Below are 72,089 nucleotides of genomic sequence, written 5' to 3' on the forward strand. Positions count from 1 at the left end.
CCGAACTCCGATTATCCCCAGCTCCGACTATCCCCAGCTCCGACTATCCCCAGCTTCGACTACCTCCAGCTCCGACTACCTCCAGCTGTGCCTATCCCCAGCTCCGACTATCCCCAGCTGCGACTATCCCCAGCTCCGACTATCCCCAGCTCCGACTACCTCCAGCTGTGCCTATCCCCTGCTCCGACTATCCCCAGCTCCGACTACCTCCAGCTGTGCCTATCCCCCGCTCCGACTATCCCCAGCTCCGACTTTCCCCAGCTCCGACTATCCCCAGCTCCGACTATCACCAGCTCCGACTATCTCCAGCTGCGACTATCCCCAGCTCCGATTATATCCAGCTGTGCCTATCCCCAGCTCCGACTTTCCCCAGCTCCGACTAACCCCAGCTCCGACTACCCCCAGCTGCGACTACCCCAGCTCCGGCTATCTCCCGCTCAGCCTATCCCCAGCTCCGACTATACCCAGCTCCGACTATTCCCAGCTCCGACTAACCCCAGCTGCGACTATCCCCAGCTCCGACTAACCACAGCTGCAACTATCCCCAGCTCCGACTCACCCCAGCTCCGACTATTCCCAGCTCAGGCTATCCACAGCTCCGACTGTCCCGAACTGCGATTATCCCAAGCTCCGACTATCCCCAGCTCCGACTATCCCCAGCTCCGACTATCCCAAGCTCCGACTATCCCCAACTCCGACTATCCCCAGCTCCGAATATCCCCGGCTCCGACTATCCCCAGCTCCGACTATCCCCAGCTCCGACTGTCCCGAACTCCGATTATCCCCAGCTCCGACTATCCCCAGCTCCGACTATCCCCAGTTCCGACTACCTCCAGCTGTGCCTATCCCCAGCTCCGACTATCTCCAGCTGCGACTATCGCCAGCTCCGACTACCGCCAGCTGTGCCTATCCCCCGCTCCGACTATCCCCAGCTCCGACTTTCCCCAGCTCCGACTATCCCCAGCTCCGACTATCACCAGCTGCGACTATCTCCAGCTGCGACTATCCCCAGCTCCGATTATCTCCAGCTTTGCCTATCCCCAGCTCCGACTTTCCCCAGCTCCGACTAACCCCAGCTCCGACTACCCCCAGCTGCGACTACCCCAGCTCCGACTGTCTCCAGCTCATCCTATCCCCAGCTCCGACTATACCCAGCTCCGACTATTCCCAGCTCCGACTAACCCCAGCTGCGACTATCCCCAGCTCCGACTAACCACAGCTGCAACTATCCCCAGCTCCGACTCACCCCAGCTCCGACTATTCCCAGCTCAGGCTATCCACAGCTCCGACTGTCCCGAACTGCGATTATCCCAAGCTCCGACTATCCCCAGCTCCGACTATCCCCAGCTCCGACTATCCCAAGCTCCGACTATCCCCAACACCGACTATCCCCAGCTCCGACTGTCCCGAACTCCGATTATCCTTAGCTCCGATTATCCCCAGCTCTGACTATCTCCAGCTCCGACTATCCCCAGCTCCGACTATCTCCAGCTGCGCCTATCCCCAGGTCCGACTATCTCCAACTCCGACTATCTACAGCTCCGACTATCCCCAGCTCCGACTATCCCCAGCTCCGACTATCCCCAGCTCCAACTATCCCCAGCTCCGACTATCTCCAGCTCCGACTATCCCCAGCTCCGACTACCTCCAGCTGTGTCTATTCCCAGCTCCGACTATCCCCAATTCCGACCATCCCCAGCTCCGACCATCCCCACTTCCGACCATCCCCAACTCCGACTATCTCCAGCTCCGACTATCTCCAGCTCTGACTATCGCCAACTGCGACTATCCCCAGCTCAGACTATCCCCAGCTCGGACTATCCCCCGCTCCGACTATCCCCAGCACCGACTATCCCCAGCTCCGCCTATCCCCAGCTCCGACTATCCCCAGATCCGACTGTTCCCAGCTCCGACTATCTCCAGCTGTGTCTATTCCCAGCTCCGACTACCGCAGTTCCGACCATCCCCGACTCCGACTACCTCCAGCTGCAACTATCGCCAACTGCGACTATCTCCAGCTCCGACTATCCCCAGCTCCGACAATCTCCGGCTCCGACGGTCCCGAACTTCGACTATCCCCAGCTCCGACTGCCCGAACTCAGACTACCTCCAGCTCCGACTGTCCCCAGTTCCGACTACCTCCAGCTGCAACTATCGCCAACTGCGACTATCTCCTGCAGCGACTATCTCCAGCTCCGACTATCCGCAGCTTCGACTGTCCCGAACTCCGATTATCCCCAGCTCCGATTAACCCCAGCTCTGACTATCTCCAGCTGCGCCTATCCCCACCTCCGACTATCTCCAGCTCCGACAATCTCCAGCTCCGACTATCCCCAGCTCCAACTATCTCCAGCTCCGACTATCCCCAGCTCCGACTATCTCCAGCTCCGACTATCCCCAGCTCCGACCATCTCCAGCTCCGACTATCCCCAGCTCCGACTACCTCCAGCTGTGCCTATCCCCAGCTCCGACTATCCCCAGCTGCGACTATCCCCAGCTCCGACCATCTCCAGCTCCGACTATCCCCAGCTCCGACTATCTCCAGCTGTGTCTATTCCCAGCTCTGACTATCCCCAGTTCCGACCATCCCCAGCTCCGACTATCCCCAGTTCTGACGATCCCCAACTCCGACTATCTCCAGTTCCGACCATCCCCAGCTCCGCCTATCATCACCTCCGACTATCCCCAACTCGGACTATCCCCAGCTCGGACTATCCCCAGCTCCGACTATCCCAGCTCCGCCTACCCCAGCTCCGACTATCCCCAGATCCGACTATTCCCAGCTCCGACTATCCCCAGCTCCGACTAGCTCCAGCTCCGACTATCCCCAGCTCCGACTACCCCAGCTCCGACTATCTCCAGCTCAGCCTATCCCCAGCTCCGACTATACCCAGCTCCGACTATTCCCAGCTCCGACTAACCCCAGCTGCGACTATCCCCAGCTCCGACTAACCACAGCTGCAACTATCCCCAGCTCTGACTCACCCCAGCTCCGACTATTCCCAGCTCAGGCTATCCACAGCTCCGACTGTCCCGAACTGCGATTATCCCAAGCTCCGACTATCCCCAGCTCCGACTGTCCCGAACTGCGATTATCCCAAGCTCCGACTATCCCCAGCTCCGACTATCCCCAGCTCCGACTATCCCAAGCTCCGACTATCTCCAGCTCCGACTATCCCCAGCTCCGACTATCTCCAGCTCCGACTATCCCCAGCTCCGACTATCTCCAGCTGTGTCTATTCCCAGCTCCAACTATCCCCAGTTCCGACCATCCCCAGCTCCGACTATCCCCAGCTCCGACGAGCTCCAGCTCCGACTATCCCCAGCTCCGACTATCCCCAGCTCCGACTATCTCCAGCTCCGTCTATCCCCAGCTCCGACTATCCCCAGCTCCGACTATCCCCGGCTCCGACTATCCCCAGCTCCGACTATCCCCAGCTCCGACTGTCCCGAACTCCGATTATCCCCAGCTCCGACTATCCCCAGCTCCGACTATCCCCAGCTCCGACTACCTCCAGCTGTGCCTATCCCCAGCTCCGACTATCCCCAGCTGCGACTATCCCCAGCTCCGACTATCCCCAGCTCCGACTACCTCCAGCTGTGCCTATCCCCGGCTCCGACTAACCCCAGCTCCGACTACCTCCAGCTGTGCCTATCCCCCGCTCCGACTATCCCCAGCTCCGACTTTCCCCAGCTCCGACTATCCCCAGCTCCGACTATCACCAGCTCCGACTATCTCCAGCTGCGACTATCCCCAGCTCCGATTATATCCAGCTGTGCCTATCCCCAGCTCCGACTTTCCCCAGCTCCGACTAACCCCAGCTCCGACTACCCCCAGCTGCGACTACCCCAGCTCCGACTATCTCCCGCTCAGCCTATCCCCAGCTCCGACTATACCCAGCTCTGACTATTCCCAGCTCCGACTAACCCCAGCTGCGACTATCCCCAGCTCCGACTACCTCCAGCTGTGTCTATTCCCAGCTCCGACTATCCCCAATTCCGACCATCCCCAGCTCCGACCATCCCCAGTTCCGACCATCCCCAACTCCGACTATCTCCAGCTCCGACTATCTCCAGCTCTGACTATCGCCAACTGCGACTATCCCCAGCTCAGACTATCCCCAGCTCGGACTATCCCCCGCTCCGACTATCCCCAGCTCCGACTATCCCCAGCTCCGCCTATCCCCAGCTCCGACTATCCCCAGATCCGACTATTCCCAGCTCCGACTATCTCCAGCTCCGACTATCTCCAGCTCTGACTATCTCCAGCTCTGACTATCTCCAGCTGTGTCTATCCCCAGCTCCGACTATCCCCAGCTCCGACTATCCCCAGCTCCGACTATCTCCAGCTGTGTCTATTCCCAGCTCCGACTACCGCAGTTCCGACCATCCCCGACTCCGACTACCTCCAGCTGCAACTATCGCCAACTGCGACTATCTCCAGCTCCGACTTTCCCCAGCTCCGACAATCTCCGGCTCCGACTGTCCCGAACTTCGACTATCCCCAGCTCCGACTGCCCGAAACTCAGACTACCTCCAGCTCCGACTGTCCCCAGTTCCGACTACCTCCAGCTGCAACTATCGCCAACTGCGACTATCTCCTGCAGCGACTATCTCCAGCTCCGACTATCCGCAGCTTCGACTGTCCCGAACTCCGATTATCCCCAGCTCCGATTAACCCCAGCTCTGACTATCTCCAGCTGCGCCTATCCCCACCTCAGACTATCTCCAGCTCCAACTATCCCCAGCTCCGACTGTCCCGAACTCAGACTACCTCCAGCTCCGACTGTCCCCAGTTCCGACTACCTCCAGCTGCAACTATCGCCAACTGCGACTATCTCCTGCAGCGACTATCTCCAGCTCCGACTATCCGCAGCTTCGACTGTCCCGAACTCCGATTATCCCCAGCTCCGATTAACCCCACCTCCGACTATCTCCAGCTCCGACAATCTCCAGCTCCGACTATCCCCAGCTCCAACTATCTCCAGCTCCGACTATCCCCAGCTCCGACTATCTCCAGCTCCGACTATCCCCAGCTCCGACTCTCTCCAGCTCCGACTATCCCCAGCTCCGACTATCTCCAGCTGTGTCTATTCCCAGCTCCGACTATCCCCAGCTCCGACTATCCCCAGCTCCGACCATCTCCAGCTCTGACTATCTCCAGCCCCGACTATCCCCAGCTCCGACTATCGCCAGCTCCGACTATCCCCAGCTCCGACTATCTCCAGGTGTGTCTATCCCCAGCTCCGACTATCCCCAGCTCCGACTATCTCTAGCTCCGTCTATCCCCAGCTCCGACTATCCCCAGCTCCGACTGTCCCCAGCTGCGACTATCCCCAGCTCCGACAACCTCCAGCTGTGCCTATCCCCAGCTCCGACTATCTCCAACTCCGACTATCTCCAGCTCCGACTATCCCTAGCTCCGATTATCCCCAGCTCCGATTAACCCCACCTCCGACTATCTCCAGCTCCGACAATCTCCAGCTCCGACTATCCCCAGCTCCAACTATCTCCAGCTCCGACTATCCCCAGCTCCGACTATCTCCAGCTCCGACTATCCCCAGCTCCGACTATCTCCAGCTCCGACTATCCCCAGCTCCGACTATCTCCAGCTGTGTCTATTCCCAGCTCCGACTATCCCCAGTTCCGACCATCCCCAGCTCCGACTATCCCCAGTTCCGACGATCCCCAACTCCGACTATCTCCAGTTCCGACCGTCCCCAGCTCCGCCTATTATCACCTCCGACTATCCCCAACTCGGACTATCCCCAGCTCGGACTATCCCCAGCTCCGACTATCCCAGCTCCGCCTACCCCAGCTCCGACTATCCCCAGATCCGACTATTCCCAGCTCCGACTATCCCCAGCTCCGACTAGCTGCAGCTCCGACTATCCCCAGCTCCGACTATCCCCAGCTCCGACTATCCCCAGCTCCGACTATCCCCAGCTCCGACTATCTCCAGCTGCGCCTATCCCCAGCTCCGACTATCCCCAGCTCCGACTATCTCCAGCTCCGACTATCCCCAGCTCCGACTATCCCCAGCTCCGACCATCTCCAGCTCTGACTATCTCCAGCCCCGACTATCCCCAGCACCGACTATCGCCAGCTCCGACTATCCCCAGCTCCGACTATCTCCAGGTGTGTCTAGCCCCAGCTCCGACTATCCCCAGCTCCGACTATCTCCAGCTCCGTCTATCCCCAGCTCCGACTATCCCCAGCTCCGACTGTCCCCAGCTGCGACTATCCCCAGCTCCGACAACCTCCAGCTGTGCCTATCCCCAGCTCCGACATTCCCCAGCTCCGACTATTCCCATCTCCGACTATCCCCAGCTCCGACTATCTCCAGCTGCGACTACCCCCAGCTCCGACTATCTCCAGCTCTGACTATCTCCAGCTGCGCCTATACCCAGCTCCGACTATCCCCAGCTCCGACTATCTCCAGCTCCGACTATCCCCAGCTCCGACTATCCCCAGCTCCGACTATCTCCAGCTCCGACTATTCCCAGCTCCGACTATCTCCAGCTCTGACTATCTCCAGCTCCGACTACTTTCAGCTGCGACTACCCCAGCTCCGACTATCACCAGCTCCGACTATCCCCAGCTGCGACTATCCCAAGCTCCGACTATCCCCAGCTCCGACTATCCCCAGTTCCGACGATCTCCACCTTCGACCAACCCCAGCTCCGACTATCCCCAGCTCCGACTATCTCCAGCTCCGACTATCCCCAGCTCCGACTATCTCCAGCTCCGTCTATCCCCAGCTCCGACTATATCCAGCTCCGACTATCCCCAGCTCCGACTATCTCCAGCTGTGTCTATTCGCAGCTCCGACTATCCCCAGTTCTGACCATCCCCAGCTCCGACTATCCCCAGTTCCGACCACCCCCAACTCCGACTATCTCCAGTTCCGACCATCCCCAGCTCCGCCTATCCCCAGCTCCGACTATCCCCATCTCGGCCTATCCCCTGCTCGGACGATCCCGAGCACCGACTGTCCCCAGCTCCGCCTATCCCCAGCTCCGAATATACCCAGCTCCGACTATCTCCAGCTCTGACTATTCCCAGCTCCGACTATCCCCAGCTCCGACTATCCCCAGCTACGACTATCTCCAGCTCTGACTATCTCCAGCTCCGACTATCCCCAGCTCCGACTATCCCCAGCTCCGACTATCTCCAGCTGCGCCTATCCCCAGCTCCGACTATCTCAAGCTCCGACTATCCCCAGCTCCGACTATCTCCAGCTGCGCCTATCCCCAGCTCCGACTATCCCCAGCTCCGACTATCTCCAGCTCTGAGTATCTCCAGCTCCGACTATCCCCAGCTCCGACTATCTCCAGCTCCGACTATCCCCAGCTCCGAATGTCTCCAGCTGTGTCTATTCCCAGCTCCGACCATCCCCAATTCCGACCATCCCCAGCTCCGACCATCCCCAGTTCCGACCATCCCCAACTCCGACTATCTCCTGCTCCGACTATCGCCAACTGCGACAATCCCCAGCTCCGACTATCCCCAGCTCAGACAATCTCCGGCTCCGACTGTCCCGAACTTCGACTATCCCCAGCTCCGACTGTCCCGAACTTAGACTACCTCCAGCTCCGACTGTCCCCAGTTCCGACTACCTCCAGCTGCAACTATCGCCAACTGCGACTATCTCCAGCTGCGACTATCTCCAGCTCCGACTATCCCCAGCTTCGACTGTCCCGAACTCAGATTATCCCCAGCTCTGATTAACCCCAGCTCTGACTATCTCCAGCTGCACCTATCCCCACCTCAGACTATCTCCAGCTCCGACTATCTACAGCTCCGACTTTCCCCAACTCCGACTATCTCCAGCTCCGACTATCACCAGCTCCGACTATCTCCAGCTCCGACTATCCCCAGCTCCGACTATCTCCAGCTGTGTCTATTCCCAGCTCCGACTATCCCCAGTTCCGACCATCCCCAGCTCCGACTATCCCCAGTTCCGACCATCCCCAACTCCGACTATCTCCAGTTTCGACCATCCCCAGTCCCGCCTATCATCACCTCCGACTATCCCCAACTCGGACTATCCCCAGCTCGGACTATCCCCAGCTCCGACTATCTCCAGCTCCGACTATCCCCAGCTCCGCCTACCCCAGCTCGGACTATCCCCTGCTCCGACTATCCCCAGATCGGATTATCCCCAGCTCCGACTATCCCCAGCTCCGACTAGCTACAGCTCCGACTATCCCCAGCTCCGACTATCCCCAGCTCCGACTATCTCCAGCTCCGTCTATCCCCAGCTCCGGCTATCTCCAGCTGCGCCTATCCCCAGCTCCGACTATCTCCAGCTCTGACTATCCCCAGCTCCGACTATCTCCAGCTCCGACTATCTCCAGCTCCGACTATCCCCAGCTCCGACTATCTCCAGCTCCGACTATGCCCAGCTCCGACTATCCCCAGCTCCGACTATCCCCAGCTCCGACCATCTCCAAGTGTGTCTATCCCCATCTCCGACTATCCCCAGCTCCGACTATCCCCAGCTCCGACTGTCCCGAACTCCGACTATCCCCAGGTCCGACTATCCCCAGCTCCGACCATCCCCAGCTGCGACTATCCCCAGCTCTGACAACCTCCAGCAGTGCCTATCCCCAGCTACGACATTCCCCAGCTCCGACTGTTCTCAGCTCCGACTATCCCCAGCTCCGACTATCTCCAGCTGCGACTACCCCCAGCTCCGACTATCTCCAGCTCTGACTATCCCCAGCTCCGACTAACCCCAGCTTCGACTACTTTCAGCTGCGACTACCCCAGCTCCGACTATCTCCAGCTCAGTCTATCCCCAGCTCCGACTATTCCCAGCTCCGACTATCTCCAGCTCCGACTATCTCCAGCTGTGACTATCTCCAGCTCAGACTATCTCCAGCTCCGACTATCCCCAGCTCCGACCTTCTCCAGCTGTGTCTATTCCCAGCTCCGACTATCCGCAGTTCCGACCATCCCCGACTCAGACTACCTCCAGCTGCAACTATCGCCAACTGCGACTATCCCCAGCTCCGACTATCCCCAGCTCCGACAATCTCCGGCTCCGACTGTCCCGAACTTCGACTATCCCCAGCTCCGACTGTCCCGAACTCAGACTACCTCCAGCTCCGACTGTCCCCAGTTCCGACTACCTCCAGCTGCAACTATCGCCAACTGCGACTATCTCCAGCTGCGACTATCTCCAGCTCCGACTATCCCCAGCTTCGACTGTCCCGAACTCCGATTATCCCCAGCTCCGATTAACCCCAGCTCTGACTATCTCCAGCTGCGCCTGTCCCCACCTCCGACTATCCCCAGCTCCAACTATCTCCAGCTCCGTCTATCCCCAGCTCCGACTATCTCCAGCTCCGACTATCTCCAGCTCCGACTATCCCCAGCTCCGACTATCTCCAGCTGTGTCTATTCCCAGCTCCGACTATCCCCAGTTCCGACCATCCCCAGCTCCGACTATCCCCAGTTCCGACCATCCCCAACTCCGACTATCTCCAGTTCCGACCATCCCCAGCTCCGCCTATCATCACCTCCGACTATCCCCAACTCGGACTATCCCCAGCTCGGTCTATCCCCAGCTCCGACTATCCCCAGCTCCGCCTGCCCCAGCTCCGACTATCCCCAGATCCGACTATCCCGAACTTCGACTATCCCCAGCTCCGACTGTCCCGAACTCAGACAATCTCCGGCTCCGACTGTCCCGAACTTCGACTATCCCCAGCTCCGACTGTCCCGAACTTAGACTACCTCCAGCTCCGACTGTCCCCAGTTCCGACTACCTCCAGCTGCAACTATCGCCAACTGCGACTATCTCCAGCTGCGACTATCGCCAACTGCGACAATCCCCAGCTCCGACTATCCCCAGCTCAGACAATCTCCGGCTCCGACTGTCCCGAACTTCGACTATCCCCAGCTCCGACTGTCCCGAACTTAGACTACCTCCAGCTCCGACTGTCCCCAGTTCCGACTACCTCCAGCTGCAACTATCGCCAACTGCGACTATCTCCAGCTGCGACTATCTCCAGCTCCGACTATCCCCAGCTTCGACTGTCCCGAACTCAGATTATCCCCAGCTCTGATTAACCCCAGCTCTGACTATCTCCAGCTGCACCTATCCCCACCTCAGACTATCTCCAGCTCCGACTATCTACAGCTCCGACTTTCCCCAACTCCGACTATCTCCAGCTCCGACTATCACCAGCTCCGACTATCTCCAGCTCCGACTATCCCCAGCTCCGACTATCTCCAGCTGTGTCTATTCCCAGCTCCGACTATCCCCAGTTCCGACCATCCCCAGCTCCGACTATCCCCAGTTCCGACCATCCCCAACTCCGACTATCTCCAGTTCCGACCATCCCCAGCTCCGCCTATCATCACCTCCGACTATCCCCAACTCGGACTATCCCCAGCTCGGACTAATCCCAGCTCCGACTATCTCCAGCTCCGACTATCCCCAGCTCCGCCTACCCCAGCTCGGACTATCCCCTGCTCCGACTATCCCCAGATCGGATTATCCCCAGCTCCGACTATCCCCAGCTCCGACTAGCTACAGCTCCGACTATCCCCAGCTCCGACTATCCCCAGCTCCGACTATCTCCAGCTCCGTCTATCCCCAGCTCCGGCTATCTCCAGCTGCGCCTATCCCCAGCTCCGACTATCTCCAGCTCTGACTATCCCCAGCTCCGACTATCTCCAGCTCCGACTATCTCCAGCTCCGACTATCCCCAGCTCCGACTATCTCCAGCTCCGACTATGCCCAGCTCCGACTATCCCCAGCTCCGACTATCCCGAGCTCCGACCATCTCCAAGTGTGTCTATCCCCATCTCCGACTATCCCCAGCTCCGACTATCCCCAGCTCCGACTGTCCCGAACTCCGACTATCCCCAGGTCCGACTATCCCCAGCTCCGACCATCCCCAGCTGCGACTATCCCCAGCTCTGACAACCTCCAGCAGTGCCTATCCCCAGCTACGACATTCCCCAGCTCCGACTGTTCCCAGCTCCGACTATCCCCAGCTCCGACTATCTCCAGCTGCGACTACCCCCAGCTCCGACTATCTCCAGCTCTGACTATCCCCAGCTCCGACTAACCCCAGCTTCGACTACTTTCAGCTGCGACTACCCCAGCTCCGACTATCTCCAGCTCAGTCTATCCCCAGCTCCGACTATTCCCAGCTCCGACTATCTCCAGCTCCGACTATCTCCAGCTGTGACTATCTCCAGCTCAGACTATCTCCAGCTCCGACTATCCCCAGCTCCGACCTTCTCCAGCTGTGTCTATTCCCAGCTCCGACTATCCGCAGTTCCGACCATCCCCGACTCCGACTACCTCCAGCTGCAACTATCGCCAACTGCGACTATCCCCAGCTCCGACTATCCCCAGCTCCGACAATCTCCGGCTCCGACTGTCCCGAACTTCGACTATCCCCAGCTCCGACTGTCCCGAACTCAGACTACCTCCAGCTCCGACTGTCCCCAGTTCCGACTACCTCCAGCTGCAACTATCGCCAACTGCGACTATCTCCAGCTGCGACTATCTCCAGCTCCGACTATCCCCAGCTTCGACTGTCCCGAACTCCGATTATCCCCAGCTCCGATTAACCCCAGCTCTGACTATCTCCAGCTGCGCCTGTCCCCACCTCCGACTATCCCCAGCTCCAACTATCTCCAGCTCCGTCTATCCCCAGCTCCGACTATCTCCAGCTCCGACTATCTCCAGCTCCGACTATCCCCAGCTCCGACTATCTCCAGCTGTGTCTATTCCCAGCTCCGACTATCCCCAGTTCCGACCATCCCCAGCTCCGACTATCCCCAGTTCCGACCATTCCCAACTCCGACTATCTCCAGTTCCGACCAACCCCAGCTCCGCCTATCATCACCTCCGACTATCCCCAACTCGGACTATCCCCAGCTCGGTCTATCCCCAGCTCCGACTATCCCCAGCTCCGCCTGCCCCAGCTCCGACTATCCCCAGATCCGACTATCCCCAGCTCCGACTATCCCCAGCTCCGACTAGCTCCAGCTCCGACTATCCCCAGCTCCGACTATCCCCAGCTCCGACTATCTCCAGCTCCGTCTATCCCCAGCTCCCACTATCCCCAGCTCCGACTATCCCCAGCTCCGACTATCCCCAGCTCCGACTATCTCCAGCTGCGCCTATCCCCAGCTCCGACTATCTCCAGCTCCGACTATCCCCAGCTCCGACTATGCCCAGCTCCGACCATCTCCAGCTCTGACTATCTCCAGCTCCGACTATCCCCAGCTCCGACTCTCTCCAGGTGTTTCTATCCCCAACTCCGACTATCCCCAGCTCCGACTATCTCCAGCTCCGTCTATCCCCAGCTCCGACTATCCCCAGCTCCGACTGTCCCCAGCTGCGACTATCCCCAGCTCCGACAACCTCCAGCTGTGCCTATCCCCAGCTCCGACATTCCCCAGCTCCGACTATTCCCATCTCCGACTATCCCCAGCTCCGACTATCTCCAGCTGCGACTACCCCCAGCTCCGACAATCTCCAGCTCTGACTATCCCCAGCTCCGACTAACCCCAGCTCCGACTACTTTCAGCTGCGACTACCCCAGCTCCGACTATCTCCAGCTCAGTCTATCCCCAACTCCGACTATCCCCAGCTCCGACTATCCCCAGCTCCGACTGTCCCGAACTCTGATAATCCGCAGCTCCGATTATCCCCAGCTCCGACTATCCCCAACTCCGACTATCCCAAGCTCCGTCTATCTCCAGCTGCGCCAAACACCAGCTCCCACTATCCCCAGCTCCGACTATCCCCTGCTCCGACTATCTCCAGCTCCGACTATACCCAGCTCCGACTATCCCCTGCTCCGACTATCTCCAGCTCCGACTATCCCAACCTCCGACTATCTCCAGCTCCGACTATCCCCAGCTCCGACTATCTCCAGCTCCGTCTATCCCCAGCTCCGACTATATCCAGCTCCGACTATCCCCAGCTCCGACTATCTCCAGCTGTGTCTATTCCCAGCTCCGACTATCCCCAGTTCTGACGATCCCCAGCTCCGACTATCCCCAGTTCCGACCATCCCCAACTCCGACTATCTCCAGTTCCGACCATCCCCCGCTCCGCCTATCCCCAGCTCCGACTATCCCCATCTCGGCCTATCCCCTGCTCGGACTATCCCGAGCTCCGACTGTCCCCAGCTCCGCCAATCCCCAGCTCAGCCTATCCCCAGTTCCGACTGTCCCCAGCTTCGCCAATCCCCAGCTCAGCCTATCCCCAGCTCCGACTATCCCCAGCTTCGACTATCTCCAGCTCCGACTATCCCCAGCTCCGACTATTCCCAGCTCCGACTATCCCCAGCTCCGACTATCCCCAGCTCCGACTATCTCCAGCTCTGATTATCTCCAGCTCCGACTATCCCCAGCTCCGACTATCCCCAGCTCCGACTATCTCCAGCTGCGCCTATCCCCAGCTCCGACTATCCCCAGCTCCGACTATCTCCAGCTGTGCCTATCCCCAGCTCCGACTATCTCCAGCTCCGACTATCTCCAGCTCCGACTATCTCCAGCTACGACTATCCCCAGCTCCGACTATCCCCAGCTCCGACTATCTCCAGCTCTGAGTATCTCCAGCTCCGACTATCCCCAGCTCCGACTATCCCCAGCTCCGAATATCTCCAGCTGTGTCTATTCCCAGCTCCGACCATCCCCATTTCCGACCATCCCCAGCTCCGACCATCCCCAGTTCCGACCATCCCCAACTCCGACTATCTCCAGCTCCGACTATCGCCAACTGCGACTATCCCCAGCTCCGACTATCTCCAGCTCTGAGTATCTCCAGCTCCGACTATCCCCAGCTCCGACTATCCCCAGCTCCGAATATCTCCAGCTGTGTCTATTCCCAGCTCCGACCATCCCCAATTCCGACCATCCCCAGCTCCGACCATCCCCAGTTCCGACCATCCCCAACTCCGACTATCTCCAGCTCCGACTATCGCCAACTGCGACTATCCCCATCTCCGACTATCCCCAGCTCAGACTATCTCCAGCTGTGTCTATTCCCAGCTCCGACTATCCCCAGTTCCGACCATCCCCGACTCCGACTACCTCCAGCTGCAACTATCGCCAACTGCGACTATCTCCAGCTGTGTCTATTCCCAGCTCCGACTATCCCCAGTTCCGACCATCCCCGACTCCGACTACCTCCAGCTGCAACTATCGCCAACTGCGACTATCCCCAGCTCCGACTATCCCCAGCTCCGACAATCTCCGGCTCCGACTGTCCCGTACTTCGTCTATCCCCAGCTCCGACTGTCCCGAACTCAGACTACCTCCAGCTCCGACTGTCCCCATTTCCGACTACCTCCAGCTGCAACTATCGCCAACTGCGACTATCTCCAGCTGTGCCTATCCCCAGCTCCGACTATCTCCAGCTCCGACTATCTCCAGCTCCGACTATCTCCAGCTACGACTATCCCCAGCTCCGACTATCCCCAGCTCCGACTATCTCCAGCTCTGAGTATCTCCAGCTCCGACTATCCCCAGCTCCGACTATCTCCAGCTCCGACTATCCCCAGCTCCGAATATCTCCAGCTGTGTCTATTCCCAGCTCCGACCATCCCCAATTCCGACCATCCCCAGCTCCGACCATCCCCAGTTCCGACCATCCCCAACTCCGACTATCTCCAGCTCCGACTATCGCCAACTGCGACTATCCCCATCTCCGACTATCCCCAGCTCCGACTATCTCCAGCTGTGTCTATTCCCAGCTCCGACTATCCCCAGTTCCGACCATCCCCGTCTCCGACTACCTCCAGCTGCAACTATCGCCAACTGCGACTATCCCCAGCTCCGACTATCCCCAGCTCCGACAATCTCCGGCTCCAACTGTCCCGTACTTCGACTATCCCCAGCTCCGACTGTCCCGAACTCAGACTACCTCCAGCTCCGACTGTCCCCAGTTCCGACTACCTCCTGCTGCAACTATCGCCAACTGCGACTATCTCCAGCTGCGACTATCTCCAGCTCCGACTATCCCCAGCTTCGACTGTCCCGAACTCCGATTATCCCCAGCTCCGATTAACCCCTCCTCTGACTATCTCCAGCTGCGCCTATCACCACCTCAGACTATCTCCAGCTCCGACTATCTCCAGCTCCGACTATCCCCAGCTCCGACTATCTCCAGCTCCGACTATCTCCAGCTCCGACTATCCCCAGCTCCGACTATCTCCAGCTGCGCCTATCCCCACCTCAGACTATCTCCAGCTCCGACTATCCCCAGCTCCGACTATCCCCAGCTCCGACTATCTCCAGCTCCGACTATCCCCACCTCAGACTATCGCCAGCTCCGACTATCTCCAGCTCCGACTATCCCCAGCTCCGACTATCTCCAGCTCCGACTATCCCCAGCTCCGATATCTCCAGCTGTGTCTATTCCCAGCTCCGACTATCCCAAGTTCCGACCATCCCCTGCTCCGACTATCCCCAGTTCCGACCATCCCCAACTCCGACTATCTCCAGTTCCGACCATCCCCAGCTCCGCCTATCATCACCTCCGACTATCCCCAACTCGGACTATCCCCAGCTCGGACTATCCCCAGCTCCGACTATCCCCAGCTCCGCCTACCCCAGCTCCGACTATCCCCAGATCCGACTATCCCCAGCTCCGACTATCCCCAGCTCCGACTAGCTACAGCTCCGACTATCCCCAGCTCCGACTATCTCCAGCTCCGTCTATCCCCAGCTCCGACTATCCCCAGCTCCGACTATCCCCAGCTCCGACTATCTCCAGCTCCGTCTATCCCCAGCTCCGACTATCCCCAGCTCCGCCTATCCCCAGCTCCGACTATCCCGAGCTCCGACTATCTCCAGCTCCGACTATCTCCAGCTCCGACCATCTCCAGCTCTGACTATCTCCAGCTCCGACTATCCCCAGCTCCGACTATCTCCAGCTCTGTCTATCCCCAGCTCCGACTATCCCCAGCTCCGACTATCCCCAGCTCCGACTATCTCCAGCTCCGTCTATCCCCAGCTCCGACTATCCCCAGCTCCGACTATCCCCAGCTCCGACTATCTCCAGCTCCGACTATCCCCAGTTCCGACCATCCCCAACTCCGACTATCTCAGGTTCTGACCATCCCCAGCTCCGCCTATCTCCAGCTCCGACTATCCCCATCTCGGCCTATCCCCTGCTCGGACTATCCCGAGCTCCGACTGTCCCCAGCTCCGCCAATCCCCAGCTCAGCCTATCCCCAGTTCCGACTGTCCCCAGCTCCGCCAATCCCCAGCTCAGCCTATCCCCAGCTCCGACTATCCCCAGCTTCGACTATCTCCAGCTCCGACTATCCCCAGCTCCGACTATTCCCAGCTCCGACTATCCCCAGCTCCGACTATCCCCAGCTCCGACTATCTCCAGCTCTGACTATCTCCAGCTCCGACTATCCCCAGCTCCGACTATCCCCAGCTCCGACTATCTCCAGCTGCGCCTATCCCCAGCTCCGACTATCCCCTGCTCCGACTATCTCCAGCTGTGCCTATCCCCAGCTCCGACTATCTCCAGCTCCGACTATCTCCAGCTCCGACTATCTCCAGCTACGACTATCCCCAGCTCCGACTATCCCCAGCTCTGACTATCTCCAGCTCTGAGTATCTCCAGCTCCGACTATCCCCAGCTCCGACTATCTCCAGCTCCGACTATCCCCAGCTCCGAATATCTCCAGCTGTGTCTATTCCCAGCTCCGACCATCCCCAATTCCGACCATCCCCAGCTCCGACCATCCCCAGTTCCGACCATCCCCAACTCCGACTATCTCCAGCCCCGACTATCGCCAACTGCGACTATCCCCATCTCCGACTGTCCCGAACTCAGACTACCTCCAGCTCCGACTATCCCCAGCTCCGACTATCTCCAGCTGTGTCTATTCCCAGCTCCGACTATCCCCAGTTCCGACCATCCCCGACTCCGACTACCTCCAGCTGCAACTATCGCCAACTGCGACTATCCCCAGCTCCGACTATCCCCAGCTCCGACAATCTCCGGCTCCGACTGTCCCGTACTTCGACTAACCCCAGCTCCGACTGTCCCGACCTCAGACTACCTCCAGCTCCGACTGTCCCCAGTTCCGACTACTTCCAGCTGCAACTATCGCCAACTGCGACTATCTCCAGCTGCGACTATCTCCAGCTCCGACTATCCCCAGCTTCGACTGTCCCGAACTCCGATTATCCCCAGCTCCGATTAACCCCAGCTCCGACTATCTCCAGCTCCGACTTTCCCCAGCTCCGACTATCTCCAGCTCCGACTATCCCCAGCTCCGACTATCTCCAGCTCCGACTATCCCCAGCTCCGACTATCTCCAGCTGTGTCTATTCCCAGCTCCGACTATCCCCAGTTCCGACCATCCCCAGCTCCGACTATCCCCAGTTCCGACCATCCCCAACTCCGACTATCTCCAGTTCCGACCATCCCCAGCTCCGCCTATCATCACCTCCGACTATCCCCAACTCGGACTATCCCCAGCTCGGACTATCCCCAGCTCCGACTATCCCCAGCTCCGCCTACCCCAGCTCCGACTATCCCCAGATCCGACTATCCCCAGCTCCGACTATCCCCAGCTCCGACTAGCTACAGCTCCGACTATCCCCAGCTCCGACTATCTCCAGCTCCGTCTATCCCCAGCTCCGACTATCCCCAGCTCCGACTATCCCCAGCTCCGACTATCCCCAGCTCCGACTATCTCCAGCTCCGACTATCCCCAGCTCCGACTATCTCCAGCTCCGACTATCCCCAGCTCCGACTATCTCCAGCTCCGACTATCTCCAGCTCCGACCATCTCCAGCTCTGACTATCTCCAGCTCCGACTATCCCCAGCTCCGGCTATCTCCAGCTCCGACTATCCCCAGCTCCGACTATCTCCAGGTGTGTCTATCCCCATCTCCGACTATCCCCAGCTCCGACCATCTCCAGCTCCGTCTATCCCCAGCTCCGACTATCCCCAGCTCCGACTGTCCCGAACTCCGACTATCCCCAGCTCCGACCATCCCCAGCTGCGACTATCCCCAGCTCCGACTATTCCCAGCTCCGACTATCCCCAGCTCCGACTATCCCCAGCTCCGACTATCTCCAGCTCTGATTATCTCCAGCTCCGACTATCCCCAGCTCCGACTATCCCCAGCTCCGACTATCTCCAGCTGCGCCTATCCCCAGCTCCGACTATCCCCAGCTCCGACTATCTCCAGCTGTGCCTATCCCCAGCTCCGACTATCTCCAGCTCCGACTATCTCCAGCTCCGACTATCTCCAGCTACGACTATCCCCAGCTCCGACTATCCCCAGCTCCGACTATCTCCAGCTCTGAGTATCTCCAGCTCCGACTATCCCCAGCTCCGACTATCCCCAGCTCCGAATATCTCCAGCTGTGTCTATTCCCAGCTCCGACCATCCCCATTTCCGACCATCCCCAGCTCCGACCATCCCCAGTTCCGACCATCCCCAACTCCGACTATCTCCAGCTCCGACTATCGCCAACTGCGACTATCCCCAGCTCCGACTATCTCCAGCTCTGAGTATCTCCAGCTCCGACTATCCCCAGCTCCGACTATCCCCAGCTCCGAATATCTCCAGCTGTGTCTATTCCCAGCTCCGACCATCCCCAATTCCGACCATCCCCAGCTCCGACCATCCCCAGTTCCGACCATCCCCAACTCCGACTATCTCCAGCTCCGACTATCGCCAACTGCGACTATCCCCATCTCCGACTATCCCCAGCTCAGACTATCTCCAGCTGTGTCTATTCCCAGCTCCGACTATCCCCAGTTCCGACCATCCCCGACTCCGACTACCTCCAGCTGCAACTATCGCCAACTGCGACTATCTCCAGCTGTGTCTATTCCCAGCTCCGACTATCCCCAGTTCCGACCATCCCCGACTCCGACTACCTCCAGCTGCAACTATCGCCAACTGCGACTATCCCCAGCTCCGACTATCCCCAGCTCCGACAATCTCCGGCTCCGACTGTCCCGTACTTCGTCTATCCCCAGCTCCGACTGTCCCGAACTCAGACTACCTCCAGCTCCGACTGTCCCCATTTCCGACTACCTCCAGCTGCAACTATCGCCAACTGCGACTATCTCCAGCTGTGCCTATCCCCAGCTCCGACTATCTCCAGCTCCGACTATCTCCAGCTCCGACTATCTCCAGCTACGACTATCCCCAGCTCCGACTATCCCCAGCTCCGACTATCTCCAGCTCTGAGTATCTCCAGCTCCGACTATCCCCAGCTCCGACTATCTCCAGCTCCGACTATCCCCAGCTCCGAATATCTCCAGCTGTGTCTATTCCCAGCTCCGACCATCCCCAATTCCGACCATCCCCAGCTCCGACCATCCCCAGTTCCGACCATCCCCAACTCCGACTATCTCCAGCTCCGACTATCGCCAACTGCGACTATCCCCATCTCCGACTATCCCCAGCTCCGACTATCTCCAGCTGTGTCTATTCCCAGCTCCGACTATCCCCAGTTCCGACCATCCCCGTCTCCGACTACCTCCAGCTGCAACTATCGCCAACTGCGACTATCCCCAGCTCCGACTATCCCCAGCTCCGACAATCTCCGGCTCCAACTGTCCCGTACTTCGACTATCCCCAGCTCCGACTGTCCCGAACTCAGACTACCTCCAGCTCCGACTGTCCCCAGTTCCGACTACCTCCTGCTGCAACTATCGCCAACTGCGACTATCTCCAGCTGCGACTATCTCCAGCTCCGACTATCCCCAGCTTCGACTGTCCCGAACTCCGATTATCCCCAGCTCCGATTAACCCCTCCTCTGACTATCTCCAGCTGCGCCTATCACCACCTCAGACTATCTCCAGCTCCGACTATCTCCAGCTCCGACTATCCCCAGCTCCGACTATCTCCAGCTCCGACTATCTCCAGCTCCGACTATCCCCAGCTCCGACTATCTCCAGCTGCGCCTATCCCCACCTCAGACTATCTCCAGCTCCGACTATCCCCAGCTCCGACTATCCCCAGCTCCGACTATCTCCAGCTCCGACTATCCCCACCTCAGACTATCGCCAGCTCCGACTATCTCCAGCTCCGACTATCCCCAGCTCCGACTATCTCCAGCTCCGACTATCCCCAGCTCCGATATCTCCAGCTGTGTCTATTCCCAGCTCCGACTATCCCAAGTTCCGACCATCCCCTGCTCCGACTATCCCCAGTTCCGACCATCCCCAACTCCGACTATCTCCAGTTCCGACCATCCCCAGCTCCGCCTATCATCACCTCCGACTATCCCCAACTCGGACTATCCCCAGCTCGGACTATCCCCAGCTCCGACTATCCCCAGCTCCGCCTACCCCAGCTCCGACTATCCCCAGATCCGACTATCCCCAGCTCCGACTATCCCCAGCTCCGACTAGCTACAGCTCCGACTATCCCCAGCTCCGACTATCTCCAGCTCCGTCTATCCCCAGCTCCGACTATCCCCAGCTCCGACTATCCCCAGCTCCGACTATCTCCAGCTCCGTCTATCCCCAGCTCCGACTATCCCCAGCTCCGCCGATCCCCAGCTCCGACTATCCCGAGCTCCGACGATCTCCAGCTCCGACTATCTCCAGCTCCGACCATCTCCAGCTCTGACTATCTCCAGCTCCGACTATCCCCAGCTCCGACTATCTCCAGCTCTGTCTATCCCCAGCTCCGACTATCCCCAGCTCCGACTATCCCCAGCTCCGACTATCTCCAGCTCCGTCTATCCCCAGCTCCGACTATCCCCAGCTCCGACTATCCCCAGCTCCGACTATCTCCAGCTCCGACTATCCCCAGTTCCGACCATCCCCAACTCCGACTATCTCAGGTTCTGACCATCCCCAGCTCCGCCTATCTCCAGCTCCGACTATCCCCATCTCGGCCTATCCCCTGCTCGGACTATCCCGAGCTCCGACTGTCCCCAGCTCCGCCAATCCCCAGCTCAGCCTATCCCCAGTTCCGACTGTCCCCAGCTCCGCCAATCCCCAGCTCAGCCTATCCCCAGCTCCGACTATCCCCAGCTTCGACTATCTCCAGCTCCGACTATCCCCAGCTCCGACTATTCCCAGCTCCGACTATCCCCAGCTCCGACTATCCCCAGCTCCGACTATCTCCAGCTCTGACTATCTCCAGCTCCGACTATCCCCAGCTCCGACTATCCCCAGCTCCGACTATCTCCAGCTGCGCCTATCCCCAGCTCCGACTATCCCCTGCTCCGACTATCTCCAGCTGTGCCTATCCCCAGCTCCGACTATCTCCAGCTCCGACTATCTCCAGCTCCGACTATCTCCAGCTACGACTATCCCCAGCTCCGACTATCCCCAGCTCTGACTATCTCCAGCTCTGAGTATCTCCAGCTCCGACTATCCCCAGCTCCGACTATCTCCAGCTCCGACTATCCCCAGCTCCGAATATCTCCAGCTGTGTCTATTCCCAGCTCCGACCATCCCCAATTCCGACCATCCCCAGCTCCGACCATCCCCAGTTCCGACCATCCCCAACTCCGACTATCTCCAGCCCCGACTATCGCCAACTGCGACTATCCCCATCTCCGACTGTCCCGAACTCAGACTACCTCCAGCTCCGACTATCCCCAGCTCCGACTATCTCCAGCTGTGTCTATTCCCAGCTCCGACTATCCCCAGTTCCGACCATCCCCGACTCCGACTACCTCCAGCTGCAACTATCGCCAACTGCGACTATCCCCAGCTCCGACTATCCCCAGCTCCGACAATCTCCGGCTCCGACTGTCCCGTACTTCGACTAACCCCAGCTCCGACTGTCCCGACCTCAGACTACCTCCAGCTCCGACTGTCCCCAGTTCCGACTACTTCCAGCTGCAACTATCGCCAACTGCGACTATCTCCAGCTGCGACTATCTCCAGCTCCGACTATCCCCAGCTTCGACTGTCCCGAACTCCGATTATCCCCAGCTCCGATTAACCCCAGCTCCGACTATCTCCAGCTCCGACTTTCCCCAGCTCCGACTATCTCCAGCTCCGACTATCCCCAGCTCCGACTATCTCCAGCTCCGACTATCCCCAGCTCCGACTATCTCCAGCTGTGTCTATTCCCAGCTCCGACTATCCCCAGTTCCGACCATCCCCAGCTCCGACTATCCCCAGTTCCGACCATCCCCAACTCCGACTATCTCCAGTTCCGACCATCCCCAGCTCCGCCTATCATCACCTCCGACTATCCCCAACTCGGACTATCCCCAGCTCGGACTATCCCCAGCTCCGACTATCCCCAGCTCCGCCTACCCCAGCTCCGACTATCCCCAGATCCGACTATCCCCAGCTCCGACTATCCCCAGCTCCGACTAGCTACAGCTCCGACTATCCCCAGCTCCGACTATCTCCAGCTCCGTCTATCCCCAGCTCCGACTATCCCCAGCTCCGACTATCCCCAGCTCCGACTATCCCCAGCTCCGACTATCTCCAGCTCCGACTATCCCCAGCTCCGACTATCTCCAGCTCCGACTATCCCCAGCTCCGACTATCTCCAGCTCCGACTATCTCCAGCTCCGACCATCTCCAGCTCTGACTATCTCCAGCTCCGACTATCCCCAGCTCCGGCTATCTCCAGCTCCGACTATCCCCAGCTCCGACTATCTCCAGGTGTGTCTATCCCCATCTCCGACTATCCCCAGCTCCGACCATCTCCAGCTCCGTCTATCCCCAGCTCCGACTATCCCCAGCTCCGACTGTCCCGAACTCCGACTATCCCCAGCTCCGACCATCCCCAGCTGCGACTATCCCCAGCTCTGACTATCTCCAGCTGCACCTATCCCCACCTCAGACTATCTCCAGCTCCGACGATCTACAGCTCCGACTTTCCCCAACTCCGACTATCTCCAGCTCCGACTATCCCCAGCTCCGACTATCTCCAGCTCCGACTATCACCAGCTCCGACTATCTCCAGCTGTGTCTATTCCCAGCTCCGACTATCCCCAGTTCCGACCATCCCCAGCTCCGACTATCCCCAGTTCCGACCATCCCCAACTCCGACTATCTCCAGTTCCGACCATCCCCAGCTCCGCCTATCATCACCTCCGACTATCCCCAACTCGGACTATCCCCAGCTCGGACTATCCCCAGCTCCGACTATCTCCAGCTCCGACTATCCCCAGCTCCGCCTACCCCAGCTCGGACTATCCCCTGCTCCGACTATCCCCAGATCGGATTATCCCCAACTCCGACTATCCCCAGCTCCGACTAGCTACAGCTCCGACTATCCCCAGCTCCGACTATCCCCAGCTCCGACTATCTCCAGCTCCGTCTATCCCCAGCTCCGGCTATCTCCAGCTGCGCCTATCCCCAGCTCCGACTATCTCCAGCTCTGACTATCCCCAGCTCCGACTATCTCCAGCTCTGACTATGTCCAGCTCTGACTATCCCCAGCTCCGACTATCTCCAGCTCCGACTATCCCCAGCTCCGACTATCTCCAAGTGTGTCTATCCCCATCTCCGACTATCCCCAGCTCCGACTATCCCCAGCTCCAACTGTCCCGAACTCCGACTATCCCCAGGTCCGACTATCCCCAGCTCCGACCATCCCCAGCTGCGACTATCCCCAGCTCTGACAACCTCCAGCAGTGCCTATCCCCAGCTACGACATTCCCCAGCTCCGACTGTTCCCAGCTCCGACTATCCCCAGCTCCGACTATCTCCAGCTGCGACTACCCCCAGCTCCGACTATCTCCAGCTCTGACTATCCCCAGCTCCGACTAACCCCAGCTTCGACTACTTTCAGCTGCGACTATCCCAGCTCCGACTATCTCCAGCTCAGTCTATCCCCAGCTCCGACTATTCCCAGCTCCGACTATCTCCAGCTCCGACTATCTCCAGCTCTGACTATCTCCAGCTCTGACTATCTCCAGCTCCGACTATCCCCAGCTCCGACCTTCTCCAGCTGTGTCTATTCCCAGCTCCGACTATCCGCAGTTCCGACCATCCCCGACTCCGACTACCTCCAGCTGCAACTATCGCCAACTGCGACTATCCCCAGCTCCGACTATCCCCAGCTCCGACAATCTCCGGCTCCGACTGTCCCGAACTTCGACTATCCCCAGCTCCGACTGTCCCGAACTCAGACTACCTCCAGCTCCGACTGTCCCCAGTTCCGACTACCTCCAGCTGCAACTATCGCCAACTGCGACTATCTCCAGCTGCGACTATCTCCAGCTCCGACTATCCTCAGCTTCGACTGTCCCGAACTCCGATTATCCCCAGCTCCGATTAACCCCAGCTCTGACTATCTCCAGCTGCGCCTGTCCCCACCTCCGACTATCTCCAGCTCCAACTATCTCCAGCTCCGTCTATCCCCAGCTCCGACTATCTCCAGCTCCGACTATCTCCAGCTCCGACTATCCCCAGCTCCGACTATCTCCAGCTGTGTCTATTCCCAGCTCCGACTATCCCCAGTTCCGAACATCCCCAGCTCCGACTATCCCCAGTTCCGACCATCCCCAACTCCGACTATCTCCAGTTCCGACCATCCCCAGCTCCGCCTATCATCACCTCCGACTATCCCCAACTCGGACTATCCCCAGCTCGGACTATCCCCAGCTCCGACTATCCCCAGCTCCGCCTGCCCCAGCTCCGACTATCCCCAGATCCGAATATCCCCAGCTCCGACTATCCCCAGCTCCGACTAGCTCCAGCTCCGACTATCCCCAGCTCCGACTATCCCCAGCTCCGACTATCTCCAGCTCCGTCTATCCCCAGCTCCCACTATCCCCAGCTCCGACTATCCCCAGCTCCGACTATCCCCAGCTCCGACTATCTCCAGCTGCGCCTATCCCCAGCTCCGACTATCTCCAGCTCCGACTATCCCCAGCTCCGAATATCCCCAGCTCCGACCATCTCCAGCTCTGACTATCTCCAGCTCCGACTATCCCCATTTCCGACTATCTCCAGCTCCGACTATCCCCAGCTCCGACTATCTCCAGGTGTTTCTATCACCAGCTCCGACTATCCCCAGCTCCGACTATCTCCAGCTCCGTCTATCCCCAGCTCCGACTATCCCCAGCTCCGACTGTCCCCAGCTGCGACTATCCCCAGCTCCGACTATCTCCAGCTCCGACTATCTCCAGCTACGACTATCCCCAGCTCCGACTATCCCCAGCTCTGACTATCTCCAGCTCTGAGTATCTCCAGCTCCGACTATCCCCAGCTCCGACTATCTCCAGCTCCGACTATCCCCAGCTCCGAATATCTCCAGCTGTGTCTATTCCCAGCTCCGACCATCCCCAATTCCGACCATCCCCAGCTCCGACCATCCCCAGTTCCGACCATCCCCAACTCCGACTATCTCCAGCCCCGACTATCGCCAACTGCGACTATCCCCATCTCCGACTGTCCCGAACTCAGACTACCTCCAGCTCCGACTATCCCCAGCTCCGACTATCTCCAGCTGTGTCTATTCCCAGCTCCGACTATCCCCAGTTCCGACCATCCCCGACTCCGACTACCTCCAGCTGCAACTATCGCCAACTGCGACTATCCCCAGCTCCGACTATCCCCAGCTCCGACAATCTCCGGCTCCGACTGTCCCGTACTTCGACTAACCCCAGCTCCGACTGTCCCGACCTCAGACTACCTCCAGCTCCGACTGTCCCCAGTTCCGACTACTTCCAGCTGCAACTATCGCCAACTGCGACTATCTCCAGCTGCGACTATCTCCAGCTCCGACTATCCCCAGCTTCGACTGTCCCGAACTCCGATTATCCCCAGCTCCGATTAACCCCAGCTCCGACTATCTCCAGCTCCGACTTTCCCCAGCTCCGACTATCTCCAGCTCCGACTATCCCCAGCTCCGACTATCTCCAGCTCCGACTATCCCCAGCTCCGACTATCTCCAGCTGTGTCTATTCCCAGCTCCGACTATCCCCAGTTCCGACCATCCCCAGCTCCGACTATCCCCAGTTCCGACCATCCCCAACTCCGACTATCTCCAGTTCCGACCATCCCCAGCTCCGCCTATCATCACCTCCGACTATCCCCAACTCGGACTATCCCCAGCTCGGACTATCCCCAGCTCCGACTATCCCCAGCTCCGCCTACCCCAGCTCCGACTATCCCCAGATCCGACTATCCCCAGCTCCGACTATCCCCAGCTCCGACTAGCTACAGCTCCGACTATCCCCAGCTCCGACTATCTCCAGCTCCGTCTATCCCCAGCTCCGACTATCCCCAGCTCCGACTATCCCCAGCTCCGACTATCCCCAGCTCCGACTATCTCCAGCTCCGACTATCCCCAGCTCCGACTATCTCCAGCTCCGACTATCCCCAGCTCCGACTATCTCCAGCTCCGACTATCTCCAGCTCCGACCATCTCCAGCTCTGACTATCTCCAGCTCCGACTATCCCCAGCTCCGGCTATCTCCAGCTCCGACTATCCCCAGCTCCGACTATCTCCAGGTGTGTCTATCCCCATCTCCGACTATCCCCAGCTCCGACCATCTCCAGCTCCGTCTATCCCCAGCTCCGACTATCCCCAGCTCCGACTGTCCCGAACTCCGACTATCCCCAGCTCCGACCATCCCCAGCTGCGACTATCCCCAGCTCTGACTATCTCCAGCTGCACCTATCCCCACCTCAGACTATCTCCAGCTCCGACGATCTACAGCTCCGACTTTCCCCAACTCCGACTATCTCCAGCTCCGACTATCCCCAGCTCCGACTATCTCCAGCTCCGACTATCACCAGCTCCGACTATCTCCAGCTGTGTCTATTCCCAGCTCCGACTATCCCCAGTTCCGACCATCCCCAGCTCCGACTATCCCCAGTTCCGACCATCCCCAACTCCGACTATCTCCAGTTCCGACCATCCCCAGCTCCGCCTATCATCACCTCCGACTATCCCCAACTCGGACTATCCCCAGCTCGGACTATCCCCAGCTCCGACTATCTCCAGCTCCGACTATCCCCAGCTCCGCCTACCCCAGCTCGGACTATCCCCTGCTCCGACTATCCCCAGATCGGATTATCCCCAACTCCGACTATCCCCAGCTCCGACTAGCTACAGCTCCGACTATCCCCAGCTCCGACTATCCCCAGCTCCGACTATCTCCAGCTCCGTCTATCCCCAGCTCCGGCTATCTCCAGCTGCGCCTATCCCCAGCTCCGACTATCTCCAGCTCTGACTATCCCCAGCTCCGACTATCTCCAGCTCTGACTATGTCCAGCTCTGACTATCCCCAGCTCCGACTATCTCCAGCTCCGACTATCCCCAGCTCCGACTATCTCCAAGTGTGTCTATCCCCATCTCCGACTATCCCCAGCTCCGACTATCCCCAGCTCCAACTGTCCCGAACTCCGACTATCCCCAGGTCCGACTATCCCCAGCTCCGACCATCCCCAGCTGCGACTATCCCCAGCTCTGACAACCTCCAGCAGTGCCTATCCCCAGCTACGACATTCCCCAGCTCCGACTGTTCCCAGCTCCGACTATCCCCAGCTCCGACTATCTCCAGCTGCGACTACCCCCAGCTCCGACTATCTCCAGCTCTGACTATCCCCAGCTCCGACTAACCCCAGCTTCGACTACTTTCAGCTGCGACTATCCCAGCTCCGACTATCTCCAGCTCAGTCTATCCCCAGCTCCGACTATTCCCAGCTCCGACTATCTCCAGCTCCGACTATCTCCAGCTCTGACTATCTCCAGCTCTGACTATCTCCAGCTCCGACTATCCCCAGCTCCGACCTTCTCCAGCTGTGTCTATTCCCAGCTCCGACTATCCGCAGTTCCGACCATCCCCGACTCCGACTACCTCCAGCTGCAACTATCGCCAACTGCGACTATCCCCAGCTCCGACTATCCCCAGCTCCGACAATCTCCGGCTCCGACTGTCCCGAACTTCGACTATCCCCAGCTCCGACTGTCCCGAACTCAGACTACCTCCAGCTCCGACTGTCCCCAGTTCCGACTACCTCCAGCTGCAACTATCGCCAACTGCGACTATCTCCAGCTGCGACTATCTCCAGCTCCGACTATCCTCAGCTTCGACTGTCCCGAACTCCGATTATCCCCAGCTCCGATTAACCCCAGCTCTGACTATCTCCAGCTGCGCCTGTCCCCACCTCCGACTATCTCCAGCTCCAACTATCTCCAGCTCCGTCTATCCCCAGCTCCGACTATCTCCAGCTCCGACTATCTCCAGCTCCGACTATCCCCAGCTCCGACTATCTCCAGCTGTGTCTATTCCCAGCTCCGACTATCCCCAGTTCCGAACATCCCCAGCTCCGACTATCCCCAGTTCCGACCATCCCCAACTCCGACTATCTCCAGTTCCGACCATCCCCAGCTCCGCCTATCATCACCTCCGACTATCCCCAACTCGGACTATCCCCAGCTCGGACTATCCCCAGCTCCGACTATCCCCAGCTCCGCCTGCCCCAGCTCCGACTATCCCCAGATCCGACTATCCCCAGCTCCGACTATCCCCAGCTCCGACTAGCTCCAGCTCCGACTATCCCCAGCTCCGACTATCCCCAGCTCCGACTATCTCCAGCTCCGTCTATCCCCAGCTCCCACTATCCCCAGCTCCGACTATCCCCAGCTCCGACTATCCCCAGCTCCGACTATCTCCAGCTGCGCCTATCCCCAGCTCCGACTATCTCCAGCTCCGACTATCCCCAGCTCCGAATATCCCCAGCTCCGACCATCTCCAGCTCTGACTATCTCCAGCTCCGACTATCCCCATTTCCGACTATCTCCAGCTCCGACTATCCCCAGCTCCGACTATCTCCAGGTGTTTCTATCACCAGCTCCGACTATCCCCAGCTCCGACTATCTCCAGCTCCGTCTATCCCCAGCTCCGACTATCCCCAGCTCCGACTGTCCCCAGCTGCGACTATCCCCAGCTCCGACAACCTCCAGCTGTGCCTATCCCCAGCTCCGACATTCCCCAGCTCCGACTATTCCCATCTCCGACTATCCCCAGCTCCGACTATCTCCAGCTGCGACTACCCCCAGCTCCGACAATCTCCAGCTCCGACTATCCCCAGCTCCGACTACTTTCAGCTGCGACTACCCCAGCTCCGACTATCTCCAGCTCAGTCTATCCCCAGCTCCGACTATCCCCAGCTCCGACTATCCCCAGCTCCGACTATCCCCAGCTCCGACTGTCCCGAACTCTGATAATCCGCAGCTCCGATTATCCCCAGCTCCGACTATCACCAGCTCCGTCTATCTCCAGCTGCGACTGTCCCCAGGTCCGACTATCTCCAGCTTCGACCAACCTCAGCTCCGACTATCCCCAGCTCCGATTATCCCCAGCTCCGACTATCACCAGCTCCGTCTATCTCCAGCTGCGACTGTCCCCAGGTCCGACTATCTCCAGCTCCAACTATCCCCAGCTCGAACTATCTCCAGCTGCGCCAAACACCAGCTCCGACTATCCCCAGCTCCGACTATCCCCTGCTCCGACTATCTCCAGCTCCGACTATCCCCAGCTCCGACTATCCCCTGCTCCGACTATCTCCAGCTCCGACTATCCCCAGCTCCGACTATCTCCAGCTCTGACTATCTCCAGCTCCGACTATCCCCAGCTCCGACTATCCCCTGCTCCGACTATCTCCAGCTCCGACTATCCCCAGCTCCGACTATCCCCTGCTCCGACTATCTCCAGCTCCGACTATACCCAGCTCCGACTATCCCCTGCTCCGACTATCTCCAGCTCCGACTATCCCCACCTCCGACTATCTCCAGCTCCGACTATCTCCAGCTCCGACAATCCCCTGCTCCGACTATCTCCAGCTCCGACTATACCCAGCTCCGACTATCTCCAGCTCCGTCTATCCCCAGCTCCGACTATATCCAGCTCCGACTATCCCCAGCTCCGACTATCTCCAGCTGTGTCTATTCCCAGCTCCGACTATCCCCAGTTCTGACGATCCACAGCTCCGACTATCCCCAGTTCCGACCATCCCCAACTCCGACTATCTCCAGTTCCGACCATCCCCCGCTCCGCCTATCCCCAGCTCCGACTATCCCCATCTCGGCCTATCCCCTGCTCGGACTATCCCGAGCTCCGACTGTCCCCAGCTCCGCCAATCCCCAGCTCAGCCTATCCCCAGTTCCGACTGTCCCCAGCTCCGCCAATCCCCAGCTCAGCCTATCTCCAGCTCCGACTGTCCCCAGCTCCGCCAATCCCCAGCTCAGCCTATCCCCAGCTCCGACTATCCCCAGCTTCGACTATCTCCAGCTCCGACTATCCCCAGCTCCGACTATTCCCAGATCCGACTATCCCCAGCTCCGACTATCCCCAGCTCCGACTATCTCCAGCTCTGACTATCTCCAGCTCCGACTTTCCCCAGCTCCGACTATCCCCAGCTCCGACTATCTCCAGCTCCGACTATCCCCAGCTCCGACTATTCCCAGCTCCGACTATCCCCAGCTCCGACTATCTCCAGCTCTGACTATCTCCAGCTCCGACTTTCCCCAGCTCCGACTATCCCCAGCTCCGACTATCTCCAGCTGCGCCTATCCCCAGCTCCGACTATCCCCAGCTCCGACTATCCCCAGCTGTGCCTATCCCCAGCTCCGACTATCTCCAGCTCCGAATATCTCCAGCTCCGACTATCTCCAGCTACGACTATCCCCAGCTCCGACTATCCCCAGCTCCGACTATCTCCAGCTCTGAGTATCTCCAGCTCCGACTATCCCCAGCTCCGACTATCTCCAGCTCCGACTATCCCCAGCTCCGAATATCTCCAGCTGTGTCTATTACCAGCTCCGACCATCCCCAATTCCGACCATCCCCAGCTCCGACCATCCCCAGTTCCGACCATCCCCAACTCCGACTATCTCCAGCTCCGACTATCGCCAACTGCGACTATCCCCATCTCCGACTATCCCCAGCTCAGACAATCTCCGGCTCCGACTGTCCCGAACTTCGACTATCCCCAGCTCCGACTGTCCCGAACTCAGACTACCTCCAGCTCCGACTATCCCCAGCTCCGACTATCTCCAGCTGTGTCTATTCCCAGCTCCGACTATCCCCAGTTCCGACCATCCCCGACTCCGACTACCTCCAGCTGCAACTATCGCCAACTGCGACTATCCCCAGCTCCGACTATCCCCAGCTCCGACAATCTCCGGCTCCGCCTGTCCCGTACTTCGACTATCCCCAGCTCCGACTGTCCCGAACTCAGACTACCTCCAGCTCCGACTGTCCCCAGTTCCGACTACCTCCAGCTGCAACTATCGCCAACTGCGACTATCTCCAGCTGCGACTATCTCCAGCTCCGACTATCCCCAGCTTCGACTGTCCCGAACTCCGATTATCCCCAGCTCCGATTAACCCCAGCTCTGACTATCTCCAGCTGCGCCTATCCCCACCTCAGACTATCTCCAGCTCCGACTATCTCCAGCTCCGACTTTCCCCAGCTCCGACTATCTCCAGCTCCGACTATCCCCAGCTCCGACTATCTCCAGCTCCGACTATCCCCAGCTCCGACTATCTCCAGCTGTGTCTATTCCCAGCTCCGACTATCCCCAGTTCCGAACATCCCCAGCTCCGACTATCCCCAGTTCCGACCATCCCCAACTCCGACTATCTCCAGTTCCGACCATCCCCAGCTCCGCCTATCATCACCTCCGACTATCCCCAACTCGGACTATCCCCAGCTCGGACTATCCCCAGCTCCGACTATCCCCAGCTCCGCCTACCCCAGCTCCGACTATCCCCAGATCCGACTATCCCCAGCTCCGACTATCCCCAGCTCCGACTAGCTACAGCTCCGACTATCCCCAGCTCCGACTATCCCCAGCTCCGACTATCTCCAGCTCCGTCTATCCCCAGCTCCGACTATCCCCAGCTCCGACTATCCCCAGCTCCGACTATCTCCAGCTCCGACTATCTCCAGCTCCGACTATCCCCAGCTCCGATTATCCCCAGCTCCGATTATCCCCAGCTCCGACCATCTCCAGCTCTGACTATCTTCAGCTCCGACTATCCCCAGCTCCGACTATCCCCAGCTCCGACTATCTCCAGCTCCGACTATCTCCAGGTGTGTCAATCCCCATCTCCGACTATCCCCAGCTCCGACCATCTCCAGCTCCGTCTATCCCCAGCTCCGACTATCCCCAGCTCCGACTGTCCCGAACTCCGACCATCCCCAGGTCCGACAATCCCCAGCTCCGACCATTCCCAGCTGCGACTATCCCCAGCTCTGACAACCTCCAGCTGTGCCTATCCCCAGCTACGACATTCCCCAGCTCCGACTATTCCCAGCTCCGACTATCTCCAGCTCTGACTATCCCCAGCTCCGACTAACCCCAGCTCCGACTACTTTCAGCTGCGACTACCCCAGCTCCGACTATCTCCAGCTCAGTCTATCCCCAGCTCCGACTATCCCCAGCTCCGACTATCCCCAGCTCCGACTGTCCCGAACTCTGATTATCCCCAGCTCTGATTATCCCCAGCTCCGTCTATTCCCAGCTCCGACTATCTCCAGCTCTGACTATCCCCAGCTCCGACTAACCCCAGCTCCGACTACTTTCAGCTCCGACTATCCCCAGCTACGACTATCTCCAGCTCTGACTATCTCCAGCTCCGATTATCCCAAGCTCCGACTATCCCCAGCTCCGACAATCCCCAGCTCCAACTATCCCAAGCTCCGACTATCTCCAGCTCCGACTGTCCCCAGTTCCGACTATCTCCAGCTTCGACCAACCCCAGCTCCGACTATCCCCAGCTCCGACTATTTCCAGCTGCGCTAAACACCAGCTCCGACTATCCCGAGCTCCGACTATCCCCTGCTCCGACTATCTCCAGCTGCGCCAAACACCAGCTCCGACTATCTCCAGCTCCGACTATCTCCAGCTCCGACTATCCCCTGCTCCGACTATCTCCAGCTCCGACTATACCCAGCTCCGACTATCTCCAGCTCCGTCTATCCCCAGCTCCGACTATCTCCAGCTCCGACTATACCCAGCTCCGACTATCTCCAGCTGTGTCTATTCCCAGCTCCGACTATCCCCAGTTCCGACCATCCCCAACTCCGACTATCTCAGGTTCTGACCATCCCCAGCACCGCCTATCTCCAGCTCCGACTATCCCCATCTCGGCCTGTCCCCTGCACGGACTATCCCGAGCTCCGACTGTCCCCAGCTCCGACTGTCCCCAGCTCCGCCTATCCCCAGCTCCGCCTATCTCCAGCTCCGACTATCCCCATCTCGGCCTATCCCCTGCTCGGACTATCCCCAGCTCCGACTGTCCCCAGCTCCGCCTATCCCCAGCTCCGCCTATCCCCAGCTCCGACTATCCCCAGCTCCGACTATCTCCAGCTCCGACTATCCCCAGCTCCGACTATTCACAGCTCCGACTATCTCCAGCTCCGACTATCCCCAGCTCCGACTATCCCCAGCTCCGACTATCCCCAGCTCCGACTATCTCCAGCTCTGACTATCTCCAGCTCCGACGAGCCCCAGCTCCGACTATCCCCAGCTCCGACTATCTCCAGCTGCGCCTATCCCCAGCTCTGACTATCTTCAGCTACGACTATCCCCAGCTCCGACTATCCCCAGCTCTGAGTATCTCCAGCTCCGACTATCCCAAGCTCCGACTATCTCCAGCTCCGACTATCCCCAGCTCCGACTATCTCCAGTTGTGTCTATTCCCAGCTCCGACTATCCCCAATTCCGACCATCCCCAGCTCCGACCTTCCCCAGCTCCGACCATCCCCAGTTCCGACCATCCCCAACTCCGACTATCTCCAGCTCCGACTATCGCCAACTGCGACTATCCCCAGCTCAGACTATCCCCAGCTCGGACTATCCCCCGCTCCGACTATCCCCAGCTCCGACTATCCCCAGCTCCGCCTATCCCCAGCTCCGACGATCCCCGGATCCGACTATTCCCAGCTTTGACAATCCCAGCTCCGCCTATCCCCAGCTCCGACTATCCCCGGATCCGACTATTCCCAGCTCTGACTATCTCCAGCTCCGACTATCCCCAACTCCGCCTATCCCCAGCTCCGACTATCTCCAGCTCCGACTATCTCCAGCTACGACTATCCCCAGCTCCGACTATCCCCAGCTCCGACTATCTCCAGCTCCGACTAACCCCAGCTCCGACTATCCCCAGCTCCGACTATCTCCAGTTCCGACGATCCCCAGCTCCGACTGTCTCCAGCTGTGTCTATTCCCAGCTCCGACTATCCCCAATTCCGATCATCCCCAACTCCGACTATCTCCAGCTCCGACCATCCCCAGTTCCGACCATCCCCAACTCCGACTATCTCCAGCTCCGACTATCGCCAACTGCGACTATCCCCAGCTCAGACTATCCCCAGCTCGGACGATCCTCCGCTCTGACTATCCCCAGCTCCGACTATCCCCAGCTCCGCCTATCCCCAGCTCCGACTAGTCCCAGATCCGATTATTCCCAGCTCCGACTATCTCCAGCTCTGACTATCTCCAGCTCCGACTATCCCGAGCTCCGACCATCTCCAGCTCTGACTATCTCCAGCTCCGACTATTCCCAGCTCCGACTATCTCCAGCTCCGATTATCCCCAGCTCCGACTATCTCCAGGTGTGTCTATCCCCAGCTCCGACTATCCCCAGCTCGACTATCTCCAGCTCCGTCTATCCCCAGCTACGACTATCCCCAGCTCCGACTGTCCCGAACTCCGACTATCCCCAGCTCCGACTACCCCCAGCTCCGACCATCCCCAGCTGCGACTATCCCCAGCTCCGACAACCTCCAGCTGTGCCTATCCCCAGCTCCGACATTCCCCAGCTCCGACTATTCCCAGCTCCGACTATCCCCAGCTACGATTATCTCCAGCTGCGACTACTCCCAGCTACGATTATCTCCAGCTCTGACTATCCCCAGCTCCGACTAACCCCAGCTCCGACTACTTTCAGCTGCGACTTCCCCAGCTCCGACTATCTCCAGCTCAGTCTATCCCCAGCTCCGACTATCCCCAGCTCCGACTATCCCCAGCTCCGACTATCCCCAGCTCCGACTGTTCCGAACTCTGATTATCCCCAGCTCCGATTATCCCCAGCTCTGTCTATCCCCAGCTCCGACTATCCCCAGCTCCGACTGTCCCGAACTCTGACTATCCCCAGCTCCGATTATCCCAAGCTCCGACTATCCCCAGCTCCGACTATCCCCAGCTCCGACTATCCCAAGCTCCGACTATCTCCTGCTCCGACTATCCCCAGCTCCGACTATCCCCAGCTGCGACTATCTCCAGCTGCGCCAAACACCAGCTCCGACTGTCCCGAGCTCCGACTATCTCCTGTTCCGTCTATCTCCAGCTCCGACTATCCCCAGCTCCGACTATCTCCAGCTCCGACTATACCCAGCTCCGACTATCTCCAGCTCCGTCTACCCCCAGCTCCGACTATCTCCAGCTCCGACTATCTCCAGCTCCGACTATCCCCAGCTCCGACTATCTCCAGCTGTGTCTATTCCCAGCTCCGACTATCCCCAGTTCTGACCATCCCCAGCTCCGACTATCCCCATTTCCGACCATCCCCAACTCCGACTATCCCCAGCTCCGCCTATCCCCAGCTCCGACTATCCCCATCTCGGCCTATCCCCTGCTCGGACTATCCCGAGCTCCGACTGTCCCCAGCTCCGCCTATCCCCAGCTCCGCCTATCCCCAGCTCCGACTATCCCCAGCTCCGACTATCTCCAGCTCCGACTATTCCCAGCTCCGACTATCTCCAGCTCCGACTATCCCCAGCTCCGACAATCCCCAGCTCTGAGTATCTCCAGCTCCGACTAACCCCAGCTCCGACTGTCCCCAGCTCCGACTATCTCCAGCTGTGTCTATTCCCAGCTCCGACTATCCCCAGCTCCGACTATCTCCAGCTCCGACTATTCCCAGCTCCGACTATCTCCAGCTCCGACTATCCCCAGCTCCGAATATCTCCAGCTCCGACTATCTCCAGCTACGACTATCCCCAGCTCCGACTATCCCCAGCTCCGATTATCTCCAGCTCTGAGTATCTCCAGCTCTGAGTATCTCCAGCTCCGACTATCCCCAGCTCCGACTATCTCCAGCTCCGACTATCCCCAGCTCCGACTATCTCCAGCTGTGTCTATTCCCAGCTCCGACTATCCCCAATTCCGACCATCCCCAGCTCCGACCTTCCACAGTTCCGACCATCCCCAACTCCGACTATCTCCAACTCCGACTATCGCCAACTGCGACTATCCCCAGCTCAGACTATCCCCAGCTCGGACTATCCCCCGCTCCGACTATCCCCAGCTGCGACTATCCCCAGCTCCGACAACCTCCAGCTGTGCCTATCCCCAGCTCCGACATTCCCCAGCTCCGACTATTCCCATCTCCGACTATCCCCAGCTACGACTATCTCCAGCTGCGACTACCCCCAGCTCCGACTATGTCCAGCTCTGACTATCCCCAGCTCCGACTAACCCCAGCTCCGACTACTTTCAGCTGCGACTACCCCAGCTCCGACTATCTCCAGCTCCGACTGTCCCGAACTCTGATTATCCCCAGCTCCGATTATCCCCAGCTCTGACTATCTCCAGCTCCGATTATCCCAAGCTCCGACTATCCCCAGCTCCGACTATCCCCAGCTCCGACTATCCCCAGCTCCGACTGTCCCCAGCTCCGACTGTCCCGAACTCTGATTATCCCCAGCTCCGATTATCCCCAGCTCTGACTATCTCCAGCTCCGACGATCTCCAGCTCCGTCTATCCCCAGCTCCGTCTATCCCCTGCTCCGACTATCTCCAGCTCCGACTATACCCAGCTCCGACTATCTCCAGCTCCGTCTATCCCCAGCTCCGTCTATCCCCAGCTCCGACTATCTCCAGCTGTGTCTATTCCCAGCTGCGACTACCCCCAGCTCCGACTATGTCCAGCTCTGACTATCCCCAGCTCCGACTAACCCCAGCTCCGACTACTTTCAGCTGCGACTACCCCAGCTCCGACTATCTCCAGCTCCGACTGTCCCGAACTCTGATTATCCCCAGCTCCGATTATCCCCAGCTCTGACTATCTCCAGCTCCGATTATCCCAAGCTCCGACTATCCCCAGCTCCGACTATCCCCAGCTCCGACTATCCCCAGCTCCGACTGTCCCCAGCTCCGACTGTCCCGAACTCTGATTATCCCCAGCTCCGATTATCCCCAGCTCTGACTATCTCCAGCTCCGACGATCTCCAGCTCCGTCTATCCCCAGCTCCGTCTATCCCCTGCTCCGACTATCTCCAGCTCCGACTATACCCAGCTCCGACTATCTCCAGCTCCGTCTATCCCCAGCTCCGATTATCCCAAGCTCCGACTATCCCCAGCTCCGACTATCCCCAGCTCCGACTATCCCCAGCTCCGACTGTCCCCAGCTCCGACTGTCCCGAACTCTGATTATCCCCAGCTCCGATTATCCCCAGCTCTGACTATCTCCAGCTCCGACGATCTCCAGCTCCGTCTATCCCCAGCTCCGTCTATCCCCTGCTCCGACTATCTCCAGCTCCGACTATACCCAGCTCCGACTATCTCCAGCTCCGTCTATCCCCAGCTCCGTCTATCCCCAGCTCCGACTATCTCCAGCTGTGTCTATTCCCAGCTCCGACTATCCCCAGTTCCGACTATCTCCAGCTGGAGATAGTCGGAGCTGGGGATAGTCGGAGCTGGGGATAGTCGGAGCGGGGGATAGTCCGAGCTGGGGATAGTCTGAGCTGGGGATAGTCTGAGCTGGGGATAGTCGCAGTTGGCGATAGTCGGAGTTGGGGATAGTCGGAGCTGGGGATAGTCGGAGCTGGAGATAGTACTGACCTTCTGACACTGCAGCACCCCCTCAGTGCTGACCTTCTGACAGTGCAGCACTCCCTCAGTACTGGCTCTCCGACAGTGCAGCACTCCCTCAGTACTGACCCTCTGACAGTGCAGCTCTTCCTCAGAACTGACTCCCTGACAGTGCAGCACTCCCTCAGTACTGACCCTATGACAGTGCAGAGCTCCCTCAGTGCTGACCCTTTAACACTGCAGCAATCCCTCAGTACTGAATCTCTGACAGTGCAGCACTCCCTCGGTACTGACGCTCTGACAGTGCAGCACTCCCTCAGTACTGACCCTCTGACGATGCGGCACTCCCTCAGTACTGACTCTCTGACAGTGCAGCCCTCCCTCAGTATTGACTCTCTAACAGTGCAGCATTCCCTCAGTACTGACCCTCTGACAATGCAGCACTCCCTCAGTACTGACCCTCTGACAGTGCAGAACTCCCTCAGTGCCGACCCTCTGACAGTACAGCACTCCCTCAGTACTGACTCTCTGACAGTGCAGCGCTCCCTCAGTACTGACTCTCTGACAGTGCAGCACTCCCTCAGTACTGACCCTCTGATTGTGCAGCACTCCATCAGTACTGACTTTCTGACAGTGCAGCCCTCCCTCAGTATTGACCCTCTAACACTGCAGCAATCCGTCAGTACTGACACTCTGACAGTGCAGCACTCCCTCGGTACTGACGCTCTGACAGTGCAGCACACCCTCAGTACTGACCCTCTGACGGTGCGGCACTCCCTTAGTACTGACTCTCTGACAGTGCAGCACTCCCTCAGTACTGACCCTCTGACAGTGTAGCACACCCTCAGTACTGACCCTCTGACACTGCAGCACTCTCTCAGTGCTGACTCTCTGATCGTGCAGCACTCCCTCAGTACTGACTCTCTGACAGTGCAGCACTCCCTCAGTACTGACTCTCTGACAGTGCAGCACTCCCTCAGTACTGACTCTCTGACAGTGCGGCACTGCCTCATTACTGACTCTCTGACAGTGCAGCACTCCCTCAGTACTGACCTTCTGACACTGCAGCAACCCCTCAGTATTGACTCTCTGACAGTGCAGCTCTCCCTCGGTACTGACGCTCTGAAAGTGCAGCACTCCCTCAGTACTGACCCTCTGACGGTACGGCACTCCCTCAGTACTGACTCTCTGACAGTGCAGCACTCCCTCAGTACTGACCCTCTGACACTGCAGCACTCCCTCAGTGCTAACTCTCTGATAGTGCAGCACTCCCTCAGTACTGACCCTCTGACAGTGCAGCACTCCCTCAGTACTGACCCTCTGACAGTGCAGCACCCTCTCAGTGCTGACTCTCTGATAGTGCAGCACTCCCACAGTACTGACTCTCTGACGGTGCGGCACTCCCTCAGTACTGACTCTCTGACAGTGCAGCACTCCCTCAGTACTGACTCTCTGATAGCGCAGCACTCCCTCAGTACTGACTCTCTGACAGTGCAGCACTCCCTCAGTACCGACTCTCTGACAGTGCAGCGCTCCCTCATTACTGACTCTCTGACAGTGCAGCACTCCCTCAGTACTGACCCTCTGGTTGTGCAGCACTCCGTCAGTACTGACTCTCTGACAGTGCAGCACTCCCTCAGTACTGACCCTATGACAGTGCAGAGCTCCCTCAGTGCTGACCCTTTAACACTGCAGCAATCCCTCAGTACTGACTCTGACAGTGCAGCACTCCCTCGGTACTGACGCTCTGACAGTGCAGCACTCCCTCAGTACTGACCCTCTGACGATGCGGCACTCCCTCAGTACTGACTCTCTGACAGTGCAGCACTCCCTCAGTATTGACTCTCTAACAGTGCAGCATTCCCTCAGTACTGACCCTCTGACAATGCAGCACTCCCTCAGTACTGACCCTCTGACAGTGCAGAACTCCCTCAGTGCCGACCCTCTGACAGTGCAGCACTCCCTCAGTACTGACCCTCTGACAGTGCAGCACTCCCTCAGTACTGACCCTCTGACACTGCAGCACTCTCTCAGTGCTGACTCTCTGATAGTGCAGCACTCCCTCAGTACTGACTCTCTGACAGTGCAGCACTCCCTCAGTACTGACTCTCTCACAGTGCAGCGCTCCCTCATTACTGACTCTCTGACAGTGCAGCACTCCCACAGTACTGACCCTCTGATTGTGCAGCACTCCGTCAGTACTGACTCTCTGACAGTGCAGCACTCCCTCAGTACTGACTCTCTGACAGTGCAGCACTCCCTCGGTACTGACGCTCTGACAGTGCAGCACTCCCTCAGTACTGACCCTCTGACGGTGCGGCACTCCCTCAGTACTGACTCTCTGACAGTGCAGCACTCCCTCACTACTGACCCTCTGACACTGCAGCACTCTCTCAGTGCTGACTCTCTGATAGTGCAGCACTCCCTCAGTACTGACTCTCTGACAGTGCAGCACTCGTTCAGTACTGACCCTTTGACAGTGCAGCACTCCCTCAGTATTGACCCTCCGACAGTGCAGCACTCACTCAGTGCTGACTCTCTGACAGTGCAGAACTCCCTCAGTACTGACCTTCTGACAGTGCAGCCCTCTCTCAGTACTGACTCTCCGACAGTGCAGCACTCCCTCAGTGCTGACCGTCTGACAGTGCAGCACTCCCCCAGTACTGACTCTCCGACAGTGCAGCACTCCCTCAGCACTGACTCTCTGACAGTGCAGCACTCCCTCAGTACTGACTCTCCGACAGTGCAGCACTCCCTCAGTACTGACCCTCTGACACTGCAGCACTTCCTCAGTGCTGACTCTCTGACAGTGCAGCACTCCCTCAGTACTGACCCTCCGACAGTGCAGCAATCCCTCGGTGCTGACTCTCTGACAGTGCAGAACTCCCTCAGTACTGAATCTCTGACAGTGCAGCATTCCCTCAGTACTGACCCTCTGACACTGCAGCACTCCCTCAGTGCTGACCCTCTGACAGTGCAGAACTCCCTCAGTACTGACCCTCTGACAGTGCAGCACTCTCTCAATCCTGACTCTCTGACAGTGCAGCACTCTCTCAGTACTGACCCTCTGACAGTGCAGCACTCTCTCAGTACTGACTCTCTGACAGGGCAGCACTCCCTCAGTACTGACTCTCTGACAGTGCAGCACTCCCTCAGTACTGAATCTCTGACACTGCAGCACCCCCTCAGTGCTGACCCTCTGACAGTGCAGCACTCCCTCAGTACTGACTCTCCGACAGTGCAGCACTCCCTCAGTACTGATACTCTGACAGTGCAGCACTCCCCCAGTACTGACTCTCTGAGAGTGCAGCACTCCCTCAGTACTGACCATCTGACAGTGCAGAGCTCCCTAAGTGCTGACCCTCTAACACTGCAGCAATCCCTCAGTACTGACTCTCTAACAGTGCAGCACTCCCTCGGTACTGACCCTCTGACAGTAAAGCACTCCCTCAGTACTGACCCTCTGACGGTGCGGCACTCCCTCAGTACTGACTCTCTGACAGTGCAGCACTCCCTCAGTACTGAACCTCTGACAGTGCAGCACTCCCTCAGTGCTGACCCTCTGACAGTGCAGAACTCCCTCAGTACTGACCCTCTGAGAGTGCAGCACTCTATCAGTCCTGACTCTCAGACTGTGCAGCACTCCCTCAGTACTGACCCTCCGACAGTGCAGCAATCCCTCAGTGCTGACACTCTGACAGTGCAGAACTCCCTCAGTACTGACTCTCTGACAATGCAGCACTCCCTCAGTACTGACCCTCTGACAGTGCAGAACTCCCTCAGTGCTGACCCTCTGACAGTGCAGCACTCCCTCAGTACTGACTCTCTGACAGTGCAGCGCTCCCTCAGTACTGACTCTCTGACAGTGCAGCACTCCCTCAGTACTGACCCTCTGATTGTGCAGCACTCCGTCAGTACTGACTTTCTGACAGTGCAGCACTCCCTCAGTACTGACCCTCTGACAGTGCAGAGCTCCCTCAGTGCTGACCCTCTAACACTGCAGCAATCCCTCAGTACTGACTCTCAGACAGTGCAGCACTCCCTCGGTACTGACGCTCTGACAGTGCAGCACTCCCTCAGTACTGTCCCTCTGACGGTGCGGCACTGCCTCAGTACTGACTCTCTGACAGTGCAGCGCTCCCTCAGTACTGACTCTCTGACAGTGCAGCACTCCCTCAGTACTGACCCTCTGATTGTGCAGCACTCCCTCAGTACTGACTTTCTGACAGTGCAGCACTCCCTCAGTACTGACCCTCTGACAGTGCAGAGCTCCCTCAGTGCTGACCCTCTAACACTGCAGCAATCCCTCAGTACTGACTCTCAGACTGTGCAGCACTCCCTCGGTACTGACGCTCTGACAGTGCAGCACTCCCTCAGTACTGTCCCTCTGACGGTGCGGCACTCCCTCAGTACTGACTCTCTGACAGTGCAGCACTCCCTCAGTACTGACCCTCTGACAGTGCAGCACTCCCTCAGTACTGACCCTCTGACACTGCAGCACTCTCTCAGTGCTGACTCTCTGATAGTGCAGCACTCCCTCAGTACTGACTCTCTGACAGTGCAGCACTCCCTCAGTACTGACTCTCTCACAGTGCAGCGCTCCCTCATTACTGACTCTCTGACAGTGCAGCACTCCCACAGTACTGACCCTCTGATTGTGCAGCACTCCGTCAGCACTGACTCTCTGACAGTGCAGCACTCCCTCAGTACTGACTCTCTGACAGTGCAGCACTCCCTCGGTACTGACACTCTGACAGTGCAGCACTCCCTCAGTACTGACCCTCTGACGGTGCGGCACTCCCTCAGTACTGACTCTCTGACAGTGCAGCACTCTCTCAGTGCTGACTCTCTGATAGTGCAGCACTCCCTCAGTACTGACTCTCTGACAGTGCAGCACTCGTTCAGTACTGACCCTTTGACAGTGCAGCACTCACTCAGTGCTGACTCTCTGACAGTGCAGAACTCCCTCAGTACTGACCTTCTGACAGTGCAGCCCTCTCTCAGTACTGACTCTCCGACAGTGCAGCACTCCCTCAGTGCTGACCGTCTGACAGTGCAGCACTCCCCCAGTACTGAGTCTCCGACAGTGCAGCACTCCCTCAGTACTGACCCTCTGACGGTGCGGCACTCCCTCAGTACTGACTCTCTGACAGTGCAGCACTCCCTCAGTGCTGACCCTCTGACAGTGCAGCACTCCCTCAGTACTGACTCTCTGACAGTGCAGCGCTCCCTCAGTACTGACTCTCTGACAGTGCAGCACTCCCTCAGTACTGACCCTCTGATTGTGCAGCACTCCGTCAGTACTGACTTTCTGACAGTGCAGCACTCCCTCAGTACTGACCCTCTGACAGTGCAGAGCTCCCTCAGTGCTGACCCTCTAACACTGCAGCAATCCCTCAGTACTGACTCTCAGACAGTGCAGCACTCCCTCGGTACTGACGCTCTGACAGTGCAGCACTCCCTCAGTACTGTCCCTCTGACGGTGCGGCACTCCCTCAGTACTGACTCTCTGACAGTGCAGCGCTCCCTCAGTACTGACTCTCTGACAGTGCAGCACTCCCTCAGTACTGACCCTCTGATTGTGCAGCACTCCGTCAGTACTGACTTTCTGACAGTGCAGCACTCCCTCAGTACTGACCCTCTGACAGTGCAGAGCTCCCTCAGTGCTGACCCTCTAACACTGCAGCAATCCCTCAGTACTGACTCTCAGACAGTGCAGCACTCCCTCGGTACTGACGCTCTGACAGTGCAGCACTCCCTCAGTACTGTCCCTCTGACGGTGCGGCACTCCCTCAGTACTGACTCTCTGACAGTGCAGCACTCCCTCAGTACTGACCCTCTGACAGTGCAGCACTCCCTCAGTACTGACCCTCTGACACTGCAGCACTCTCTCAGTGCTGACTCTCTGATAGTGCAGCACTCCCTCAGTACTGACTCTCTGACAGTGCAGCACTCCCTCAGTACTGACTCTCTCACAGTGCAGCGCTCCCTCATTACTGACTCTCTGACAGTGCAGCACTCCCACAGTACTGACCCTCTGATTGTGCAGCACTCCGTCAGTACTGACTCTCTGACAGTGCAGCACTCCCTCAGTACTGACTCTCTGACAGTGCAGCACTCCCTCGGTACTGACGCTCTGACAGTGCAGCACTCCCTCAGTACTGACCCTCTGACGGTGCGGCACTCCCTCAGTACTGACTCTCTGACAGTGCAGCACTCCCTCAGTACTGACCCTCTGACACTGCAGCACTCTCTCAGTGCTGACTCTCTGATAGTGCAGCACTCCCTCAGTACTGACTCTCTGACAGTGCAGCACTCGTTCAGTACTGACCCTTTGACAGTGCAGCACTCCCTCAGTATTGACCCTCCGACAGTGCAGCACTCACTCAGTGCTGACTCTCTGACAGTGCAGAACTCCCTCAGTACTGACCTTCTGACAGTGCAGCCCTCTCTCAGTACTGACTCTCCGACAGTGCAGCACTCCCTCAGTGCTGACCGTCTGACAGTGCAGCACTCCCCCAGTACTGAGTCTCCGACAGTGCAGCACTCCCTCAGCACTGACTCTCTGACAGTGCAGCACTCCCTCAGTACTGACTCTCCGACAGTGCAGCACTCCCTCCGTACTGACCCTCTGACACTGCAGCACTTCCTCAGTGCTGACTCTCTGACAGTGCAGCACTCCCTCAGTACTGACCCTCCGACAGTACAGCAATCCCTCAGTGCTGACTCTCTGACAGTGCAGAAATCCCTCAGTACTGAATCTCTGACAGTGCAGCATTCCCTCAGTACTGACCCTCTGACACTGCAGCACTCCCTCAGTGCTGACCCTCTGACAGTGCAGAACTCCCTCAGTACTGACCCTCTGACAGTGCAGCACTCTCTCAATCCTGACTCTCTGACAGTGCAGCATTCCTTCAGTACTGACCCTCTGACAGTGCAGCACTCTCTCAGTACTGACTCTCTGACATGGCAGCACTCCCTCAGTACTGACTCTCTAACAGTGCAGCACTCCCTCAGTACTGAATCTCTGACACTGCAGCACCCCCTCAGTGCTGACCCTCTGACAGTGCAGCACTCCCTCAGTACTGACTCTCCGACAGTGCAGCACTCCCTCAGTACTGATACTCTGACAGTGCAGCACTACCCCAGTACTGACTCTCTGAGAGTGCAGCACTCCCTCAGTACTGACCCTCTGACAGTGCAGAGCTCCCTAAGTGCTGACCCTCTAACACTGCAGCAATCCCTCAGTACTGACTCTCTAACAGTGCAGCACTCCCTCGGTACTGACCCTCTGACAGTGAAGCACTCCCTCAGTACTGACCCTCTGACGGTGCGGCACTCCCTCAGTACTGACTCTCTGACAGTGCAGCACTCCCTCAGTACTGACCCTCTGACACTGCAGCACTCTCTCAGTGCTGACTCTCTGATAGAGCAGCACTCCCTCAGTACTGACTCTCTGACATTGCAGCACTCCCTCAGTACTGACTCTCTGACAGTGCAGCGCTCCCTCATTACTGACTCTCTGACAGTGCAGCACTCCCTCAGTACTGACCCTCTGATTGTGCAGCACTCCTCAGTACTGACTCTCTGACAGTGCAGCACTCCCTCAGTACTGAACCTCTGACAGTGCAGAGCTCCCTCAGTGCTGACCCTCTAACACTGCAGCAATCCCTCAGTACTGACTCTCCGACAGTGCAGCACTCCCTCGGTACTGGCGCTCTGACGGTGCAGCACTCCCTCAGTACTGACTCCCTGAAAGTGCAGCACTCCCTCAGTACTGACACTCTGACACTGCAGCACTTTCTCAGTGCTGACTCTCTGAAAGTGCAGCACTCCCTCAGTACTGACTCTCTGACAGTGCAGCACTCCTTCAGTACTGACCCTCTGACATTGCAGCACTCCCTCAGTATTGACCCTCCGTCAGTGCAGCACTCCCTCAGTGCTGACTCTCTGACAGTGCAGATCTCCCTCAGTGCTGACTCTCTGACAGTGCAGCGCTCTCGCAGTACTGACTCTCTGACAGTGCAGCACTCCTTCAGTACTCACTCTCCGACAGTGCAGCACTCCCTCAGTGCTGACTCTTCGACAGCGCAGCACTCCCTCACTGCTGACTCTCTGACACTGCAGCACTCCCTCAGTACTAACCTTCTGACAGTGCAGCACTCCCTCAGTACTGACTCTCTGACAGTGCAGAACTCCCTCAGTACTGACCCTCTGACACTGCAGCACTTCCTCAGTGCTGACTCTCTGATAGTGCAGCACTCCCACAGTACTGACCCTCTGACACTGCAGCACTCTCTCAGTGCTGACTCTCTGATAGTGCAGCACTCCCTCAGTACTGACTCTCTGACAGTGCAGCACTCCCTCAGTACTGACTCTCTCACAGTGCAGCGCTCCCTCATTACTGACTCTCTGACAGTGCAGCACTCCCTCAGTACTGACTCTCTGACAGTGCAGCACTCCCTCAGTACTGACTCTCTGACAGTGCAGCACTCCCTCGGTACTGACGCTCTGACAGTGCAGCACTCCCTCAGTACTGACCCTCTGACGGTGCGGCACTCCCTCAGTACTGACTCTCTGACAGTGCAGCACTCCCTCAGTACTGACCCTCTGACACTGCAGCACTCTCTCAGTGCTGACTCTCTGACAGTGCAGCACTCGTTCAGTACTGACCCTTTGACAGTGCAGGACTCCCTCAGTGCTGACTCTCTGACAGTGCAGAACTCCCTCAGTACTGACCTTCTGACAGTGCAGCCCTCTCTCAGTACTGACTCTCCGACAGCGCAGCACTCCCTCAGTGCTGACCGTCTGACAGTGCAGCACTCCCCCAGTACTGACTCTCCGACAGTGCAGCACTCCCTCAGTACTTACTCTCTGACAGTGCAGCACTCCCTCAGTACTGACTCTCCGACAGTGCAGCACTCCCTCAGTACTGACCCACTGACACTGCAGCACTTCCTCAGTGCTGACTCTCTGATAGTGCAGCATTCGCACAGTACTGACTCTTTGACAGTGCAGCACTCCCTCAGTACTGACCCTCTGACAGTGCAGCACTCCCTCAGTACTGACCCTCCGACAGTGCTGCAATCCCTCGGTGCTGACTCTCTGACAGTGCAGAACTCCCTCAGTACTGAATCTCTGACAGTGCAGCATTCCCTCAGTACTGACCCTCTGACACTGCAGCACTCCCTCAGTGCTGACCCTCTGACAGTGCAGAACTCCCTCAGTACTGACCCTCTGACAGTGCAGCAGTCTCTCAGTCCTGACTCTCTGACAGTGCAGCATTCCTTCAGTACTGACCCTCTGACAGTGCAGCACTCTCTCAGTACTGACTCTCTGACAGGGCAGCACTCCCTCAGTACTGACTCTCTGACAGTGCAGCACTCCCTCAGTACTGAATCTCTGACACTGCAGCACCCCCTCAGTGCTGACCCTCTGACAGTGCAGCACTCCCTCAGTACTGACTCTCCGACAGTGCAGCACTCCCTCAGTACTGATACTCTGACAGTGCAGCACTCCCCCAGTACTGACTCTCTGAGAGTGCAGCACTCCTTCAGTACTGACCCTCTGATAGTGCAGAGCTCCCTAACTGCTGACCCTCTAACACTGCAGCAATCCCTCAGTACTGACTCTCTAACAGTGCAGCACTCCCTCGGTACTGACCCTCTGACAGTGAAGCACTCCCTCAGTACTGACCCTCTGACGGTGCGGCACTCCCTCAGTACTGACACTCTGACAGTGCAGCACTCCCTCAGTACTGACCCTCTGACAGTGCAGCACTCCCTCAGTACTGACCCTCTGACACTGCAGCACTCTCTCAGTGCTGACTCTCTGATAGTGCAGCACTCCCTCAGTACTGACTCTCTGACAGTGCAGCACTCCCTCAGTACTGACTCTCTGACAGTGCAGCGCTCCCTCATTACTGACTCTCTGACAGTGCAGCACTCCCTCAGTACTGACCCTCTGATTGTGCAGCACTCCTCAGTACTGACTCTCTGACAGTGCAGCACTCCCTCAGTACTGAACCTCTGACAGTGCAGAGCTCCCTCAGTGCTGACCCTCTAACACTGCAGCAATCCCTCAGTACTGACTCTCCGACATTGCAGCACTCCCTCGGTACTGGCGCTCTGACAGTGCAGCACTCCCTCAGTACTGAGCCTCTGACGGTGCAGCACTCCCTCAGTACTGACTCTCTGAAAGTGCAGCACTCCCTCAGTACTGACCCTCTGACACTGCAGCACTTTCTCAGTGCTGACTCTCTGAAAGTGCAGCACTCCCTCAGTACTGACTCTCTGACAGTGCAGCACTCCTTCAGTACTGACCCTCTGACCGTGCAGCACTCCCTCAGTATTGACCCTCCGACAGTGCAGCACTCCCTCAGTGCTGACTCTCTGACAGTGCAGAACTCCCTCAGTACTGACCTTCTGACAGTGCAGCCCTCTCTCAGTACTGACTCTCTGACAGTGCAGCACTCCCTCAGTACTGACCTTCTGACACTGCAGCACCCACTGTGTGCTGACCCTCTGACAGTGCAGCACTCCCTAAGGACTGACTCTCCGACAGTGCAGCACTCCCTCAGTACTGACCCTCTGACAGTGCAGCGCTCCCTCAGAACTGACTCTCTGAGAGTGCAGCACTCCCTCAGTACTGACCCTCTGACAGTGCAGCTCACAATCAGTATTGACCCTCCGACAGTGCAGCACTCCCTCAGTACTGACTCTCTGACAGTGCAGAACTCCCTCAGTACTGACCCTCTGACAGTGCAGCACTCCCTTAGTACTGACCCTCTGACAGTGCAGCACTCCCTCAGTACTGACTCTCTGACAGTGCAGCACTCCCCCAGTACTGACTCTCTGACAGTGCAGCACTCCCTCAGTACTCACTCTCTGACAGTGCAGCACTCCCTCAGTACTGACTCTCCGACAGTGCAGCACTCCCTCATTACTGACACTCTGACACTGCAGCACTTCCTCAGTGCTGACTCTCTGATAGTGCAGCACGCCCACAGTACTGACTCTCTGACACTGCAGCACTCCCTCAGTACTAACCCTCTGACAGTGCAGCACTCCCTCAGTACTGACACTCCGACAGTGCAGCAATCCCTCAGTGCTGACTCTCTGACAGTGCAGAACACCCTCAGGACTGAATCTCTGACAGTGCAGCATTCCCTCAGTACTGACCCTCTGACACTGCAGCACTCCCTCAGTGCTGACCCTCTGACAGTGCAGAACTCCCTCAGTACTGACCCTCTGACAGTGCAGCACTCTCTCAGTCCTGACTCTCTGACAGTGCAGCATTCCTTCAGTACTGACCCTCTGAAAGTGCAGCACACTCTCAGTACAGACTCTCTGACAGGGCAGCACTCCCTCAGTACTGACTCTCTGACAGTGCAGCACTCCCTCAGTACTGAATCTCTGACACTGCAGCACCCCCTCAGTGCTGACCCTCTGACAGTGCAGCACTCCCTCAGCTCTGACTCTCCGACAGTGCAGCACTCCCTCAGTATTGATCCTCTGACAGTGCAGCTCTTCCTCAGAACTGACTCTCTGACAGTGCAGCACTCCCTCAGTGCTGACTCTCTGACAGTGCAGAACTCCATCAGTACTGACCCTCTGACAGTGCAGCTCTCCATCAGTACTGATCTTCCGACAGTGCAGCACTCCCTCAGTGCTGACTCTCTGACAGTGCAGATCTCCCTCAGTACTGACCCTCTGACAGTGCAGCGCTCTCGCAGCACTGACTCTCTGACAGTGCAGCACTCCTTCAGTACTCACTCTCCGACAGTGCAGCACTCCCTCAGTGCTGACTCTTCGACAGTGCAGCACTCCCTCAGTGCTGACTCTCTGACACTGCAGCACTCCCTCAGTACTGACCTTCTGACAGTTCAGCCCTCTCTCAGTACTGACTCTCTGACAGTGCAGCACTCCCTCAGTACTGACCCTCTGACAGTGCAGCACTCCCTCAGTACTGACACTCCGACAGTGCAGCAATCCCTCAGTGCTGACTCTCTGACAGTGCAGAACACCCTCAGGACTGAATCTCTGACAGTGTAGCATTCCCTCAGTCCTGACCCTCTGACACTGCAGCACTCCCTCAGTGCTGACCATCTGACAGTGCAGAACTCCCTCAGTCCTGACCCTCTGACACTGCAGCACTCCCTCAGTGCTGACCCTCTGACAGTGCAGAACTCCCTCAGTACTGACCCTCTGACACTGCGGCACTCTCTCAGTCCTGACTCTCTGACAGTGCAGCATTCCTTCAGTACTGACCTCTGAAAGTGCAGCACACTCTCAGTACTGACTCTCTGACAGGGCAGCACGCCCTCAGTACTGACTCTCTGACAGTGCAGCACTCGCTCACTACTGAATCTCTGACACTGCAGCACCCCCTCAGTGCTGACCCTGTGACAGTGCAGCACTCCCTCAGTTCTGACTCTCCGACAGTGCAGCACTCCCTCAGTACTGACCCTCTGACAGTGCAGCTCTTCCTCAGAACTGACTCTCTGACAGTGCAGCACTCCCTCAGTACTGACCCTCTGACAGTGCAGCTCTCCATCAGTATTGACCCTCCGACAGTGCAGCACTCCCTCAGTGCTGACTCTCTGACAGTGCAGAACTCCATCAGTACTGACCCTCTGACAGTGCAGCTCTCCATCAGTGTTGATCTTCCGACAGTGCAGCACTACCTCAGTGCTGACTCTCTGACAGTGCAGATCTCCCTCAGTACTGACCCTCTGACAGTGCAGCGCTCTCGCAGTACTGACACTCTGACAGTGCAGCACTCCTTCAGTACTCACTCTCCGACAGTGCAGCACTCCCTCAGTGCTGACTCTTCGACAGTGCAGCACTCCCTCAGTGCTGACTCTCTGACACTGCAGCACTCCCTCAGTACTGACTCTCTGACAGTGCAGCACTCCCTCAGTACTGACTCTCTGACAGTGCAGCACTCCCTCCGTACTGACCCGCCAACAGTGCAGCACTCCCTCAGTACTGACCCTCTGACACTGCAGCACTTCCTCAGTGCTGACTCTCTGATAGTGCAGCACTCCCACAGTACTGACCCTCTGACACTGCAGCACTCTCTCAGTACTGACTCTCTGACAGTGCAGCACTCCCTCTGTACTGACTCTCCGACAGTGCAGCACTCCCTCAGTACTGACTCTCTGACAGTGCAGCACTCCCTCATTACTGACTCTCTGACAGTGCAGCACTCCCACAGTACTGACCCTCTGATTGTGCAGCACTCCCTCAGTACTGACTCTCTGACAGTGCAGCACTCCCTCGGTACTGACGCTCTGACAGTGCAGCACTCCCTCAGTACTGACCCTCTGACGGTGCGGCACTCCCTCAGTACTGACTCTCTGACAGTGCAGCACTCCCTCAGTACTGACCCTCTGACACTGCAGCACTCTCTCAGTGCTGACTCTCTGATAGTGCAGCACTCCCTCAGTACTGACTCTCTGACAGTGCAGCACTCGTTCAGTACTGACCCTTTGACAGTGCAGCACTCCCTCAGTGCTGACTCTCTGACAGTGCAGAACTCCCTCAGTACTGACCTTCTGACAGTGCAGCCCTCTCTCAGTACTGACTCTCCGACAGTGCAGCACTCCCTCAGTGCTGACCGTCTGACAGTGCAGCACTCCCCCAGTACTGACTCTCCGACAGTGCAGCACTCCCTCAGTACTGACTCTCTGACAGTGCAGCACTCCCTCAGTACTGACTCTCCGACAGTGCAGCACTCCCTCAGTACTGACCCTCTGACACTGCAGCACTTCCTCAGTGCTGACTCTCTGATAGTGCAGCATGCCCACAGTACTGACTCATTGGCAGTGCAGCACTCCCTCAGTACTGACCCTCTGACAGTGCAGCACTCCCTCAGTACTGACCCTCCGACAGTGCAGCAATCCCTCGGTGCTGACTCTCTGACAGTGCAGAACTCCCTCAGTACTGAATCTCTGACAGTGCAGCATTCCCTCAGTACTGACCCTCTGACACTGCAGCACTCCCTCAGTGCTGACCCTCTGACAGTGCAGAACTCCCTCAGTACTGACCCTCTGACAGTGCAGCACTCTCTCAGTCCTGACTCTCTGACAGTGCAGCATTCCTTCAGTACTGACCCTCTGACAGTGCAGCACTCTCTCAGTACTGACTCTCTGACAGGGCAGCACTCCCTCAGTACTGACTCTCTGACAGTGCAGCACTCCCTCAGTACTGAATCTCTGACACTGCAGCACCCCCTCAGTGCTGACCCTCTGACAGTGCAGCACTCCCTCAGTACTGACTCTCCGACAGTGCAGCACTCCCTCAGTACTGATACTCTGACAGTGCAGCACTCCCCCAGTACTGACTCTCTGAGAGTGCAGCACTCCTTCAGTACTGACCCTCTGATAGTGCAGAGCTCCCTAAGTTCTGACCCTCTAACACTGCAGCAATCCCTCAGTACTGACTCTCTAACAGTGCAGCACTCCCTCGGTACAGACCCTCTGACAGTGAAGCACTCCCTCAGTACTGACCCGCTGACGGTGCGGCACTCCCTCAGTACTGACACTCTGACAGTGCAGCACTCCCTCAGTACTGACCCTCTGACAGTGCAGCACTCCCTCAGTACTGACCCTCTGACACTGCAGCACTCTCTCAGTGCTGACTCTCTGATAGTGCAGCACTCCCTCAGTACTGACTCTCTGACAGTGCAGCACTCCCTCAGTACTGACTCTCTGACAGTGCAGCGCTCCCTCATTACTGACTCTCTGACAGTGCAGCACTCCCTCAGTACTGACCCTCTGATTGTGCAGCACTCCTCAGTACTGACTCTCTGACAGTGCAACACTCCCTCAGTACTGACCCTCTGACAGTGCAGCACTCCCTCAGTACTGACCCTCTGACACTGCAGCACTCTCTCAGTGCTGACTCTCTGATAGTGCAGCACTCCCTCAGTACTGACTCTCTGACAGTGCAGCACTCCCTCAGTACTGACTCTCTGACAGTGCAGCGCTCCCTCATTACTGACTCTCTGACAGTGCAGCACTCCCTCAGTACTGACCCTCTGATAGTGCAGCACTCCCTCAGTACTGACTCTCTGACAGTGCAGCACTCCCTCAGTACTGACTCTCTGACAGTGCAGCGCTCCCTCATTACTGACTCTCTGACAGTGCAGCACTCCTCAGTACTGAACCTCTGACAGTGCAGAGCTCCCTCAGTGCTGACCCTCTAACACTGCATCAATCCATCAGTACTGACTCTCCGACAGTGCAGCACTCCCTCGGTACTGGCGCTCTGACAGTGCAGCACTCCCTCAGTACTGAGCCTCTGACGGTGCAGCACTCCCTCAGTACTGACTCTCTGAAAGTGCAGCACTCCCTCAGTACTGACCCTCTGACACTGCAGCACTTTCTCAGTGCTGACTCTCTGAAAGTGCAGCACTCCCTCAGTACTGACTCTCTGACAGTGCAGCACTCCTTCAGTACTGACCGTCTGACAGTGCAGCACTCCCCCAGTACTGACTCTCCGACAGTGCAGCACTCCCTCAGTACTGACTCTCTGACAGTGCAGCACTCCCTCAGTACTGACTCTCCGACAGTGCAGCACTCCCTCAGTACTGACCCTCTGACACTGCAGCACTTCCTCAGTGCTGACTCTCTGATAGTGCAGCATGCCCACAGTACTGACTCATTGACAGTGCAGCACTCCCTCAGTACTGACCCTCTGACAGTGCAGCACTCCCTCAGTACTGACCCTCCGACAGTGCAGCAATCCCTCGGTGCTGACTCTCTGACAGTGCAGCACTCCCTCAGTACTGACCCTCCGACAGTGCAGCAATCCCTCGGTGCTGACTCTCTGACAGTGCAGAACTCCCTCAGTACTGAATCTCTGACAGTGCAGCATTCCCTCAGTACTGACCCTCTGACACTGCAGCACTCCCTCAGTGCTGACCCTCTGACACTGCAGCACTTCCTCAGTGCTGACTCTCTGATAGTGCAGCATGCCCACAGTACTGACTCATTGACAGTGCAGCACTCCCTCAGTACTGACCCTCTGACAGTGCAGCACTCCCTCAGTACTGACCCTCCGACAGTGCAGCAATCCCTCGGTGCTGACTCTCTGACAGTGCAGAACTCCCTCAGTACTGAATCTCTGACAGTGCAGCATTCCCTCAGTACTAACCCTCTGACACTGCAGCACTCCCTCAGTGCTGACTCTCTGACACTGCAGCACTCCCTCAGTACTGACTCTCTGACAGTGCAGCACTCCCTCAGTACTGACTCTCTGACAGTGCAGCACTCCCTCCGTACTGACCCGCCAACAGTGCAGCACTCCCTCAGTACTGACCCTCTGACACTGCAGCACTTCCTCAGTGCTGACTCTCTGATAGTGCAGCACTCCCACAGTACTGACCCTCTGACACTGCAGCACTCTCTCAGTACTGACTCTCTGACAGTGCAGCACTCCCTCTGTACTGACTCTCCGACAGTGCAGCACTCCCTCAGTACTGACTCTCTGACAGTGCAGCACTCCCTCATTACTGACTCTCTGACAGTGCAGCACTCCCACAGTACTGACCCTCTGATTGTGCAGCACTCCCTCAGTACTGACTCTCTGACAGTGCAGCACTCCCTCGGTACTGACGCTCTGACAGTGCAGCACTCCCTCAGTACTGACCCTCTGACGGTGCGGCACTCCCTCAGTACTGACTCTCTGACAGTGCAGCACTCCCTCAGTACTGACCCTCTGACACTGCAGCACTCTCTCAGTGCTGACTCTCTGATAGTGCAGCACTCCCTCAGTACTGACTCTCTGACAGTGCAGCACTCGTTCAGTACTGACCCTTTGACAGTGCAGCACTCCCTCAGTGCTGACTCTCTGACAGTGCAGAACTCCCTCAGTACTGACCTTCTGACAGTGCAGCCCTCTCTCAGTACTGACTCTCCGACAGTGCAGCACTCCCTCAGTGCTGACCGTCTGACAGTGCAGCACTCCCCCAGTACTGACTCTCCGACAGTGCAGCACTCCCTCAGTACTGACTCTCTGACAGTGCAGCACTCCCTCAGTACTGACTCTCCGACAGTGCAGCACTCCCTCAGTACTGACCCTCTGACACTGCAGCACTTCCTCAGTGCTGACTCTCTGATAGTGCAGCATGCCCACAGTACTGACTCATTGGCAGTGCAGCACTCCCTCAGTACTGACCCTCTGACAGTGCAGCACTCCCTCAGTACTGACCCTCCGACAGTGCAGCAATCCCTCGGTGCTGACTCTCTGACAGTGCAGAACTCCCTCAGTACTGAATCTCTGACAGTGCAGCATTCCCTCAGTACTGACCCTCTGACACTGCAGCACTCCCTCAGTGCTGACCCTCTGACAGTGCAGAACTCCCTCAGTACTGACCCTCTGACAGTGCAGCACTCTCTCAGTCCTGACTCTCTGACAGTGCAGCATTCCTTCAGTACTGACCCTCTGACAGTGCAGCACTCTCTCAGTACTGACTCTCTGACAGGGCAGCACTCCCTCAGTACTGACTCTCTGACAGTGCAGCACTCCCTCAGTACTGAATCTCTGACACTGCAGCACCCCCTCAGTGCTGACCCTCTGACAGTGCAGCACTCCCTCAGTACTGACTCTCCGACAGTGCAGCACTCCCTCAGTACTGATACTCTGACAGTGCAGCACTCCCCCAGTACTGACTCTCTGAGAGTGCAGCACTCCTTCAGTACTGACCCTCTGATAGTGCAGAGCTCCCTAAGTTCTGACCCTCTAACACTGCAGCAATCCCTCAGTACTGACTCTCTAACAGTGCAGCACTCCCTCGGTACAGACCCTCTGACAGTGAAGCACTCCCTCAGTACTGACCCGCTGACGGTGCGGCACTCCCTCAGTACTGACACTCTGACAGTGCAGCACTCCCTCAGTACTGACCCTCTGACAGTGCAGCACTCCCTCAGTACTGACCCTCTGACACTGCAGCACTCTCTCAGTGCTGACTCTCTGATAGTGCAGCACTCCCTCAGTACTGACTCTCTGACAGTGCAGCACTCCCTCAGTACTGACTCTCTGACAGTGCAGCGCTCCCTCATTACTGACTCTCTGACAGTGCAGCACTCCCTCAGTACTGACCCTCTGATTGTGCAGCACTCCTCAGTACTGACTCTCTGACAGTGCAACACTCCCTCAGTACTGACCCTCTGACAGTGCAGCACTCCCTCAGTACTGACCCTCTGACACTGCAGCACTCTCTCAGTGCTGACTCTCTGATAGTGCAGCACTCCCTCAGTACTGACTCTCTGACAGTGCAGCACTCCCTCAGTACTGACTCTCTGACAGTGCAGCGCTCCCTCATTACTGACTCTCTGACAGTGCAGCACTCCCTCAGTACTGACCCTCTGATAGTGCAGCACTCCCTCAGTACTGACTCTCTGACAGTGCAGCACTCCCTCAGTACTGACTCTCTGACAGTGCAGCGCTCCCTCATTACTGACTCTCTGACAGTGCAGCACTCCTCAGTACTGAACCTCTGACAGTGCAGAGCTCCCTCAGTGCTGACCCTCGAACACTGCATCAATCCATCAGTACTGACTCTCCGACAGTGCAGCACTCCCTCGGTACTGGCGCTCTGACAGTGCAGCACTCCCTCAGTACTGAGCCTCTGACGGTGCAGCACTCCCTCAGTACTGACTCTCTGAAAGTGCAGCACTCCCTCAGTACTGACCCTCTGACACTGCAGCACTTTCTCAGTGCTGACTCTCTGAAAGTGCAGCACTCCCTCAGTACTGACTCTCTGACAGTGCAGCACTCCTTCAGTACTGACCGTCTGACAGTGCAGCACTCCCCCAGTACTGACTCTCCGACAGTGCAGCACTCCCTCAGTACTGACTCTCTGACAGTGCAGCACTCCCTCAGTACTGACTCTCCGACAGTGCAGCACTTCCTCAGTGCTGACTCTCTGATAGTGCAGCATGCCCACAGTACTGACTCATTGACAGTGCAGCACTCCCTCAGTACTGACCCTCTGACAGTGCAGCACTCCCTCAGTACTGACCCTCCGACAGTGCAGCAATCCCTCGGTGCTGACTCTCTGACAGTGCAGCACTCCCTCAGTACTGACCCTCCGACAGTGCAGCAATCCCTCGGTGCTGACTCTCTGACAGTGCAGAACTCCCTCAGTACTGAATCTCTGACAGTGCAGCATTCCCTCAGTACTGACCCTCTGACACTGCAGCACTCCCTCAGTGCTGACCCTCTGACACTGCAGCACTTCCTCAGTGCTGACTCTCTGATAGTGCAGCATGCCCACAGTACTGACTCATTGACAGTGCAGCACTCCCTCAGTACTGACCCTCTGACAGTGCAGCACTCCCTCAGTACTGACCCTCCGACAGTGCAGCAATCCCTCGGTGCTGACTCTCTGACAGTGCAGAACTCCCTCAGTACTGAATCTCTGACAGTGCAGCATTCCCTCAGTACTAACCCTCTGACACTGCAGCACTCCCTCAGTGCTGACCCTCTGACAGTGCAGAACTCCCTCAGTACTGACCCTCTGACAGTGCAGCACTCTCTCAGTCCTGACTCTCTGACAGTGCAGCATTCCTTCAGTACTGACCCTCTGACAGTGCAGCACTCTCTCAGTACTGACTCTCTGACAGGGCAGCACTCCCTCAGTACTGACTCTCTGACAGTGCAGCACTCCCTCAGTACTGAATCTCTGACACTGCAGCACCCCCTCAGTGCTGACCCTCTGACAGTGCAGCACTCCCTCAGTACTGACTCTCCGACAGTGCAGCACTCCCTCAGTACTGATACTCTGACAGTGCAGCACTCCCCCAGTACTGACTCTCTGAGAGTGCAGCACTCCTTCAGTACTGACCCTCTGATAGTGCAGAGCTCCCTAAGTTCTGACCCTCTAACACTGCAGCAATCCCTCAGTACTGACTCTCTAACAGTGCAGCACTCCCTCGGTACAGACCCTCTGACAGTGAAGCACTCCCTCAGTACTGACCCGCTGACGGTGCGGCACTCCCTCAGTACTGACACTCTGACAGTGCAGCACTCCCTCAGTACTGACCCTCTGACAGTGCAGCACTCCCTCAGTACTGACCCTCTGACACTGCAGCACTCTCTCAGTGCTGACTCTCTGATAGTGCAGCACTCCCTCAGTACAGACTCTCTGACAGTGCAGCACTCCCTCAGTACTGACTCTCTGACAGTGCAGCGCTCCCTCATTACTGACTCTCTGACAGTGCAGCACTCCCTCAGTACTGACCCTCTGATTGTGCAGCACTCCTCAGTACTGACTCTCTGACAGTGCAACACTCCCTCAGTACTGAACCTCTGACAGTGCAGAGCTCCCTCAGTGCTGACCCTCTAACACTGCATCAATCCATCAGTACTGACTCTCCGACAGTGCAGCACTCCCTCGGTACTGGCGCTCTGACAGTGCAGCACTCCCTCAGTACTGAGCCTCTGACGGTGCAGCACTCCCTCAGTACTGACTCTCTGAAAGTGCAGCACTCCCTCAGTACTGACCCTCTGACACTGCAGCACTTTCTCAGTGCTGACTCTCTGAAAGTGCAGCACTCCCTCAGTACTGACTCTCTGACAGTGCAGCACTCCTTCAGTACTGACCCTCTGACCGTGCAGCACTCCCTCAGTATTGACCCTCCGACAGTGCAGCACTCCCTCAGTGCTGACTCTCTGACAGTGCAGAACTCCCTCAGTACTGACCTTCTGACAGTGCAGCCCTCTCTCAGTACTGAATCTCTGACAGTGCAGCACTCCCTCAGTACTGACCTTCTGACACTGCAGCACCCCCTGTGTGCTGACCCTCTGACAGTGCAGCACTCCCTAAGGACTGACTCTCCGACAGTGCAGCACTCCCTCAGTACTGACCCTCTGACAGTGCAGCGCTCCCTCAGAACTGACTCTCTGAGAGTGCAGCACTCCCTCAGTACTGACCCTCTGACAGTGCAGCTCACAATCAGTATTGACCCACCGACAGTGCAGCACTCCCTCAGTACTGACTCTCTGACAGTGCAGAACTCCCTCAGTACTGACCCTCTGACAGTGCAGCACTCCCTTAGTACTGTCCCTCTGACAGTGCAGCACTCCCTCAGTACTGACTCTCTGACAGTGCAGCACTCCCCAAGTACTGACTCTATGACAGTGCAGCACTCCCTCAGTACTCACTCCCTGACAGTGCAGCACTCCCTCAGTACTGACTCTCCGACAGTGCAGCACTCCCTCAGTACTGACACTCTGACACTGCAGCACTTCCTCAGTGCTGACTCTCTGATAGTGCAGCACGCCCACAGTACTGACTCTCTGACACTGCAGCACTCCCTCAGTACTGACCCTCTGACAGTGCAGCACTCCCTCAGTACTGACACTCCGACAGTGCAGCAATCCCTCAGTACTGACTCTCTGACAGTGCAGAACACCCTCAGGACTGAATCTCTGACAGTGCAGCATTCCCTCAGTACTGACCCTCTGACACTGCAGCACTCTCTCAGTGCTGACCCTCTGACAGTGCAGAACTCCCTCAGTACTGACCCTCTGACAGTGCAGCATTCCTTCAGTATTGACTCACTGACAGTGCAGCACTCCCTCAGTACTGACCATCTGACAGTGCTGCACTCCCTCAGTACTGACTCTCTGACAATGCAGCACTCCCTCAGTACTGACCCTCTGACAGTGCAGAACTCCCTCAGTGCTGAACCTCTGACAGTGCAGCACTCCCTCAGTACTGACTCTCTGACAGTGCAGCGCTCCCTCAGTACTGACTCTCTGACAGTGCAGCACTCCCTCAGTACTGACCCTCTGATTGTGCAGCACTCCGTCAGTACTGACTTTCTGACAGTGCAGCACTCCCTCAGTACTGACCCTCTGACAGTGCAGAGCTCCCTCAGTGCTGACCCTCTAACACTGCAGCGCTCCCTCAGTACTGACTCTCTGACAGTGCAGCACTCCCTCGGTACTGACGCTCTGACAGAGCAGCACTCCCTCAGTACTGACCCTCTGACGGTGCGGCACTCCCTCAGTACTGACTCCCTGACAGTGGAGCTCTCCCTCAGTACTGACCCTCTGACAGTGCAGCACTCCCTCAGTACTGACCCTCTGACACTGCAGCACTCTCTCAGTGCTGACTCTCTGATAGTGCAGCACCCCCTCAGTACTGACTCTCTGACAGTGCAGTACTCCCTCAGTACTGACTCTCTCACAGTGCAGCGCTCCCTCATTACTGACTCTCTGACAATGCAGCATCCCTCAGTACTGACCCTCTGATTGTGCAGCACTCCGTCAGTACTGACTCTCTGACAGTGCAGCACTCCCTCAGTACTGACCCTCTGACAGTGCAGAGCTCCCTCAGTGCTGACCCTCTAACACTGCAGCAATCCCTCAGTACTGACTCTCTGACAGTGCAGCACTCCCTCGGTACTGACGCTCTGAAAGTGCAGCAGTCCCTCAGTACTGACCCTCTGACACTGCAGCACTCTCTCAGTGCTGACTCTCTGATAGTGCAGCACTCCCTCAGTACTGACCCTTTGACAGTGCAACACTCCCTCAGTATTGGCCCTCCAACAGTGCTGCACTCCCTCAGTGCTGACTCTCTGACAGTGCAGAACTCCCTCAGTACTAACCTTCTGACAGTGCAGCACTCCCTCAGTACTGACTCTCCGACAGTGCAGCACTCCCTCAGTACTGACCCTCTGACAGTGCAGCACTCCCACAGTACTGACTCTCCGACAGTGCAGCACTCCCTCAGTGCTGACCGTCTGACAGCGCAGCCCTCTCTCAGTACTGACTCTCTGACAGTGCAGCACTCTCTCAGTACTGACTCTCCGACAGTGCAGCACTCCCTCAGTGCTGACCGTCTGACAGTGCAGCCCTCTCTCAGTACTGACTCTCTGACAGTGCAGCACTCCCCCAGTACTGACTCTCTGACAGTGCAGCACCCGCTCAATACTGACTCTCTGACAGTGCAGCACTCCCTCCGTACTGAATCTCTGACACTGCAGCACCCCCTCAGTGCTGACCCTCTGACAGTGCAGCACTCCCTCAGTACTGACCCTCTGACAGTGCAGCACTCCCTCAGTGCTGACACTCTAACACTGCAGCAATCCCTCAGTACTGACTCTCCGACAGTGCAGCACTCCCTCGGTACTGACTCTCTGACAGTGCAGCACTCCCTCAGTACTGACCCTTTGACACTGCAGCACTTTCTCAGTGCTGACTCTCTGATAGTGCAGCACTCCCTCAGTACTGACTCTCTGACAGTGCAGCACTCCTTCAGTACTGACCCTCTGACAGTGCAGCACTCCCTCAGTATTGACCCTCCGACAGTGCAGCACTCCCTCAGTGCTGACTCTCAAGCAGTGCAGCACTCCCTCAGTACTGATCTTCTGACAGTGCAGCACTCCCTCAGTACTGACCCTCTGACAGTGCAGAACTCCCTCAGTGCTGACCCTCTGACAGTGCAGCACTCCCTCAGTACTGACTCTCTGACAGTGCAGCTCTCCTTCAGAACTGACTCTCTGAGAGTGCAGCACTCCCTCAGTACTGACCCTCTGACAGTGCAGCTCTCCATCAGTATTGACCCTCCGACAGTGCAGCACTCCCTCAGTGCTGACTCTCTGACAGTGCAGAACTCCCTCAGTACTGACCCTCTGACAGTGCAGCACTCCCTTCGTACTGACCCTCTGACAGTGCAGCACTCCCTCAGTACTGACTCTCTGGCAGTGCAGCACTCCCCCAGTACTGACTCTCTGACAGTGCAGCACTCCCTCAGTACTGACTCTCTGACAGTGCAGCACTCCCTCAGTTCTGACTCTCCGACAGTGCAGCACTCCCTCAGTACTGACCGTCTGAAACTGCAGCACTTCCTCAGTGCTGACTCTCTGATAGTGCAGCACGCCCACAGTACTGACTCTCTGACAGTGCAGCACTCCCTCAGTAATGACCCTCTGAAAGTGCAGCACTCCGTCAGTACTGACCCTCCGACAGTGCAGCAATCCCTCAGTGCTGATTCTCTGACAGTGCAAAACTCCCTCAGTACTGAATCTCTGACAGTGCAGAATTCCCTCATTACTGACCCTCTGACACTGCAGCACTCCCTCAGTGCTGACCCTCTGACAGTGCAGAACTCTCTCAGTCCTGACTCTCTGACAGTGCAGCATTCCTTCAGTACTGACCCTCTGACAGTGCAGCACTCTCTCAGTACTGACTCTCTGACAGGGCAGCACACCCTCAGTACTGACTCTCTGACAGTGCAGCACTCTCTCAGTCCTGACTCTCTGACAGTGCAGCATTCCTTCAGTACTGACCCTCTGACAGTGCAGCACTCTCTCAGTACTGACTCTCTGACAGGGCAGCACACCCTCAGTACTGACTCTCTGACAGTGCAGCACTCCCTCAGTACTGAATCTCTGACACTGCATCATCCCCTCAGTGCTGACCCTCTGACAGTGCAGCACTCCCTCAGTTCTGACTCTCCGACAGTGCAGCACTCCCTCAGTACTGACCCTCTGACAGTGCAGCTCTTCTTCAGAACTGACTCTCTGACAGTGCAGCACTCCCTCAGTACTGACCCTCTGACAGTGCAGCACTCCCTCAGTGCTGACTCTCTGACAGTGCAGAACTCCTTAAGTACTGACCCTCTGACAGTGCAGCACTCCATCAGTATTGACCTTCCGACAGTGCTGCACTCCCTCAGTGCTGACTCTCTGACAGTGCAGAACTCCCTCAGTACTGACCCTCTGACAGTGCAGCGCTCTCGCAGTACTGACTCTCTGACAGTGCAGCACTCCTTCAGTACTGACTCTCCGACAGTGCAGCACTCCCTCAGTGCTGACTCTTCGACAGTGCAGCACTCCCTCAATGCTGACTCTCTGACACTGCAGCACTCCCTCAGTACTGACCCTCTGACAGTGCAGCACTCCCTCAGTGCTGACTCTTCGACAGTGCAGCACTCCCTCAGTACTGACTCTCTGACAGTGCAGCACTCCCTCAGTACTGACTCTCCAACAGTGCAGCACTCCCTCAGTACTGACCCTCTGACACTGCAGCGCTTCCTCAGTGCTGACTCTCTGATAGTGCAGCACTCCCACAGTACTGACTCTCTGACAGTGCAGCACTCCCTCAGTACTGACCCTCTGACACTCCAGCACTCCCTCAATGCTGACCCTCTGACAGTGCAGCAGTCCCTCAGTACTGACCCTCTGACAGTGCAGCATTCCCTCAGTACTGACTCTCCGAAAGTGCACCACTCCTCAATACTGACTCTCCGACAGTGCAGCACTCCCTTAGTGCTGACTCTCTGACAGTGCAGCACTCCCTCAGTACTGACTCTCTGACAGTGCAGCATTCCCTCAGTACTGACTCTGCTACAGTGCAGCACTGCCTCAGTGCTGACTCTCTGACAGTGCAGAACTCCCTCAGTACTGACTCTCTGACAGTGCAGCACTGCCTCAGTGCTGACTCTCTGACGATGCAGAACTCCCTCAGTACTTACTCTCTGACAGTGCAGCACTCCCTCAGTACTGACCCTCTGATTGTGCAGCACTCCGTCAGTACTGACATTCTGACAGTGCAGCACTCCCTCAGTACTGACCATCTGACAGTGCAGAGCTCCCTCAGTGCTGACCCTCTAACACTGCAGCGCTCCCTCAGTACTGACTCTCTGACAGTGCAGCAATCCCTCGGTACTGACGCTCTGACAGTGCAGCACTAACTCAGTACTGACCCTCTGACGGTGCGGCACTCCCTCAGTACTGACTTTCTGACAGTGCAGCACTCCCTCAGGACTGACCCTCTGACAGTGCAGCACTCCCTCAGTACTGAGCCTCTGACACTGCAGCACTCTCTCAGTGCTGACTCTCTGATAGTGCAGCACCCCCTCAGTACTGACTCTCTGACAGTGCAGCACTCCCTCAGTAATGACTCTCTCACAGTGCAGCGCTCCCTCATTACTGACTCTCTGACAGTGCAGCACCCCTCAGTACTGACCCTCTGATTGTGCAGTACTCCGTCATTACTGACTCTCTGACAGTGCAGCACTCCCCCAGTACTGACCCTCTGACAGTGCAGAGCTCCCTCAGTGCTGAGCCTCTAACACTGCAGCAATCCCTCAGTACTGACTCTCTGACAGTGCAGCACTCCCTCGGTACTGACGCTCTGACAGTGCAGCACTCCCTCAGGACTGACCCTCTGACGGTGCGGCACTCCCTCAGTACTGACCTTCTGACAGTGCAGCACTCCCTCAGTACTGACCCTTTGACAGTGCAGCACTCCCTCAGTATTGACCCTCCGACAGTGCAGCACTCCCTCAGCGCTGACTCTCTGACAGTGCAGAACTCCCTCAGTATTGACCTTCTGACAGTGTAGCCATCTCTCAGTACTGACTCTCTGACAGTGCAGCACTCCCTCAATACTGACCTTCTGACACTGCAGCACCCCCTCAGTACTGACTCTCCGACAGTGCAGCACTCCCTCAGTGCTGACTCTCTGACAGTGCATAACTCCCTCAGTACTGACCCTCTGACAGTGCAGCGCTCTCTCAGTACTGACTCTCTGACAGTGCAGCACTCCCTCAGTACTGACTCTCCGACAGTGCAGCACTCCCTCAGTGCTGACCGTCTGACAGTGCAGCACTCCCCCAGTACTGACTCTCTGACAGTGCAGCACTCCCTCAGTGCTGACTCTCTGACAGTGCAGAACTCCCTCAGTACTGAACCTCTGACAGTGCAGCGCTCTCTCAGTACTGACTCTCTGACAGTGCAGCACTCCCTCAGTACTGACTCTCCGACAGTGCAGCACTCCCTCAGTGCTGACTCTCTGACAGTGCAGCACTCCGTCAGTACTGACCCTCTGACAGTGCAGCACTCCCTAAGTACTGACCCTCTGACAGTGCAGCACTCCCTCAGTACTGATTCTCTGACAGTGCAGCACTCCCCCAGTACTGACTCTCTGACAGTGCAGCACTCCCTCAGTACTGACCCTCTGACAGTGCAGAGCTCCCTAAGTGATGACCCTCTAACACTGCAGCAATCCCTCAATACTGACTCTCTGACAGTGCAGCTCTCCGTCAGTACTGACCCTCTGACAGTGCAGCACTCCCTCAGTACTGACCCTCTGATTGTGCAGCACTCCGTCAGTACTGACATTCTGACAGTGCAGCACTCCCTCAGTACTGACCATCTGACAGTGCAGAGCTCCCTCAGTGCTGACCCTCTAACACTGCAGCGCTCCCTCAGTACTGACTCTCTGACAGTGCAGCAATCCCTCGGTACTGACGCTCTGACAGTGCAGCACTAACTCAGTACTGACCCTCTGACGGTGCGGCACTCCCTCAGTACTGACTTTCTGACAGTGCAGCACTCCCTCAGGACTGACCCTCTGACAGTGCAGCACTCCCTCAGTACTGAGCCTCTGACACTGCAGCACTCTCTCAGTGCTGACTCTCTGATAGTGCAGCACCCCCTCAGTACTGACTCTCTGACAGTGCAGCACTCCCTCAGTAATGACTCTCTCACAGTGCAGCGCTCCCTCATTACTGACTCTCTGACAGTGCAGCACCCCTCAGTACTGACCCTCTGATTGTGCAGTACTCCGTCATTACTGACTCTCTGACAGTGCAGCACTCCCCCAGTACTGACCCTCTGACAGTGCAGAGCTCCCTCAGTGCTGAGCCTCTAACACTGCAGCAATCCCTCAGTACTGACTCTCTGACAGTGCAGCACTCCCTCGGTACTGACGCTCTGACAGTGCAGCACTCCCTCAGGACTGACCCTCTGACGGTGCGGCACTCCCTCAGTACTGACCTTCTGACAGTGCAGCACTCCCTCAGTACTGACCCTTTGACAGTGCAGCACTCCCTCAGTATTGACCCTCCGACAGTGCAGCACTCCCTCAGCGCTGACTCTCTGACAGTTCAGAACTCCCTCAGTACTGACCTTCTGACAGTGCAGCCATCTCTCAGTACTGACTCTCTGACAGTGCAGCACTCCCTCAATACTGACCTTCTGACACTGCAGCACCCCCTCAGTACTGACTCTCCGACAGTGCAGCACTCCCTCAGTGCTGACTCTCTGACAGTGCATCACTCCCTCAGTACTGACCCTCTGACAGTGCAGCGCTCTCTCAGTACTGACTCTCTGACAGTGCAGCACTCCCTCAGTACTGACTCTCCGACAGTGCAGCACTCCCTCAGTGCTGACCATCTGACAGTGCAGCACTCCCCCAGTACTGACTCTCTGACAGTGCAGCACTCCCTCAGTGCTGACTCTCTGACAGTGCAGAACTCCCTCAGTACTGAACCTCTGACAGTGCAGCGCTCTCTCAGTACTGACTCTCTGACAGTGCAGCACTCCCTCAGTACTGACTCTCCGACAGTGCAGCACTCCCTCAGTGCTGACTCTCTGACAGTGCAGCACTCCGTCAGTACTGACCCTCTGACAGTGCAGCACTCCCTAAGTACTGACCCTCTGACAGTGCAGCACTCCCTCAGTACTGATTCTCTGACAGTGCAGCACTCCCCCAGTACTGACTCTCTGACAGTGCAGCACTCCCTCAGTACTGACCCTCTGACAGTGCAGAGCTCCCTAAGTGATGACCCTCTAACACTGCAGCAATCCCTCAATACTGACTCTCTGACAGTGCAGCACTCCGTCAGTACTGACCCTCTGACAGTGCAGCACTCCCTAAGTACTGACCCTCTGACAGTGCAGCACTCCCTCAGTACTGATTCTCTGACACTGCAGTACCCCCTCGGTGCTGACCCACTGACAGTGCAGCACTCCCTCAGTACTGACCCTCTGACAGTGCAGCTCTCCATCAGTATTGACCCTCCGACAGTGCAGCACTCCCTCAGTGCTGACTCTCTGACAGTGCAGAACTCCCTCAGTACTGACCCTTTGACAGTGCAGCGCTCTCGCAGGACTGACTCTCTGACATAGAACATAGAACATAGAACAATACAGCGCAGTACAGGCCCTTCGGCCCACGATGTTGCACCGAAACAAAAGCCATCTAACCTACACTATACCATTATCATCCATATTTTTATCCAATAAACTTTTAAATGCCCTTAATGTTGGCGAGTTCACTACTGTAGCAGGTAGGGCATTCCACGGCCTCACTACTCTTTGCGTAAAGAACCTACCCCTGACCTCTGTCCTATATCTATTACCCCTCAGTTTAAGGCTATGTCCCCTCGTGCTAGCCATTTCCATCCGCGGGAGAAGGCTCTCACTGTCCACCCTATCTAACCCTCTGATCATTTTGTATGCCTCTATTAAGTCTCCTCTTAACCTTCTTCTCTCTAACGAAAACAACCTCAAGTCCATCAGCCTTTCCTCATAAGATTTTCCCTCCATACCAGGCAACATCCTGGTAAATCTCCTCTGCACCCGTTCCAAAGCCTCCACGTCCTTCCTATAATGCGGTGACCAGAACTGTACGCAATACTCCAAATGCGGCCGTACCAGAGTTCTGTACAGCTGCAACATGACCTCCTGACTCCGGAACTCAATCCCTCTACCAATAAAGGCCAACACTCCATAGGCCTTCTTCACCACCCTATCAACCTGGGTGGCAACTTTCAGGGATCTATGTACATGGACACCTAGATCCCTCTGCTCATCCACACTTTCAAGAACTTTTCCATTAGCCACATGTTCCACATTCCTGTTTTTCCTTCCAAAGTGAATCACCTCACACTTCTACATTAAACTCCATTTGCCACCTCTCAGCCCAGCACTGCAGCTTATCTATATCCCTCTGTAACCTGCTACTTCCTTCCTCACTATCGACAACACCACCGACTTTAGTATCGTCTGCAAATTTACTCACCCACCCTTCTGCGCCTTCCTCTAGGTCATTGATAAAAATGACAAACAGCAACGGCCCCAGAACAGATCCTTGTGGTACTCCACTTGTGACAGAACTCCATTCTGAACATTTCCCATCAACCACCACCCTCTGTCTTCTTTCAGCTAGCCAATTTCTGATCCACATCTCTAAATCACCCTCAATCCCCAGCCTCCGTATTTTCTGCAATAGCCTACCGTGGGGAACCTTATCAAACGCTTTGCCGAAATCCATATACACCACATCAACTGCTCTACCCTCGTCTACCTGTTCAGTCACCTTCTCAAAGAACTCGATAAGGTTTGTGAGGCATGACCTACCCTTCACAAAGCCATGCTGACTATCCCTGATCATATTATTCCTATCTAGATGATTATAAATCTTGTCTCTTATAATGCCCTCCAAGACTTTACCCACTACAGACGTGAGGCTCACCGGTCTATAGTTGCCGGGGTTGTCTCTGCTCCCCTTTTTGAACAAAGGGACCACATTTGCTATCCTCCAGTCCTCTGGCACTATTCCTGTATCCAATGATGACATAAAAATCAAAGCCAATGGTCCAGCAATCTCTTCCCTGGCCTCCCAGAGAATCCTAGGATAAATCCCATCAGGCCCCGGGGACTTATCTATTTTCAGCCTGTCCAGAATTGCCAACACCTCTTCCCTACTTACCTCAATGCCATCTAATCTATTTACCTGGAGCTCAGCATTCTCCTCCACAATATTATCTTTTTCCTGAGTGAATACTGACGAAAAATATTCATTTAGTATCTCGCCTATCTCTTCAGACTCTACACACAACTTCCCATCCCTGTCCTTGACTGGTCCTACTCTGTCCCTAGTCATTCGCTTATTCCTGACATACCTATGGAAAGCTTTTGGGTTTTCCTTGATCCTTCCTGCCAAATACTTCTCATGTCCCCTCCTTGCTCGTCTTAGCTCTCTCTTTAGATCCTTCCTCGCTACCTTGTAACTATCCATCGCCCCAACTGAAACTTCACACCTCATCTTCACATAGGCCTCCTTCTTCCTCTTAACAAGAGATTCCACTTCTTTGGTAAACCACGGTTCCCTCGCTTGGCACCTTCCTCCCTGCCTGACCGGTACATACTTATCAAGAACACGCAATAGCTGATCCTTGAACAAGCTCCACTTATCCAGTGTGTCCAAAACTTGCAGCCTACTTCTCCACCTTATCCCCCCCAAGTCACGTCTAATGGCATCATAATTTCCCTTCCCCCAGCTATAACTCTTGCCCTGCGGTGTATACTTATCCCTTTCCATCCTTAACGTAAACGTCACCGAATTGTGGTCACTGTCCCCAAAGTGCTCACCTACCTCCAAATCCAACACCTGGCCTGGTTCATTACCCAAAACCAAATCCAATGTGGCCTCACCTCTTGTTGGCCTGTCAACAAACTGTGTCAGGAAACCCTCCTGCACACACTGAACAAAAAACGACCCATCTAATGTACTCGAACTATATCTTTTCCAGTCAATATTTGGAAAGTTAAAGTCTCCCATAATAACTACCCTGTTACTTTCGCTCATATCCAGGATCATCTTCGCCATCCTTTCCTCTACATCCCTAGAACTATTTGGAGGCCTATAGAAAACTCCCAACAGGATGACCTCTCCTTTCCTGTTTCTAACCTCAGCCCATACTACCTCGGAAGATGAGTCCCCATCTAGCATCCTCTCCGCCACCGTAATACTGCTCTTGACTAGCAGCGCCACACCTCCCCCTCTTTTGCCTCCTTCCCTGAGCTTACTAAAACACCTAAACCCCGGAACCTGCAACATCCATTCCTGTCCCTGCTCTATCCACGTCTCCGAAATGGCCACAACATCGAAGTCCCAGGTACCAACCCATGCTGCCAGTTCCCCTACCTTATTTCGTATACTCCTGGCATTGAAGTAGACACACTTCAAACCACCTACCTGAACACTGGCCCCCTCCTCCGACGTCAAATCTGAGCTCCTGACCTCTATACTCTCATTCTCCCTTACCCTAAAACTACAATCCAGGTTCCCATGCCCCTGCTGCATTAGTTTAAACCCCCCCAAAGAGCACTAACAAATCTCCCCCCCAGGATATTTGTGCCCCGCAGGTTCAGATGTAGACCATCCTGTCTGTAGAGGTCCCACCTTCCCCAGAAAGCTCCCCAGTTATCCAGAAATCTGAATCCCTCCCGCCTGCACCATCCCTGTAGCCACGTGTTTAATTGCTCTCTCTCCCTATTCCTCATCTCACTATCACGTGGCACGGGCAACAACCCAGAGATAACAACTCTGTTTGTTCTAGTTCTGAGCTTCCATCCTAGCTCCCTGAAAGCCTGCCTGACATCCTTATCCCCTTTCCTACCTATGTCGTTAGTGCCAATGTGTACCACGACTTGGGGCTGCTCCCCCTCCCCCTTAAGGACCCGGAAAACACGATCCGAGACATCACGTACCCTTGCACCTGGGAGGCAACATACCAAACGTGAGTCTCTCACGCTCCCACAAAATCTCCTATCTGTGCCCTTGACTATAGAGTCCCCAATTACTAATGCTCTGCTCCTCTCCCCCCTTCCCTTCTGAGCAACAGGGACAGACTCTGTGCCAGAGGTCTGTACCCCATGGCTGACCCCTGGTAAGTCGTCCCCCCCACAAGTATCCAAAGCGGTATACTTGTTTCTCAGGGGAACGACCGCAGGGGATCCCTGCACTGACTGTTTTTTCCCTGTCCCTCTTACAGTTACCCATCTATCTCCAATCTTTGGTGTAACTAATTCCCTGAAGCTGCAGTGCAGCACTCCTTCAGTACTGACTCTCCGACAGTGCAGCACTCCCTCAGTGCTGACTCTTCGACAGTGCAGCACTCCCTCAATGCTGACCCTCTGACAGTGCAGCACTCCCTCAGTGCTGACTCTCTGATAGTGCAGCACTCCCACAGTACTGACTCTCTGACAGTGCAGCATTCTCTCAGTACTGACCCTCTGACACTCCAGCACTCCCTCAATGCTGACCCTCTGACAGTGCAGCACTCCCTCAGTGCTGACTTTCTGACAGTGCAGCACTCCCTCAGTACTGACTCTCTGACAGTGCAGCATTCCCTCAGTACTGACTCTGCGACAGTGCAGCACTGCCTCAGTGCTGACTCTCTGACAATGCAGAACTCCCTCAGTACTGACCCTCTGACAGTGCAGCACTCCTTCAGTACTGACTCTCTGACAGTGCAGCATTGCCTCAGTGCTGACTCTCTGACAATGCAGAACTCCCTCATTACTGACCCTCTGACAGTGCAGCACTTCCTCAGTACTGACCCTCTGACAGTGCAGCACTCTCTCAGTACTGAATCTCTGACAGGGCAGCAGTCCCTCTGTACTGACCCTCTGACAGTGCGGAACTCCCTCAGTGCTGACCCTCTGACAGTGAAGCACACCCTCAGTGCTGACTCTCTGACAGTGCAGCACTCCTTCAGTATTGACTCTCTCACAGTGCAGCACTCCCTCAGAACTGACCCTCTGACAGTGCAGCACTCCCTCAGTGCTGACTCTCTGACAATGCAGCACTCCCTCAGTACTGACCCTCTGACAGTGCAGAACACCCTCAGTGCTGACCCTCTGACTGTGCTGCACTCCCTCAGTACTGACTCTCTGACAGTGCAGCGCTCCCTCAGTACTGATTCTCTGACAGTGCAGCACTCCCTCAGTACTGACCCTCTGATTGTGCAGCACTCCGTCAGTACTGACTTTCTGACAGTGCAGCACTCCCTCAGTACTGACACTCTGACAGTGCAGAGCTCCCTCATTGCTGACCCTCTAACACTGCAGCGCTCCCTCAGTACTGACTCTCTGACAGTGCAGCACTCCCTCGGTACGGACGCACTGACAGTGCAGCACTCCCTCAGTACTGACCCTCTGACGGTGCGGCACTCCCTCAGTACTGACTCTCTGACAGTGCTGCACTCCCTCAGTACTGACCCTCTGACACTGCAGCACTCTCTCAGTGCTGACTCTCTGATAGTGCAGCACCCCCTCAGTACTGACTCTCTGAAAGTGCAGCACTCCCTCAGTACTGACTCTCTCACAGTGCAGCGCTCCCTCATTACTGATTCTCTGACAGTGCAGCACTCCCTCAGTACTGACCCTCTGACAGTGCAGAGCTCCCTCAGTGCTGACCCTCTAACACTGCAGCAATCCCTCAGTACTGACTCTCTGACAGTGCAGCACTCCCTCGGTACTGACGCTCTGACAGTGCAGCACTCCCTCAGTACTGACCCTCTGACGGTGCGGCACTCCCTCAGTACTGACCTTCTGACAGTGCAGCACTCCCTCAGTACTGACCCTCTGACACTGCAGAGCTCCCTCAGTGCTGACCCTCTAACACTGCAGCGCTCCCTCAATACTGACTCTCTGACGGTGCGGCACTCCCTCAGTACTGACCCTCTGACACTGCAGCACTCTCTCAGTGCTGACTCTCTGATAGTGCAGCACCCCCTCAGTACTGAC

Source organism: Scyliorhinus torazame, chromosome 1 (genome assembly GCF_047496885.1).
Source record: "Scyliorhinus torazame isolate Kashiwa2021f chromosome 1, sScyTor2.1, whole genome shotgun sequence".
Lineage (NCBI taxonomy): Eukaryota > Metazoa > Chordata > Chondrichthyes > Carcharhiniformes > Scyliorhinidae > Scyliorhinus > Scyliorhinus torazame.